The sequence below is a fragment of the Folsomia candida genome, unplaced genomic scaffold (genome assembly GCF_002217175.1).
Source record: "Folsomia candida strain VU population unplaced genomic scaffold, ASM221717v1 Fcan01_Sc016, whole genome shotgun sequence".
NCBI classification, from domain to species: domain Eukaryota; kingdom Metazoa; phylum Arthropoda; class Collembola; order Entomobryomorpha; family Isotomidae; genus Folsomia; species Folsomia candida.
In genome coordinates this window covers 1,263,005-1,323,952 of record NW_019091208.1, presented here as the reverse complement: position 1 = coordinate 1,323,952, position 60,948 = coordinate 1,263,005, and the positions used below count along the sequence as shown (strand labels likewise).

Sequence of the window (60,948 nt, the reverse complement as noted above, 5' to 3'; positions counted from 1 at the left end):
AGGGTGCTCAGGAGAAATAGCATATGAGAAAAGTTTCCGCCACGTGTCAATAGTCAATACAACAGTTCATAAATTAATAATGCACAAAATTTGTCCTTTGTCCATAAGTTTATATAAATTCGGTATCACCAACATTTCATTATCTCACTATACGTTTGAAAATATTTACGAGATGAACTTTCTTGTTGTTCAAGTCACAACGTTTTCACTCCTTTTGGAGCTTCTGGTTGAAAAATACGTTGTCTCACAAAGTATGTAAATAGACAAACAATAAGTTCAAATTATTTGGTTTGAAAAATCCCTAACTATTTAGTAATCATAACTATTTCCAATTTTTCGTTGTATTAAAATTTTTATAAAATAAATTGTAAGACGTACCAATATTTTTTTTTCATTCAAGATCTTACCGACGAAGGTGATTACGGCGATCCAGAATATGACGAAAAACACGATTTGTATGACGAAATCTCCTGTGACACTGATGACGACGGATTAATCCGGATAGGGTCGCTCGGTGTGAGAAAAGCTTACTATGCCGCCCCAGAGAAAGTAAGTGAACGTTTAATATGTATAACATCTTACCCATACATGTTCAAAAAATATATTTTCATTCAAAGCCTTGAAAAATTAATTCTTTATTCACACATTCATAATTTGTATAAAAATATTCATTAATAATTCAACATTTATTCATTATTAGCTCGCCCTGCGTAGCACGAGAGCTATTGAATTCCTCTTGTCCGTCCGTCCGTCTGTCTGTGTGTTCACGAGTTTTTTGCATCAATTGATGCTAATTAATAATCCCCTTGACCATTATAGAATAAATTAGGCGCACCATTGGTATCGAACAATCCGTGGCGCAAATGGTGCGAATTAATTGTGCAAATGGATTGAGAAAGCACTACAATTTTGGAACAAGTAGCACCGTTCGTATTGAACAGTTGGTTATCCAAGCTGATGCGAAACAATTGGATGAGCATCAATTGATACTCACTAGAATGGATCAGGTCCATTTTTTCATAAATTAATAGCACCGTTGGTATCTGACAATCGGAAACACCAAGTGATGCGAAAGAATTGGGGGCTTTGATGCATAACGCACGAATAGTGCATACTACTCGGCGGATTTTATTTGACAATTCTGACATAAATTTTTCAAAATTATCGGTGATCGTTGGTAGGTAATTCTGCACCAGTGATGCACAATTTTTGGACTTTCCTCGATGCATAATAATTATTGATCTATGTTGTTTAATATTTCTGCACCATTGGTGCAATGTTGCATAAACATTATTGCTCTACTTTGTTGGATTTTTCTGCACCATTGGTGCATAATTGCCAAAAACTAATGTGTCTATTTTGTTGCATTTTTGTGCACCTTTGGGGCAAGTTACAACCAAATCATTATTACAGGGTGAGCTACTTCTAACGTTACTACGGTTTGCCCCATTTCTTCTGTACCATTAGTGCAATTATATATGAATAGCATGGTTCTATTTTATCCGATTTTTCTGTACCATTGGTGATCGTCAAACGTACTTTTCACTTCAAATTACTTGCATGGTTTTACACAACACCAACTGGGTTTCGGCTCTCTATAAGCCCAAGACAGGTCGCTACTCCCGTTCATCAGGTAACCAGCCAGGTTACGACCCAGTGAAGTGTCAAAGCGTATACATTATCCGAGCCAGGTAACGTAAGAACATCTGATGCATACGACTTCTCCGTAATTTTTGTACCTTGATTTGTAAAAATTTTCAGATTAACCACTAACGTTCTTGGCGCCAATATCAGGTTAGATTTGAAATTAACCAATCCTGAGCCGAGTCCGATGTCCGAGTTTCACAAAAGCATTGCATATCAGCTTCCATGTAGTTTCTATCAGCAACAATATCGTCATAGTGTGCTCGGAAAGACTGAATGTTGTGGAATACGAGTTTATTGGGATCATCTAGGTCTGGTAAATATCTGAGTGAATATGGGAATGATAATTTTCGCAACCTGGAAAGCTCTAATGCTACAGGATGCCTTAAAGTATCGATTGCACGTGGAGCATTGAAAGTACCGCCAATAAATAATCCTGATAACGAAGGTGCCCGACTCATAGCTACATATATCGCATCCCTTCTCAATCCTCGAGTTGGAATATCGGCAGCTGTGTTTGGGATAGACAGACTGTGATTTATGGATGGAAATAGCATTAGCAGCAACCAGGGGAATTTGACGGCGAACAATTTGCATTCCTTGATAGTGCCCAAAACTATTTAATGCCTTGGTTTCCGAGAAGATCGGGGTCCAATGCAGCGGAATTTCTAATTGTTTGAGTAATCCTAAGTTATTTGCCCTTGCCAGTTGTCCTACCAATTTCTCCGAGAATTCCATAAATACAATCTTAACAGCTTTCTGCCCGTTAGTTAATGGCTTTTCAATTACCCTCATTAATTTTCCTGTAGCACCATTAAACAATCCACCAGATACGTCAATATTTGTTGTAATCATATAACGAAGGCCGACTCTCAAAGCTACGTGGTATGGCATTCCTCCGGTTTGCTACAAACTTAAATATTCAGCGGACTCCAACATTGCTTGTTGGGAGGCTAGAATCTTTCCACCCTGCACTCTATCTATGGCATATGAATTGTACAATGGCCCCTTTGCTCGATTTATCGCTTCGCGATTAAATTTATCGCAATCTGCGTTGCTGTAAAACAACCATGTTGCATCATCTGGAACAATTAAGTTTTTTCCAATTTCTCTACTCTTGAACATTTGGATATCTTCTTCTTCAAGCATTCCCATGGACAGTCTATTTAGTGCAGTTGCAAACTTGGCGTCATCTTTTTGCCTCATGATTTCCTTAAGCTCAAATAGTCTAAATCTATTCCAGAGTGGATTTCCAATGATCGGGCCTAAAATTTCTTTGCTATCCTCGAAAACAAATTGTCCAAACACCGGACTAAGCTGATAGAAATCACCTACGACCAAGAGGCTAACCCCTCCGAATAATTCATCGACGCCTAAAATTTGTCTCAATCTTTGATCAATTTGGGTGAACATTTTCAAGCTAACTAACGAAATCTCATCGATTATCAAAACTTTTAAAGCCTCAAACTTACATCGCAAGGTATTGCATGAACCATGATCCAGTGGAGTCATTTTTCCTGCGTATTGATTGGGTGGGAGTCTAAATGCCGAGTGCAATGTCATACCAAAAACGTTAAATGCAGCTTTCCCTGTTGCTGCTGCAACTAGCACAGGAATTGCTTCACCACTTAATCCAGGTTCCTTGTCCGACATCCTTAATATGCACTGAACTATTGCAGTAATTAATCTACTCTTTCCTACACCGGCCTGCCCATGAATTACGTGGAAATTTTGTCCCGATCTTGCTTTCAAATTATGCAAAAGGTTCAATAAATATCTTCTTTGAGATTCGTTCAAAGTCTTCATTAACTTGAGGTAATCGTCTGTTGGTATCCACTTAGGAGGTCGAATAGACATAAACTTTGAAGTTGAGTCCCCTAACTCAACAGCAAAATCTTGGTCTTCGGCAATGAACTCGATTGGAGTATGGTCGACCAAAGCATTGTCAAAAGTTTCCTCATCTCCCTGTGCCATACTGAGTCCTACCTCTAGCTCAGTTTCAAGAAAACATGGATCATATATTTGTCGTTTTTTGTTTAATTTGTTGTAATTTGTAAGAAGTTTTGATAAACTGAAACATGATCAATATCAAGAAGATCTGTGTTTTCATCCCGCCATGGTACATACAGCATAATTTGTTCTCTATAAAAATTCTCAGGATCTTGATGGAGACCGAATCTGCGATATCGGATAATTCGAGAAGTTGTTCTCTCAGTTATGTACCCACTATTGTCAATCAGACTTAATGAGGTGATCGGTTGATTAATTTGCTTCCGCAGAGAAGAGGATACTTTGGTAAAGTTATAGTTTGCAACGTAATCAGCTAAACAAAGATTATCCAATGCCCTTGGCCTCACTACATAACGTTCTAAAATTCCTTTGAGAGCTATGTCGCATGAATCTGGATCCATTTTCTCAAGTTCGTCGGCAGGCTTAACGAAAATTACCCTGTCGTCAGGTCTATTCGTATTGATAAATGTTACGTCACGCGAACTTTGTGTCATAGGAATTTTTAATAAACAGCAAGCGGCCTCTTGAGCCGATACCTCTGAGGATTTCGCAAAAGCATTGGCATTGGCAAATGAGCTTAAGCGTTCTTTTAAACTAAAATTACCGTCCCTAATTTCCTTGCTAACCTGTCGTAAAAGTTTCGATACGCCTCGATCTGACTTGCTTATGTAATTCACAACATAACTGGCACAAGAATAGGGATCCAAAACAAATTGAATGTCAATGTTTGCTCGCCAGCATAAAAGAAGCCTCTTATTATATGCATTTATGTAAATTTCATGGGTTCCACGTCGAACAAAAACTTTGGGAATTTTGAGGTTGGAACGAATTGAGAAAATATAATTTTCTTCAGTAAGATCCAGATCTTCAAGAAACCTATCAAAGTTAATTTCTTCTGCATATCGCCCAAATGTGGCAAGCTTTTCTTTAATCTTGGCAAATTGTTCTTTATATTGCTTCACTTGGTTCGCAGGTAACGGAAGTAGTTATTAATTTGGCTACTCTATGCAAAATCATCGAACCTTTTGAGGGAGCAAGTGTTCTATTTAAACGATTAATGCTTCCAGTAAAAATGGTACCGAGAGCGGTGATGCAAAAATTCTCCAATCTGATTTTATTTATTAGTTGTGATTGTACTCCCTCACTAAGATTTCCCCTTTTTAGGGACCTTGTTTATTTATAACTTTTAATTGGGTGATTAGATTCTCCATTGGATGACTGCATTGCACTACCCCTTTTCAGTAGTTTGATCCGGAATAATTTTATTGAATGCTGGGTGTTTAAAATTGAATAAATCCGTCATTTCTTAACCGATTTATATCATTTTGGTCAAAATGTCCGGCCTAGATTACTAAACACCAAAAGACCTGATCTGGAGGTGCAAAACCAACAACAACAATTTCACGCAGTTTACCAAGCATGTTACAGAAACAACTATTAATTGTGCTGTTTACAGTTTTGAATGTATTTTGTTTGCAATTTATTAGTCTTGCGTCGTTGTCAATGACAATCATTCGTAGCACGAGCAGGAATTTCTGAACTTCAAATTGGAATAACTAAGCCAATTCTTAACGGATTTTAATATATTTATACTTAAAATTTTCAGGATAAACTACCCTACAATTTGTGGGTATCAAACTGTTGATAAAGTTTGCTAGTAACTAGCAATAATTACAAATGTGTTTCTAAGGCTACATTTTTGCCCATAATTCCGATCAAGATCACGTAATCGCTTAGTCGGATCAGATCCCGTTTCTATATTATGTATCAATAATCGGTGCAAAATTTCATCAAAATCGGTTGAGAAATGACTGAGATATCGCAGATGGTCACTTTTTTGGGGTGGGTCAAATGCATACTTAGTAATTTTTTTTCGTTGTTAGGTATTTGCCTCACTAAGAAAAACGAGCTTGTCAAAAGTTCGAAAGAAGTGTGGGCAGCCATATAGAAAAGCCTTACCAAGAAACTTGTCAATTCAATTCCACGGCCTATTTATGCTCTTATTGCGTCGAGGGGAGGTGCTACGTAATATTAGAAGCAGTGGGACGTAATAAAACTGACGATTCTTTGACTAATGATTTTATAAGTTAGAGGGTGCCAATACTTTTTGCGGGGTAATTTTGTATATTTGCCAACAAATTATTTAAAAACTGTGTTTATCTAATTTTAATCAATAAAGCATGATTATAATCGATCACTACATTAGATTGGTTAAATGCGTACAAAGTTTCGTGTGAATTTGATAATTCGTGCCTAAGTTATAACCATTTTTATTTAGCTTGCGTGGGTGGTGCCTATACTTGTTCCATTGACTGTATAATTCGGGAATTTAGAAAGGTCCAAATTTTTAATTAATAAAAACATAGAAATTAAACAAAACGTAAATTAGAATACTATAATATACACATCTTAACTAATAAAAACATGACGGCAGCATCCACTTACATGCATGTTCTTCTAGGTATTTGGGAGTGGACTGAAAAAAGTCGATTTTTGTGTTACATAACTTATGAACGGTCCTTTATTTAACAATACTCTGAGATTTAACTGATATTTATTATGTACTAAATGCTTATTAGAGGAACTTGTGACGATGGATACCTTGGCGATATTTGCTGTGGTATGGGGCAGTGCAACTTTTTTGGCTGTGCATGCGACGGTGGGTGCATCATGGCGATTCCAACAACGGGTCGCAAGAAACGATGGACTGGCTTACCGGTCCCACGCAAAATGAGATACTTTTTTAAATAATTGCTAAAATGTTGGCTTAAAAACATTTAATATTTACCAGTGTTTCTTTTCGTGCGCACGAAATTATTTTTATGCATGCATGGTGCTTAAAAATGAATAGAAATGCACGAAAATGCATAAAATGCAACTTATCTATGCAGAGATTTTCAAATTTTCAAGAAATTTTATATTTTCCTACCCTGTCAAATTTGGTATAAATATCGAATAACACGGAATTATTATTCTTTTTAGGAAAATTTCAAATAATTTACAAGTATTTGCAAATGCCGTCCAATTCCTCTCAACATTTTCATTAATAAACTACATATTGTACACGTTTATACTCACTATAAGTGTTTATTTATTCCCAAAAATATTCGAAATCATTGACAAAGTTCAAAATCTCTGCCATCTTTAATCACAAAATTTCTCAAATCTTCGTCCCTTTAACAAACCATTCCACTGCTTCGTCAATACTAATCTTGCCGTCTTTATTTGCATCAGCTTCTTTAACGAACTGGGCATAGTCGACCTTCGGTAGATTTGGGTTGTGCAGGAGTAAAACCTTCATCAGAGTTTTGAACTCGTTCTCATCAATGTATCCATTTTTGTCGGCATCAAGTGCAGTCACGTGGATCCTCATGAGCTCATTGTGGTCGTCATGACAACCAAAAGTTGCGACCAGTAGCTCCAGGGGAATTATTCTGTCGAATAGTTCAGTCCAGTAGTTGTGGTATTGTTCAAGCTGCTCGGCCGTGTAAATAAACTTGAGGGCTTGCAAGAGCCCTTCAAGATCAGTTACTTTAATCGTGTCGGTTGCACTGTCGTATGTTGGCAGTTTTCGGAAAGGCTCGGCTATCTCGTTCCTTGAATATGTTCGGTTTTGAGACATTTGGAAAATTATTATTTTCTGTGGAAATAATAGTGAAATGACAGATCTTGTACACAAGTATAGTTCATCTGTTAAAAACGCGTCATTTTATTATAAATATTTGCTGCATATTTTATTGAATTTCCAGTCAACGGTCCTGTTACCTGTCAAAAGTCCTAGGTTTCTTAATTTTGAAAATAGGTGAAGAATTTCAAGTACGGCTCAAACTCAAAATTCATACGAATTAGTAATTCGGAATTACTGTGTGTACCAAATAATCTTGTAGAAAAAGATGTTTGTGAATTAATAAATGCTTTAATATATACGTTACATGGCTAAAGTTGTCAATCCTCATATACATAGTTAATAATTCTACGTTTGCCCTTCCTAAATAAAGTATGGTATTCGGTTTCAAAGTGGAAATATCGATAATATACTAAAAATGAAGCATTTTTACCTTTGTGTATATAATTCAAGTAGTTATAATAATCTTGATTGGGGGAGATCCATAAATTATGTCACGCAAAAAAGCCCTTTTTTAGGACCCCCCCTCCCCTGTTGTCACGCCTTTGTCACGCTCGTCGTGACCCCTCCCCCTCTTGTCACGTCACGCCTGAAAATCTGAATTTTTCCGATACCTAGCAAGAATAACATGCATATTCGTATAAAAGGGGGCGCGTAGTAAATATTGCGTAATATCAGGACTATAATATCAAGGGAATCTTTTGTGCTGTGTCACCTGAGTTTTTTCACAAATTAACTTTATTTTGCCGAATTTCATGAAGCCACGCCTTTTTCATAGAACATGTAGTGCAAATAGCGGTTGAAGCGAAATATTTCTTCAATAACTGAGTGAAACCCGTGTAATTTTACAGGATAGGAACAATTCTTAGCTCTATTTATACTCATATCACACCTTTTGATGGAGTGAAAAGTCATAGCGTTATAGATTTGGTAATAACAACCTTTTCCAAAATTCACGTTAATTTTGTATTATTTTTAGATTTCAAAAGTTTCAAATAAGTTTTTCAACCACCAAATTTTTCATTTATTGCTATACATTTTTTTAATTGTTAAAATTTTTAGTCATGCAGCTGTCTTCAATTAGTACACATTTTTGAAACTTTGACTATGGTTCTTTCGGTCGAATTTTTTAAATTGTGCAAATTTTTGGAGATTTAATAATGTTTTTTAATTGTTGAATGAATATCTGCAAAATTATTATGATTTTTTGAAATTATGCAAACTTTACTCTTTATGGCATCATGATTTTTTTTAAATTTACAAACAATCTATATTATTGTGGATATTGTGCAAATTATTTGAAGGCTTGAACAAAATTTAGAAACTTGGTTGAAAATCTTAAAATCTAAACCTTGGTTGAAATTTTGGATGCATTTGATAATCGGCTGGACAAATATTTTTAAATAATTGCGAAACTGTGGTTTGGTCATAGTCGAAGAATTAAAATTTGAGTTAAAGTTTGCATTGAGTTAGGCCTAGAAAACGTGATGTCGCGGATCGGCCGAACCCCCCCTCCCCATATGTCACACTTTGTCACGGATGCTTGGCACCCCTCCCCCCCATCTTCAGCGTGACATGATTTATGGATCGCCCCTTGTACGAATATTTAATGATATTCCCAAGAAAAAGTTTGGAGTTGCTGCAGCTCGAGACCGTGAAGAGAAACTGGATTTGATTTCCATTTGAAGTATTAGCTTTATCCAAGAACAAAATAAGATGCATGAAAAATAACGTAAAAATGTTTATCATCTAAAGGGTGTTGATTTAATTCGGTAACCTTCATTTTTCTGTCAGCGCCCCAGATAAATTCTGCTAGAATTATTGATCCCGTTCATATTTTTCTTTGAAATTTTTACCATGTGTGGAACCAAGATACGTGGTAATTATGAGCATCGTAGCATTGAGACGCAAGTCTTGGAAACGGGAATTTTCACATGAAATACAAAATCTGCCATAATTCGAACGTGCCGGAAAAACCTCATGGCAATTGATGAAAAAAAATTTTGTCAAGGATGAAAAACGACCTGAACCACCCGGAAGGGTTCCATCTACTAGGGAAGCAAAGAATACGACGATATTTCTTGCGAAAACTTGAAGTTCTCATCGAAATGGTGCAAGCGAGTGGAACAACGGGACACGGATTTAACGAAAATCGAATACAAATAGTCTAGTGTGGTGAATAATGTCGGCGAATCTGCATATTGTGGTCACAGAACTTATAGGCTAACTGTGAAAAATCATTTGCTCCCCTAAAATAATTATGACCGTGTTCTATTTGCATAAACCTCATGCAAAAGTGGGTATTTGACGACGTGAGGAATTTGGTCACCATATACATACTCTGAACCGATGAATCTGAAATTCGGTTAAATCCAAAATTACACTGAGAAAATATGAGATACAGAACAGCAAAAACATCGGGGCTATCATTAATAGGGGTTCTGAAATGTGGGTCAGGAGCTGTGGTACCATGTGGTTTTGGGCGCGTGGTGGGACACCTCTAAATAATGTATGAAAGTAAGAAAACACGGTGAAATGCGAGATATGAGCAAATTCGACCAATATGCTCTAATAGTTTCGGGAACAAGGAATTATTGCCAATTGAGATATAAATTATTTTCATCCAGGGGAATACCACAGGTGACCTCGAAGAGTCCAATATTTGCTAAAAGAACAGCAAGTTTCACCTGTGCATTGGAAATTTTGGTGGAATGATAAAAATCTGTCCGCTCATTTCGTGGATAGCTTGTGGTATAAACTAAAGAGAAGAATGCACACGATCCAAAACTTTGAACAAGGAAAGAGATAATTGACAAAGTTCAAGAACTGCGAAATTTAATTCAAAAATCAACTTTGGAAAAATAAACATATAATTTAAGACAAAGGGTTGAGGCCTTTATTAAAGTGCATGGTGAAATACCATATACATAGGTATTTGTCCAAAAAATATTGGCTTTTGTATCCCTTGTACTTTTGAAATATAAGGATTTTATTTTTGTACTAAAAAAGGTTACCGGAATAAATCAACACCCTTTAAGGTCCACCTGTTTATTTGAATTAAACAACGAAACTCGTCTCAGGAGGGGAGCTTCACCACCTGCCCCTCTCAGATCTTGATGTGCTTTGCATATGTAGTAGGGTCGTATGAGTGTACTAAAACCCTGAAGTGGTTTGACTCCATGGCCACAGTTACGCCCGCCACACCCACTCAAAGGCGCCAAAAACACGAAAAAAGCCCTGTTTTCACTTGTTCAAACCCTCGCCAAAAATCCAATTTTGCTCGGATTTTGGTAAAATTTACATTTTTCTGATCCCAGATACTTGCTTGATCATATCCAGTAGCAATCTCAACTTTTTTAAAATTTTGAATTTTTTCGAATAACTCATCAGCCCGAAAATGCCCGAAAATTTCGAAAATTTCAAAAAAGTTTAGATTGCTACTGGATATGATCAAACAAGTATCTGGGATTACAAAAATGTAAATTTTATCAAAATCCGAGAAAAATTGGATTTTTGGTTGATTTTTGAAGTTGGTAACTTTTGTGGTTTTCATCCCTTTGAGTGGGTGTGGCGGGCGCAAATGTGGCCATGGAGTCAAACCACTTCAGGGTTATAGTACACTCATGGGACCCTGCCACATATCCAAAGGGCATCGAGATCCGTGAAGGGCAGGTGGTGACGCTCTCCTCCTCAGTATCATTAATAATGTACAACTTGAGATCACGATCAAGTCAAGGTAGCAATTATGCTACACAATTTATTTATGCAGTAATGCAAATATTTTCTAAATATCTGGTACCTGGACAAATATTCGGGTATGGACAAATATGCATATGTAGCTGGAGACCAGCCCTGTCTCCAGTTACTGGGAGGGAAACATACATAAATCAACGTCGACTTGTCATGGGTCATTTATTTCGTGAACCACATCGTGTTACTCAACTAATTGCACAGAATTTACATACTGGTCTTTGTCTTGTCTTTATCACCGGTTTTGTTTTCATTGCGATTCTAGACACAGTCGTAAAAACTGATAATGATACATCGGATATGAATGAAAAATAACTTTTTCCATTTATTGACCTACAGTCTCCAAACTTTCCGAGAATGTTCACAGTCACTTGTAGGTCACGTAGGTTAAAGTATGTTTTCTCATGTTTTCGGGTTTTGATATTCATATTCTCAGTTATATTTCTGGCTTTTTTCGTTAATTTTATTACTTTTGGCTAAGTTCTAAGATTTTGCCTACCAAATTGCCTACCAAATTACAAAGAAATCATTTTTTAAAATGATTAACTGTAAGAAATTTACAAGACTTTATATTCACTTTCGTCTTGGGTTATGTAATTCATTGTCAATGAATTAAATCACCCCAGACTTTGTTTCTTGATACAAAAATAGTCTCACACTAGGCAAAAATTTCAAAAATAGGGTCATTTTGTTGTCATAGTTTGGGAATTTTACAGTAATTTTTCATTCGTTTTTTGAGGTTTTATTAATCATTCATATCCGACGTCTGGTGATAACCTCGTGGTTGCTAAGTTCTTGTGAAATTGACTTTTCCTTAATTAATATTATTACAGCACTTTTATACCAGTTTTTAAATAGCGATGGCTGAATTTTAGTTCTAATTTCCTACCGAATTGGAAATATTCATGTATAAATAGAGACGGTATGTCCAATTGTAGTCAATTCTATAATATGTTAATTAATACTGCTAAAGTGAATTTAAGCTGAATCAGAACTTGACAAAAGAGTTTCTGAATTCAATCTTCAACAGTGTTTTTGGATGTATCCGTTTTATTTTAGCGAAAACCAGGATTCCTGAACAAATATTCATATTCTCTGCATTATTATCATTTTTTGATAATCAAGCAACTAAACATACCCCATTTATTATCATAATGTTCACCTTCACATACCACCGTGGATCAGATCGATTGACGAAGCAATTATGCTAAACAGGTTATTTGTCCAGTCCTTTTATAACAAAATTATTAAGTGCTCCTGCTGGATAGCTATGTACAGGGTGGTTTAAATGTCACGCTACAAAGGAAAATTTTTCAATGGGAAAAATTCGTAAATTTCCGTTAGTAACCGACATTTTGTCTCTGAAATTCAATATTTTAAAAATTTTGCCATCAGTTTTCATAATAATTAATACAAATCTCAGTCCCAAGTCTTGTAACTATTGGAGGTTTAGGGGTTTTTCCCATTGAAAAATTTTCCATTGTAGCGTGACATTTAAACCACCCTGTACAGGCAAAAACAAAAATTTCTAGTCTTTTCATTACGACACCTGAATACTTCATGGGAGGGGAGCTTGATACGAAGAAGTTGTTGATAAGAACAGATCTTGATGCCCTTTGGATGTGTGGTAGTGTCAGATGAGTTTATGTACTAAAACCCTAAGTGGTTTGAGTGGCTTGGAGTGGTTTGACTCCATTGCCACATTTTAGAAAAATTACCAACTTCAAAAATCCTCCAATAATCCAATTTTTCTCAGATTTGGATAAAATTTACATTTTTGTGATCCCAAATACTTGTGTGATCCCATCCAGTAGATATCTCAACTTTTTTGAATTCTAATGGTTCCAATGCAAGACCATTTTCAGCGTAACGTTCCGACCAGTATGGAAAAATGGTGGCGTCGATTGCTTCGTCTACGGCAGAAATGCTAAAATTGCGTAATGTATTTTCATAAATATACGAGGCGTCAATGGCCTCGTATTTTCACGCAGTGTGAAAATGATTAGATTTTGATTTCAATGGTTTCGCTCAATAGAAATATTCGTAGGAGAAATGGGTGGCAAAATGAAATATTCCATCCAGCCAAGAAGACAGGCAAGTGGCGAAAATGGGAAAACTTTATAGGCGAAATACAGCAATATTTAAACGATTAACGGCAGAACAATTCTAGCTTACTACATGCAACATTCTGGTGATTACTTTTAAGAGTGTTTTAATGCATGCAAAAAATGTACACAAATGTTTGAGACAAAAATTTGTGCATTAGATCTATTTATTGGCATGTATATATCTACAAGTTAGGATTATCTAGGATTAATACATTCTACAAATAAATTTTACGTACATGTTATACCCAACATGCGTAAAGCGATTTATTCCGAGTTTAAATTATTTTCTCAAAGTTGACAATATTAGGGAAGAATACTTAAATTATTAGCCTGTGAATGTATGTATATAATATGTACATTGGATTGCGATAAACAAATTATTAAGTAGCTTCTGCTACTTTATGTGAAGACTTTGTCTGTCTGTCTGTCTGTCTGTCTGTCTGTCTGTCTGTCAGCAGGATATCAGGAGAACGGATCGAGATAATCGAAATCGGTTTTCGCCATCATACATAGGACCCCAGGGGAGGATCCTATCAACTTTTGGGGGCAACCGGACCACACCCCCTTTGGCGCCAGGGGGTGTGGTTGGGGCAAAATGAGATTTTTAGTGCAATTTAATCTATGGGTAAAATTAGGTGAAATTAAATGAAATTAAGTGAAATTAAGTGAAATTAAGTGCTTCCCCGATTGTGCCACACCCCCTCGGCGCCAGGGGGTGTGGTTGGGGCAAAATGAGATTTTTAGTGCAATTTAATCTATGGGTAAAATTAGGTGAAATTGAGTGAAATTAAATGAAATTAAGTGAAATTAAGTGAAATTAAGTGCTTCCCCGATTGTGCCACACCCCCTCGGCCCCAGGGGGTGTGGTTGGGGCAAAATGAGATTTTTAGTGCAATTTAATCTATAGGTGAAATAGAGTAAAATTATGTGTTCCGGAGTTGTGCCACACCCCCTAGGCGCCAGGGGTGTGGTTGGGGCAAAATGAGATTTTTATAAAAAATTAATCTATAGATGAAATAGAGTGAAATTAAGTGTTCCCGAGTTGTTCCACACCCCCTCGTCGCCAGGGGGTGTGGTCGGGGCAAAATGAGATTTTTACAAAAAATTAATCTATAGGTGAAATAGAGTGAAATTAAGTGTTCCCGAGTTGTGGTGGGACCGTTTGGGGTGAAGTACGTCTGAAGCTACTTCCGTATGCGCGTTTGCGACGGTTTATTCTATGTAGAGTATGTAAATACAAGATGTTAAAGGATAACAACTATATTAATTAACCTCCACTATCTCAAAATTGTTGTCGATATGTGCGGTCGAGTCACTCTTGTCAAATAGTTGGTGCACTTTACATGATTTGATAGAATGATTTTCGCCTCGTAAATTTAGTGTTTTGTTGATTATTGAGCTTTCAAGCTGATGGTGCATTCCAGAAATAAATACGTTGTCGCAGATGGTATTACTGATTACAGATTCTGAAGAAGTTGGAGTCGTTATTATACTAATTCCACCGTAGGTATCGTGTACACGTTTAATTTCGTCCGAGTAATTTTGGAATTTTTTCAAATCATAATATATAGCCTCAGGCGGGAAGTACTCCCTTGTATTCATTGTGCAATCGCGAATTACATTTTTTGAACCGGAAATTAGTAATCCCATATCTCTCACATCTTTAAATTTCAGGGACAGAAATTTATTGCCTGATCCCGATACCAACACCCCGCCGTAAGGTAATGATATTTGCACATTTTCCAGTGAATTGTTATCTCCGGATACTGATATCTCCGGAAATGACTTATGGTAGAGTTTGCCAAATCTGCCATTTGATACTTTATTGTTGCTTCCAGTTAGCTTAAACTCACTGCAATTGATATCTTGCAACAAATTGTTGCTTCCTTCAATTGTGATTTCCGTCGCAGTAATATTCTTGATTGTGCAACTATTTCCCTTGATGACTAAGTCAAGACGAGTTACTATTCCTTCCTGATACAATGTTACATTGTCTGCACATAATGTATATGTATTATTTCTAGAGTCAACGAAATCCTTTAGTACGATTGTATCTCCAGGCTTGCAGGTCGTCAAAATTCGCCTCAACTCTTTCATTTTCCTGACGGTGAACTTATTCCGGTTTTCATCGAAATGTCCTATGTCATGTAAGCTTGTTATTCGATCTTCAACACGCCTCATCGTTAGTGAGACGATTAATTCCTTAGCATTGCGAAATAGGTTACTAGACTTAACCAGACCCGTTTTTGATTTCTCAACAAGTTCGTAAAACATTTTGGGAGTTTCTCTTTGTCTCAACAAGTGACTTACTTCCCACACGACCAGTCCAAAAGAGAAGATATCAGCTTGAACCCCGTAATTATTTCCCCTTGTTTCTGGGGCACGATACAGGTCATGTCCTACCCCAGGGGTCAGGGTACCCGTAACGGTTTGCTCTCTATGCACGTTCCGACATAAACCAAAATCACCGACTTTGACAGGCAGAAGAAAATCTGTTGTTGATGAATAGCTAAACATGACATTTTCCGGACGAAAATCACGATGCATTATGTTATTGCTGTGCAGGTATTTTAACCCTTCGAACATATTTCGTATGATGGTTTTTTGAAGGTTGTTAGGGTTGTTAATAGATTGAGCGTTAAGCCATTGTCTCAAATTTTTCCCACACAGCTCCATTTGTATACAAAATGTCGAAATGGGCTTTTTTTCTGCTTGTATAGTTCGAAATTTAATCATATCTGCGGCATTCTCATTTTCTTTTAGACAGTCCAAGTCTTTAATGATGTTAAGGTCCGAGACGGTGAAATGGGTGTACGTCGATTTCAGAATTTCTAATACATTTTCATGCTTTTTACCTGTCATCAGGTTATACTCTCGAGAAACTATTTGCTTTTCTTCCTCCAGCTCTTCAGGTAATTTTCCAGACGTGTCAATGAATATTACTTTGACGGCTGACAATCTTTTTGATTTTGCTCCGCTGATAGCTTTGAATACATGTCCGTAGTATCCGAAACCCAGAAATTCTTCCAGGGAGAGATGATCAAACCAAGAAGTGAAAGTTGTTGTTTCTGGCTCCATTATGGCGTATTTTTCTGTAGGGTTTATGATATCAAAATTTGTTGGGTTAATTACGTTTTTAATTGTCTTACCAGGTTGGGGTCTGAATCAAACTAGAAGAAGGGGAAGGTTCCGGTCAGTAGAGTAAAGTGATGCCAATAATTTTAGCAAGAAGAAAATCCAAGTATTACTCAGTGTACGTAAGATTCGTACTGGCCGTTGAACCAATTTGAACGCAGACTTTGTTCACCAGCATGAGCTGATAGCAGTTTATCTTGTAAAGCAGAATTTCAATGTAAAAATGCGAGAGGCAAGATAGGGTTTCGGATTTCCAGTCCAAAACTGTGGGTCACCCCACAGCATTACGTGATTTATGATTTTGGTACTTACGTTACACAAATTCTTGATGCCACTTTATTCAGATTAGATTAACTTAAAAGATCATGACAAAGGTATTGGACCGGCGCAATAAAATGCTCAGAACTTTTTACACAGTTAATGAAATTTCAAAAAAATTGCATATGTTTAGTACCAAAGGGTCTGGATTGCCAAACAGTTCAAATTTTAATGATTCACTTCCGCTCTCTGCTACAGTTAGCAATTTCTTCTTCCGATTTCGCATCAAATTCTGCCCATAGGCTGCACCTACTTTCAAGCTGATTTTCTTCAATCTGTTCTTAAATTTTCGTAAGGTGTGTACCGTTTCTGAAAGCTAAGAGTATTTGGATTTAGTCAGGGCTCAGAATTTCTCAATCATGACTCAATAATTGGTGAAATCTATCAATGGAAAGCTTATAACTTGGTCTATTCAAAAATAATTTTTTCGAAATTTAATTTCGCTGTGTTCCCGCCCGGCGCGCGTCTTAAGGGGCGGTCCAATACCTTTGTCATGATCTTTTATTTTGCTGATTTCAGCGGATTTGCTTTTTAATCTTGCCGAATTGTCAGATTAAACTTGATCGATGGATTTCCCCGCCCGGAAGATGCATGCACTAAACCCCTGTAGTCGACGTCGCAATATAGAAACCGAAGCCTGGTGGTCATCTGGAACATCAGGGAAACCAAGGTTCCCGGAAAACATCAGGAAACTTTCGTGTCTAGGATGTTATGGACGAATTGTAGGATTAGAAATTCAATTCATTTGGTTTTCGCTCCGTTTGTAGAAAAATTCTTGCTTCGCAAAAACTTACACCATACACATTGTCCATTTCTTCTGGATTTTTCTCATTTTTACACTTCAGAATAAGAAATGCAAGGTGTAAGAAATGCCAGAAAGTGCATCTAGCGAAGGGGTTGTAGTTTCTTTTAAACCTTGCGGGTAAAAATTTCTGTAAGAAACCACTTTCTTGCGGTTTATTCTTGCACCAGAAACAATGACAATATAACAAAATTGTCTGCATGTGGAAACTGGTATTTAGCTTTGGAACCCTAGAGATCTGAGTTGAAGTAATGCCATTGGCCGCAATTGTACTGTCCAACTCGTGTTGTACAGATTGGTTTATCTGTTATAAATTTATTTGTTGTTTGATTTATTGAGTAAGATAACATAACGTATACGAGGTACTGCGTAGTTCGTTGTATAACTTCCACCATGAAGTGGAGCCGGCTGGAATTACCTGTGCAGAGAATGGATGCGATTATTTGCCAGCAGTATCACTCAAGTCAAGTGAATATCCTTTACTTTTATATTTTTGCAGAGATAACGTAACTTTTATCACCCCACACCTCGTCCAATAACTCGTTGAACGTCACTGGACCATACTAATATACCGATGTCGGCTTATGAGTATACTAGTTATTGCTGACATGTATGTATGCCGGCTATTAGATATAGTCGCATTAATTCTAAAAAGACGTAAGTGCGTTCAAAAAATTGCGCGACCTTTTTTGATGCATATATGTATCTCAGGCGTTGCTCCCAGCATGAAGTCGTCGTTGAAGCTGCCAAAAGAGCCTTCTCCATTTTGTGTCAAATGCCAAAGGGGCCTTATCCAAAAACAAAATTTTTCAGGAGAGCGCGCTCTCCTGAAAAATTTTGTTTTGCGCTCGAGCGTAAAAACAAATGATACAATTACTAAAAGGTATAGCAAGAGAAGTAAGGATTTAGTGGCAAACGTTGAGCGAGTAACACAAGTATTTTTCTACGCTGCGCTTCAGTTCCTTCGGCCTTTTGGCTCAGTGGTGTGTCGCGTTGGCTGGCAACGAGACGTCGTGGGTTCTAATCCTACCAGGAGCATATGAATATTTTTGCAAATTATTTACTTTTGTAAATTTTAATTAATGAATTTGCTTATCTAATTAATAAAACTATTGCATTTATCAATTAGCATCGTTTAATGTCAAATTTTGAAATTAGAAATAATTTTAATTCCGTTTTATTTAATAACTAGCCTACAAGCCCGTCTTAAAGACGGGCCACATTTCAAGTTTTACACGAACATATCGAAATTCCTTGGCACCACAAACTAACTTATGTAAGCAATTTAATGCATAAGGAGTTTTTTATCGTCGCTAAAGATTATTTTTAACGTTGCTAAGGAAATTTTTTTATCCTGCTAGGCAAATTTTATGTCGCTAAGGCAATTTTTTTACGTTCCTAACGGTATTTTTTTATGTTGCTAAGGAAATTTTTTTATCCTGCTAGGCAAATTTTATGTCGCTAAGGCAATTTTTTTACGTTTCTAACGGTATTTTTTTATGTTGCTAAGGAAATTTTTTCATGTTGCCAAGGAATTTTTTTTACGCTGCTAAAGAAATTTTTTTACGTTGCTACGGAAATTCTTTTATGTTGCTAAGGACATTTTTTTATGTTGCTAAGGAAATTTTTTTATGTTGTTAAAGAAATTTTTTTATGTTGCCAAGGAATTTTTTTTACGTTGCTAAAGAAATTTTTTTATGTTGCTAAGGAAATTTTTTCATGTTGCCAAGGAATTTTTTTTACGCTGCTAAAGAAATTTTTTTACGTTGCTACGGAAATTCTTTTATGTTGCTAAGGAAATTTTTTTATGTTGCTAAGAAAATTTTTTATCTTGCCAAGGAATTTTTTTTCCGTTGCTAGGGAAATTTTTTTATGTTGCCGTGGAAGTTTTTTTATGTTGCTAAGGAAATTTTTAATCATAATCATAATCATAAGCATAATCATAATCATAATTATAATCATAATCATTTTTCTACGCTGCAGCGTAGAAAAATACTTTTACTCGCTCAACGTTTGCCACTAAATCCTTACTTCTCTTGCTATTCCCCACAGTAAAACGCAATATTGCTATAGGACTGTGATTTTGGGACAGTGGACTGGGTATTACTAATCATTACAATTGACACGTGGAATAGATAGAATTTATATATGGTACAAAATGATCAGAATACGATGTAGTTTCTTAGATTGTATCCAAGAATTTTTCAGACATCATATCTCTGCACTGAGCGAAGTTTTTTTCTGGCCCTTCCGATTTGAGCTTCGCCATAGTTTTCCGCCACTTTCTTTCTCATTACTCTCCATATTTTTTGGATTGTTGGAAGATCTCTTGCCTTACCAGATGCCCAGGATGTCAGGCTTTATATTTGGTACAAAATCGTTCGGCTATTTGGTATTGGGGGACATTCGGAGCATTTTCCTTCTTTACTCTTTCGGCACTGCTTATTACCAGATTATTTACAGCGTTCAAATATCAAGAAAATTAATATTAATAATAACAAAAAATATTTTAAATCCGGATTTGGGTCCCAAGAAAAACGGATAGTCCGAAATCCGGATTTGAAAATTCGGAACGGATTTGACAGCCATATTGTGAGCGGTTCCTTTGAAAATAGTCGCTCGAATAGTAGCGACGTGCCCATTTTTTAGGACGCAGTATAATTTATAAGCCAAATGGGATAAGAGTAGCATTAAGCATTCATTATATGTCAGAAATAGTGTTGAGGGAGCAGACTTACTACCCGTACCCAAAGTCCTCACTAAAAAATTGACGAGTATGAATGTGATGTATGAATTAAAAACTATTCTCCCGACTGGGTTCTTGTGATTCGTCACATTAAAATCAAAGCTGGAACCAGTAAAGACAATTACATTTACTAAACCACTTTATTTAATTAGAATCAAGTAATTTGTTGGAGCATTAATTTAATACGACTTTACTCTTCCAACTCAAAACCAAGAATAATGCATAAAAAATTCATTCACACAGTAATAGAAGAAAGAGTAATAGAAGAAAGAGTGGCCCAAACCCAAAAAAGACAAGGAAACTCAAAATGATGGGGCTAAGAGACACTCAATTATAATACTACTAAAATAATGGTATTTTCATACAACTACAAAAATATCATTAGTTATGATCCATACTAAATTCAACAAATAGGATTACGCAACTCCAAGTAAGTAAATCTTTATTTTAATTGAATTCCGGCTCGTTCAGAAATTGCGACAATTTACCACGACCAGGTCCCTCTTACAAAGGAATGTCCCTCGGTTAGAAAACGATTTAAGTATGCCCCATTAACAAAATTGCATATGTGATTCCTATCCAAATTCCATGAAAATTATTATTTTAAGCACACAATAAATACACTCGTGCACGCGATTAAAACCATAATTCGCCAATTTATTTTGTAATTTAACCTTAAATCTTTACCATTTTAAAAATTATTTGGACTAGAATTTTGCTCAGAATTAGTTTTCCAAGTTGTTGAATATTCAAAAATAATTGTTTAATTTAATCGTCAAATCATAGTAATCTTCATCTTTAAAGTGGTGCTCCTTTCTCATTAGAAGTCTTTGCAGTAGCAAAGGATTAAAGTGTTGGGTGTATTTATTCCAGGAGAACAGGATCCTTTACAACACTGCCCTGCAGCAAAGGGGTTCATGGCACTTGAACAGGATCATGCTCCATTCCCAATGCATCGCTTCACCTACAGATAAATTAATTGTTACATATTTCATCTCACTTAAAATGCGATGGTGTGAAGTGTAATCCTCCGAATTGCTTAAATTTTAAAATTGTGTGGTTCAAGTCAATGCAACCAACGTTCATTGACGCAGTTTGTGCGATCGTTTAAATTTGTCAAACTGTTTGAGGTCAAAGGTCAAAAAGTTTCCGTTTGAAAGGAATGGGATTAGGTTTGCTGACTCCGGATAGTAAGAATCACCCTATTTTTCAACTTGGACCTCAAATATTTTGACAAATTCCGACCATCGCACAAACTACCTGAAAAAAATGTTGGTTGTATCGGCTTGGACAAGGCAACCAAATCGGAGGCCTTCACTTCACACCATGGCGTTGTTAATCTGCCAGTCAAAACTGATGGGAATTTATTTATTTCCCAATTTTGTCCGACCCTCCTATGAAATGCAGTTTAAATTGATATTTTAGTTAGTTTAACTGATTGTAAAAATTGATTTTGTTTAACTTTAGACCCACAAGGGGGCCTTGTTGATGGGTAACCTGTACATAGTGTGCTTCAAATACGTAACATATTTTACCATAATTTCCACTACATATCTCTAATCGGTTGGCATTTAATGTCCCAAAATCAAGGAGTAAAGTCACCTTCACGGAAAATTGTCCACGGTTTACATAGAAACACCCCCCATAATTACGCAAATATTTCCCCATCTCAACTTACTCTAGTACTACGCAGGCCGTCCTCATTTTCAACCAGGGCGGAGACACGGCGTTGCTCAACCAGGATGACGGTAAGGATGACAGCAGTGAGGAAGACAAGTACCCCCGAAGTATTCATCTAGACCGGTAGAAAATAGTAAAAATTAGCCCACAAAATTCTATAATGAGAAGTTCCTACTGTGTAAAAAATCATTTGTTGCGCTCTTTCACAAAACGTTTTTTTCTCAATTCCGCGTGCGATTTCGTTCTTTTCTCACTCTGTTGGTCCAAAAATAAAGTTATCTTAACCTTGATTTTCTTATTAAGCAAAAAATATTGGAAAAAATTTCGAAATCGCACGCGGAATTGAGAAATAAGGGTTTTGCGAAAGAGTGATTTTTTTTTGCAAAGATGAGAGTTCCCAATATCTATACTTTACTTTATGTGGAATATGTACAATCTCCTTGGGTCGTTGCAACTGGTTGGGTGACAAAGTATGAATGCAAACATATTTCACAGTTTGAGGACAAACTTGATTTTTACGGGCTTTTAATAGGACTCGCTTCCTCTCCGGGTCCAATTGTTTTCGTATTTATGTACGTATTTATTACGTGGACGTGTTGTGTAACGCATGGATTCATACACGTTGCATACGTGTTGCAGGACCGGATGAGAGGTCATTAAATTCAATAATTTTATTAACAAGTGTTATAAAACAAGGGAGTGACGTGTATGTACACTTTGCCCCGAACTTTCCTTCAAAATGTGGTGTCGTATGTGTCTTCAGTCCTACTGAAGACTTCGAATGGGTATAATTAATGAAATTGTTTTTCATATTTCGAAATACAGATTTTTTATTTTTTTATACAAGCAGTACTAGATTTTTGTCCTTGTGGTATGGAGCGTACCTCTGAGACGCGAGTAAGTTACTTTTGAGACGTGCTATATGGAATTAATTGTCAATAATTAATGTTCGTGATGTAACGTATGGACTGGAGATTATTCTAAAAGTAAGGAAATAATTATATGTAGATGCTTCGAAATAATCCTGTAACAAAGAGAATTTAATTTCGTTTTACTTGAAACTGCGCATATAAATAGGAAAAAAATCGTTATATGGTGCGAAATAAATTTAATAAGGTTGAAATAAAATTTGTCCCTTCGCAGTCGAGTTCTTGCATGGGTTCCTTGTACGCTTTAAGCGTTGCATCGCCATTTGGCGTAGTTGTCTCATTCTCATAGAGGAAAATGTGAAGCGTGATGTCTGTTCCTTGCTTGTTCTTGAGGTAAATCCGTTTTCAAATGTCTGCCCTCTCGACCTTCTTAGGATTAGTGGTATGCACAACTTCGGCTAACAAGGGACACTCACGACCTGTCGTTTGAGTCCTGGGTACCCACTATGTTTTTCAGAATCTACTAGGACCCCAAATCAAGGATCCATTCATATTTCCGTGTAAAACTCATATTTGGCGCCATGGCGTGGCGCCAAACTTAAAAATTTGCATTTTCGACCAATTTCAAACCCCCATAACTTTTGCAGTTTATGTCGGATTTTTAAAATTTTATGCTTAAAATGATCAGAAAAGTCGAAATTGTAGAGAAAAAAATAAAAATAAAAAAATTTTAATTTTTGAGATATTTTTTAGCATTTTTTCGACGAACCCGAAATTTCGAAATTTTGCGAACAGTTAAAAGCGATAATTTTGGAAAAAATTTCATAGAATACGAAAGTTGAACTACTTGTCATGATTTCTGCCAAAAATTTTGAAAATCCGTCCAGGATTTCAAAAGTTACGGCGGTTTTAAAATGAAAAACCATCAAATTTGGCGAATTTGGCGCCACGCCATGGCGCCAAATATGAGTTTTACACGGAAATATGAATGAATCCTTCATCTGGGGTCCTAGTAGATTCTAAAAAACATAGTGGGTACCCTGGACTCAAACGACAGGTCGTGAGTGTCCCTTGTAAGTGGTATGTGAGTATATCCGTGTCTACCCGTCCCAATTTCTAGAAATTAGTGGAATAAATACGGTACCATTTTGGCATGTACACATTGCGCTGGCAAAATTTTGCATAATTATTTAGGGGTTGAATTTAATGAACCACCGAATAAGCTGAAATTTACCTCAAATGTTAGCTGAATTTGCCACCAGATGAACTTTTTAGATAGTTAACGTCATAAAAGATGTTAATGGCAGTTCATCTAAATTTGTTGTAACCACCATCTAAATAGGTGGCTGAAAAAGCTAGCGTTAGAAAAATTTCATCCGGTGGCGGATTCAACTAAACTTTGTGGCAAGTTTCAGCTTATTCGGTGGTGTATTAAATTGAACCCATTATTTAGAACCGCCTTAAGGGTTCGAGGTGAAATCATAAATCTAACTGTGGGCGGAAACTCTACACAAAAGAATTCGGAATACTTATTTTGTATTCATAAATGAGATGGATGTAAGTACGTCCAACTTTATTACGTTCCAGCGGAAAGAGTGATACGTTAATTATTTGGATCATCTTACCCAAGGGGACTTGAGCGGCTCGTGTTCGTACTAGTTCGTAGATAGAAAAGTCGAGCGGAATCTAGGCAAATATAAAAAAAATCTTTAAACAAAGTTTTTATTTTTTAGAAAACTTGCAGGAAAAATTTTAACACGGACATGGAAACAATTATTGTTTGCAACAAAGTGAAGATAACATGATGTTTGTACACTCGAAATAAAACTTGTCGAAAATTTACCCAAGGTTGAGTAAAAAATAGAATGACACAACAATTGGGTAAAATTTACTGAACGGTTGGGCAAATTCTACTCAACCGTTGGATACATTTTACACAAATCGGACAAATTTTACACAACGGTTGGAAAAATTGTACCCAATTTTTGTGTCACCGTCTTATTTTACTCAACCTTGGGTAAATTTTCCACAAGTTTTATTTCGAGTGTATGTATGTATAGGCTGAAAAATTACTTTCCACTTCTCGGGATATCGGTAGGTATACACTTCCGGAAAAACTGGGTTGTAAGTATCTTCCATCTCCCTCGTCTTCCTGACCGGACATTTTCCTGAACGAATTTCGAGATGGAGGTCTGTAAAAAAATTACATACAGGAATTTTGAGCCCACTATGTAGGATATAAATTTTATTTCGTCCTGGATACCAGGCTTGGTAAAGAAGTCCGTGTCAGGGGCATCGCTAGACGAAGGAAAATATTTGTTGAGGTTGAAATGAAGATTTTTTTTTAATATTTTTTTTTAATTGGTAAGTTACTGAATTTCAAACCGCATCGTGACAATCGGCCGGTAGAAAGTATTTCCGCCGGACAGCTGGAGCAGGATGAGACATATGAGGTGGAAGAAGGCAATAGTAGATTTGGTTTGCATTGTGTAATATAGCCGCCTTTGAGGATCGGAGAAATGTGTTCTGGCCTGTGGAGGGTTACTTTTAAGTGAGAGGGTAAAGAAAGAAATGGAATTTTTTCGATTCATGGCAGGATGCAGATGCCCATTGTTTCAAAACAAAAAAATTTACGCAATTTCATTTATTGTGATTTACTCATATGAATTTTTACACGGATTTTCGCCGCATGGACAAAGGCCCTTTGTCAAATCAACACCGCCGGTGTCAATATATGCCTGGGTTAAAATGTTGAATTCGAGTTCTGATGATTTTGTAACCGGACGAAAAGGTCACATAAGGGTTATCAACTGTTAAATTTGACACAAATAAGACACAAAAGTCGAAAACACGTCAGAAGTGTCAATCTTAACAAATTTTCGAACAATTTGATATTCACATTGACGTATGACACTCCTTTCACCCCTTGGTTATATGCGTTGTAACCGTTTATTTAAAGAGTATCTGTATTTACAGGTAAATGTTACAACTATTTTTTATTTGTTTTGTGATTATTTTATTGTAGAATATTTTTTTCATAAATGGTTAATTTATATTCCTGGTTGGTTGTTATCGGTTTTTACGTAGACATTGCTTTGACATAATTTTGTTCTGGATTCTAAAAAAATATTTGTTCTCATTACTTGGTGAATTTTATGTTGTTTCGACTTGAATGTGTTTTTTGAAGTTTGGTTTTTGTAGTATGTAGTGTAAGACTTCATTATAAATATTAAATTATAACACTTGCCAAAATTTTATAAAGGAAAAAAACATTCACAATTTTATTTTTTGATGTAACTCTCAAAAAATCCCGGTGTAACTTACACTAATATTTCATTGTTAGTGAAATATTTTTCGTTACCTTAGTATTCCTTTTAGAAGGAAAAATTACGGAATAAAGTCGTTATGCGGAATTCGGCGTCCAGCGCGACGAGGAGGCGCACCACTTGGAAGAAAAGTATTTCCAGCCTTGGAGAAAATCAGGGTGGGTTTTTTATAAGGGGCTGTGGAGGAAGCTGAATGGAATTTTGCTGGATTAGCCCGATTCTTAGATAAGTCTTTCATCCCGAAGAATATTGCGGTTTGTGACACCCTGCGCGAATTGGTTGTTCAGTTTCCTCCTGGGAAGAAATTTAAGGTGAGGGTCGTAGACTGCGGGAGTGTCCTAGGAATTGTAATTGCTGGGGGTGGGATGATCCGACCAAGTTTTTGGACGGTATAGCCACAACTTTTCCCAATGTACCATATCAGATTGTGGAGGAGAGAAGGGAGAAGTTGGTAGAGGCCAAGAGAGAGGAGTGGATTCAGAGGGGAATATATGAGGGATTTTTAGGGATAGATGATACTTCAAAAAATTATGCAATCACGATGATCGTTGGGAGGGTGATGTATGTATGAAGAATTTACAATTATCGAATTAAAAATTGAGATTAGTCTTTAATCTTTTAATTGAGATGAGTCTCTGGGTTAATTTTTGCTTAAAAACCACACTTTTCATTTTCTTTAAATTTGTAAATTTCTAGAAATATTGTTGATTACAGATATATTAAGCTTAAAACTTAAGAATACTGAACTTTATAGGTTCTACATGCACTCCACAAATATGTATGTACATATTTATATTAGTAGAGTTTACGTAATTTATAATAAACAACATTTACAAATAACATCACTTAGAGTTGCCGATGAGATGAGATGAAGTGAGATGGAGCTCGTCTCATCCCATCTCACCCCCTGGTGAGATGAGATGTGAGTTAACTCAGTTTGCCAAAATTGTAACTGGTCTCATCTCATCTCACCTCATCGTCACATGAGATGAGATGAGATGGCTCATTTACAATTCCTGTTTTTAAAAGGCGAACCTGAACGCTAAAAATTTTGTATATAAAATGCATCCTGTGTAAAAAATGAAACCGTTGTTTGCTACATATATTTTGCCAAAACTCATATCAACTCATATACATATGACACGTAAATCATGAATGAAGTAGTAATGTGAAGTTATTATCTTTAACCGTACCTTGCATGTTATCATTATTATAGTTTGCACTTATTTATTTCTTATTTACAATGCAAGCAAATTATCCGAAACATTATTCTAACAATCAGCACACATTTTCTCAGATACAGCCAAGCACAATTCTTCCTTAAACAATGCTTGCGATTTTGATTTCGTCCAATTTTTAGTGCAAACACATTCACGTATTGTAGACGGCTTCATTCGTTGACGCCGTGGATTAATTAACGTGGACCCTGAGGAGAATAATCTTTCGGATGGCACGCTGGTTCCAGATGCCGATAGGAAATCCCTAGCCATTTTGGACAACATTGGATAATCTTCCTCGTGATTCTATATATTTATTGTAAAAAAAACATGTCAATAATTTGGTAATCTGAACCGCTTAAATGTATTATTAAATCTACCTTCCACCACCCTAGAGCTCCATTTGTTTGGGAATCTGATCTAACGGTTGGTTCCGATAAGTATCGCTCCATCTCGTCCTTTTTCACCACCATACTTTGTTTCTGATGGAACTGCATAAAAATATCCTGCTCATTTTCAACAGAAGAGGAAGAAGGTTCCAATTCGGTGGAATCTTCTTCAGAATCGGGTTCTTTGTAGTTATTGATCCAAAATGTTTTGATTTCACTGAGAAGTTATCAATCATTTTAGCTAGAGTATTATTTAATTGAGTTTTTAATAGCGCAACATATTACCTTAAATATCTAGTCCGTTTCTGTTCCGTAAATCCAGCTAAGTGAAACCAATCCATCTTACAACGTGGGTCAAGAACTTAAAAAAATAAAACGGCATATTTATATTACCTAAAAATAGCATGGGAAACTTCCAAGATGCCCGTCGTGTCCAGGTTACCCGCAATGAATTTAGAATCCACTAGGAGCCTGGATGAGAGATGCATCAAGGTTTTTGTCCTAGTAAATTCTAAAAACATGGTGGATACCCTGGACACGACTGGCACCTCGGAAGTTTCCCTTGTTGTATAATTATGTTGATGTTGGTATATATTATGTACCCGTTCCAATTACATATACCAACCCATCCGAGGATGGATAGTAAGTGCCAAGCTTGTCGTAAGCTTTACTGGCAGCATCCCGTAACCACTTTGGGTGTACCCGTCCATTACATGGGTCAATTGCTTTCAATTTTCGTTTCGGATCGATTCGATATTTTTCTAAATGTCCAAAAATTTTTGAGTAAACTAGAGCGCAGAACGAGATAGTAGGAAAATCTTGCTTGGACATCAACACTGTCATATCCTCGAATGGCTGCAATGATATAGTTGAGCGAAATAAAAATAATGGGACGTTGATACATAAAATTTTGGAATTAAAAGAAAAATAATTATATAACCTTTAGCAAAATTATCATCTTGGTTATTGATGCCCATTCTTCAGCAGATAATATCCAACTGTGTAATTTCTTTTCCCTACGGAGTGTATATTCTAAGGGCTAAAAATAGACAATTTACATAGTTGTGGATTCATATAATTAATTAGTTGGGGCAATAGTTTTTATTTTCCACCTCTCGGTACTCAACAGCGCGTGTAATCATGGCAATTGTAGAATTCCATCTAGTCTTAATATCCAAGACTAATTCTTTTTTTTCAATTCCTAAAACATCGCATTGTGGAATTGCTCTCGTCGAAGTGGGGAACCTCGCAGGTAGAGTACGCTGTTTCTTAACTTGAGGAGTAAAAGAATTTTAGTAAAGAAAATTTATTCGCAATAAGTTTATAAAAACCTTCGTAAGAATAGGAAGATTCGTCCCGTCCATCTGTTCTGCTTCTTCGCTAATGGAGTCAAACTTTGGGTCATATTTAGCTCGTAAACTATCCAACGCACTCTGGCAGCAAAAATTAAGAATGTGTGCCAAACATCGAACACGAAAGTCTTGAATTTTAAAATTCTCCTCCTAATGATATTTTAATAAAGACACAACTTGATTAAAATCAATTTTTTGTTAACCTCAGTCGATTTTCCAGTCCAAATATATTTTTCATACGGCACGTGGGAAAAAGTTGGAATGCAGTTTTTATTAGTCATAAATATTTTCGGCATCTGGCTAAGTATTCGTCACAATTTGACATATAAAACTAGCAGTTTAGAACAGTATTAATTGTTTCTCATTTTTTCCAATATGAATACCTATTCATTTTAAAGCTTACTTAAGTTGAGACGAATAATAACTTATTCTAAGAAATGTATGGACAATACGAATATGAAGTCATATTTTAAAAATATTAAGCTTCAAAGAAATTGCTTGGGATAAGGTAGGTAGGTAAATTTATTAGTGCTCGATTGATATGGCCACGGCCTTTACAATCATATATAAAGAAGTTTCATACATTTATTTAAATAAGAAATTGCTTGGGATAAAAATATAGTTTTTTTCGATATTTTTCATTTCCGATCTACATATTTTTGGTGGATTTTAGGAGTGTCTTTCCTTTAGTTTTTCCCACTGCCACGGTGAATTTGGGTCATACCTTATCAATAAAAACAAGCACTAGCCTGACATACCTTAATTTTCATCTGCTCTTCAAAATTTGTGAAGAACGTGTCCATATTAGAAGCGTTGTCAGTAGTAATAGAGTGGACCTTTTTAACGATGCTAAATTCTTCCAGAACTTTCATAAATTGAGACGCCAAGTTAATTCCAGTATGAGATCCTTCTAGAATTGTCAAGTCCAGTGCAATGGAAATTAATTCCCAATTTTTACTAATCCCTTGTACTACGATCCCTTGAAACGCCCACTGGTTTGCAGATGTCCAACAGTCGACCATGAAAGATAGTTTTCCAGGAATTTCCTACGGCAGATACATATTTACTATTTTGTTCAAAATTATGTAATCCGCCTATATGTACATGTGTACCTGCAACTGTGCTGCTACCAGTTCCTTTTCTTTTTGGTACCTCTTTGATACGGCGTCGCGTAAAGTTGTTCTACCCGGAAGTTTTACTTCCGGATTTATTAAACGAATCAATCTTTTAAATGATGAATCATCGACAATACTGAAAGCCTGGTCGGTTTCAAGGACGAATTCCACAATTCCGTTCATTAGTGTTTCATTATTGAGTACCTGATTCAAATACGTATTGCATATTATTAGCACATTCACAATTTAAGCATACATTTAGTTAATTTGTTCTAACGGGACTTGGAGGAACGATTGATCCTGATGTACTCGCCCCCCTGTCCTGTAGAATGCTTGGATGAATCTTCTCAATATGTCTTTTCATCCCTGAAGTAGCCCCGCCTCCCTTTTGATAACTCTTACTAAAAAGTTGAAACTTAATGAGCACAGGAGGTAATTAAAAATTAGTGAGAAAATTGTTAGGTTTACCTGCAATATTTACACTTGAAATGCAACTTATCCTGCATCAGAGAAAAGTGCTCGTGTACCTCGGATGTTAATTTCCGTTTTTTGAAATCCAACTGAGGAACAACATCTTGGACCTCATTTGAATCCAGTATCGCTGGACTCGATCCTACATCTGAGAAAGCAAGTAATTTGAATTTTAATATTGAGAAATGTAAAGCCAAACAAAACTTACCCATAATAAAAAATGGAGGTGTGAACGCGATAATTAAATTTTATGATGAACACTAATTGTCGAATTGAGTCTGAATGGGCATCAACATAATACACGAGGACATGATTTAAGTTATGTTTCAGTTTTGGGGCAAAGGAAAACTGTAGATGAAAAGTGACACATGTACTTATTTGGTGAGTTGGCTCACTACTCATCTCATCTCATCATATCCCGTCTCGTCTCATCTCACAACATTTTGTCCGGCTCATTTAAGTTCTCATCTCATTTAGCGGCCATCTCATCTCATCTCAAACTCATGTTCACATGAGATGAGATGAGATGAACTCATCTCACCGGCAACCCTAACATCACTTACTTGTGTAGGTACTTATCATACTAAATACGTCTGTTTTGTATGTATTTTACCATAAATTCGTGCGAAAATACCACTATATTGTTAAAATTTGTATTTGAATTACAATTAAATTTATTAAATTAAATAAAATCATAATTAAATGTATTCATAAATTAAATTACAATCAAATTACGTTACAGTTAAGCTTCTTAACGTTTTATTTACTTATTCTTTACTCCTTTATCAGAATTAAAATTACGAATTGTTTTAAAGCTATGGTTTTATTAATTTCTGACCCTTTTTTGGTCACCTTGTCCGACATGTATCTTGATTAATTGATTTTGATTCCTAATTGATTTTTGTGAATAACAAATCTAATGACCACACAGTTTCTGTGTGGTCATTAGACCACATTAGACCACAAACTTATGTCATTAGACATAAGTTTTTAATAATTTTTATGTACATACATTTGTAATTTAATTAACTAGTTTTATCATTTGCCACAATAAATAAATTGCCGGTGGGCAATCCATGATATTAATCATTAAAGCGTCCTCTCAATGGAAAGATAAGTGTAACATTTTTCGAGATTGTTTACTTGATTTTTAGACCTTCATAACTCACTAAAACCATCGCTGTACAGTTTGATAAAAGTTTCCACACTCTAAACGATCGAGGTACAAAGCGTTACCCGTAGATTCATCTAAGCCTACATCATTACCCAATTTTCATCAAAATCGGAGCGAGACCGCGGGCATCATCTCATTGCAAATACGCAATAAGAAATAAATTTTCATTATACAACAAATAATTGCTACTAAATATGTATATAGATACGCAATCAAGAGCAAGTTACGTTCCGTAGGAACGGAATTGACACTCTAAAAATTATGTTCCAGTATGTACTTGTGTAAAATTTGAAAAAAAGGTGCGGAACAAACTTCGGATAATTTTACCTTGTGGGTGTATGAGCTTTTTTTAGTCAATCCTGGCTAAACTTTTCTTATTTTTGTTCAGAGAGTAACTTACAGGTTGCTAAATACAGTGTGTTTAATTAGTAAGTCATCCAACGAAATAATTTCAGCCTGAAAGAAACATCTTTTCTGTAGATGCCTAATCAATCGTTCCAACATAACCATTCATTTATCAGTTCTGATAACACAGCCCACACTTTTATCAGAATTATATGTAGAGTGTGTCCTAAAAGTTTCTCCCTATCAACCACTTATGGATTTTACAACCAGTAGTAATCAAAGTATTTAAATTCTTCCCAAAATTCCGTGATCCAAGATTTAGGCTCCTCCAGTTTTTATTGCAGAACTAACCAATTTCCTTGCAATTTTATACGCAGGTTAGCATTTTTTTATGGGGAGATTGTCCTCGAACTATTTTAACTGCGTTGGGGTTTGAAATATTTTTTGTTGCTCCGCAATCCCAGCTTCTTTCAGATTTGCGTATTTTCACTTAAAACCACATCCTGCATTGGATAATGCCAATATACGCAAGTCCGTATGCCTGTGAGAAGACTTTACCTTTGGTATCGTATTGCAAAAAAAAATTGCACAACAAAACTCACAGATGCAAAAGCTAGAGCCAAAAACCGAGCGGAAAAGTCATCGGGAGAAACTTTTAGGACACACTCTACTGCAGGCCAAACAAAGTTGTGGATGAGACTAACCATTTATTCATAATATGTATCGTTATACAAACCTGTCCATATTCATATTCATAACGCCCTAAAAAATCAAGACCGTTTTACTTTCAGCCACTTTTGACCACTTGCCAGTCAAAAATGATTTTTGACGACAAAAACGAAACTGATGTGGGTGTGGATGATAGATATAATGAGAAGGGCGTGGTTTACGAAGCACAGAAATTTTTAGGAAATTAAGAGTTATCGCACAGTTTCGTTAAGTTAATGTTGCTCAATGTACATATTTTACTTCAATTTTAAATAAGCCTTTGTCATACATAAAAATGGGTAGAACTTAAATTCCAATGGTTTGATGTGGCTCTTGAGGTAAGGTTTGAGAAGAGTGGCAAATAATTCTAGTTGAGTTACATTTTGAAGTTTAATTGAATTATGTATTAAAAATAACACATAATCACTCATAACATTTTCTCACCAACCTTAACACACTCATTTGCCATGATACTCACGTTTTTGCTTCCTAGAGTATAATTTTACAAATTACGCGAATCGACGGGACAAACCCAAGTCGTTTCCAAGTAAAATTCTTCTTCTGGTACCTTCATGTTGATACATGTTGAGTCAATAATATTGACTAAAAAACTAAATAATTTAGTCACAGAAACATTGATTTCTGATTTGGATATCCATTTCAAGAGTAAAACCCTCTAAATTCTCCACATCAACACTAACAAATCCATAGATTCAGTAACTCAACTATAACCCTCAAAGGTTGAAGTTACTTAATTTGAAATGAGTCGAGTTGGAGTTTCACCTTAAACTCAACTCGAACTCAGTAACTCATGAGTCGAATGAGTTGACTCGAACGCATTGGCAGCCCTACGTACTAGTGTAATTCCAGTTAACTGGGGAGGTTTAATTTATGAGGTTTAAGCTATGCCAATTTAAGCAGTGTCAATTAATCCCGCTTTTTATCTCAAATTTTATGCTTCACGCTCATACATTTTGCACCAAGCTCGCACCTTGGAAGCTTAAGCCTGGTTAATGGCACATTCAATTCACGTCATGCCACTCCTTTTAATTGCAAGGATTTATTTTAGAATCACGTATGATTGCTGGATTAAGGATTGGGCAGGGTATATATACTGCTTCATACCTGACTCCGCAAATGCTGCAAGATTAGGTATGCAGTTTACGATTTAATGGATGTATTGTGAATTTTTTATCTCTTAACCTTTGATTCCACGTCATAAATTTCATACTTGTACCAGTACAGGTACAAATTTATGAGCATATGAGGATTTAGGAGGATTTATGAGCTTATCGAGTCAAGCTTATCCCAAGCTGTCGACGACCCTTCGTCCACCCAGTCCGACCTGCCACACAGTTATCAAGACAGAGGTGAAGTTGCCATGGCAATTAAGCCAAGATGAAAGCATATAAATTCCCCCACTTGTCGGCTATACAAATCAGACATTACTTGACAATTCTACAAGCCAGAGCTGCTGAAATTAATAATACACTTTTTTAACTTGGTATAATTTCCTAGTTATATTTTGATATGAAATTAATTACCTTTGTCATCGTAGTTTTTACCGCGTTATTGGGAAATACGCAAAGTGTGGAAGGTAGGGTAATATGAGGCGTAGTAGTAATAAACGTGAATAGTTTTTAATAAATAGAGCTTTTATTCATTGTTGTTTTGACCAGGTCACCCAACCAATTTTACGACCAATGGGAAAGGAATAGAAAACAATATTCTAATCGTTGGCGGAGAACCAGCGAATATAGAAGATTTTCCATACCAGGTTTCCCTTCAATTCAATGGGGCGCATTTTTGTGGAGGATCACTCATTTCTCCAGACCGTGTTCTGACAGCAGCGTAAGGAATTAAATATTTTATACAATGGGTCCCAACAACGCGCGAGTTTCAGTTCTATCAATAATTGGGGACAGTAGTTAAAAGTCTCAAAACACGAAGTCCGTACCTCTGCGGGTGGGTTGGTCAGGTAGATTTTAACTAACAATGGAGGTCTCCCAACGTATGCTCACAGATTTGGACCAAACTAGTGTCAATCGATCACAAATATAATTAGTGTGAAATTTGCAAATGGAACTATCTGCCAATACGCAGGTTTGGCGGAGATATTTGCATTCAAAGCAGAAAAAATGCGCAGGAAATTTAGAAAATGAAAAATATGCCAGCCTTTTGGTGCGTTTTCTCCTCTTTTTATGCAAATATCTCCGCAAAACCTGCGCATTGGCAGATAGTTCCATTTGATTGATTGATTGATTGATTAGGTTTTTATTAAGGGTGTCGAACAAGCGTCAGTACAAGTACTGTTTTTCAGCTTTGGCCACCAAACGCAGAAAACTCGAATACATATCTATATTTGCAAATTTCATACTAATTATATATGTGATCGATTGACACTAATTTCGTCCAAATCTGTGAGCATACATTGGGAGACCTCCATTGTAAGAATGTTAGTAAGTAGATGCTTTAGTTGCACAGTAGCAATTGCATAATACTGCTAATCATATCAGGAGCGTAAATGAAAATCAATAGGCTGGAGAAAATGCGCATCATTCATCAGCATCTACCGTACTGTCTTCTCACCAACATTGACTTCTTCAGGCATTCTTAAAGCATATCTGAAAGCTATACATAACTGAAACCCTACGTATGCACATTCATAAGAATTAAATATTCTTCGATATATTTTCAACTGATTAAATTATTACCAAGTTTTAATTCTGAAGGCATTGCACCAATGGCAAAGAGGCTAGCACTTTAAGTGTTCGGGCCGGATCCTCTTACCATAAAGCAGGCGGGCAAGTAATCAGTGTGAAAACAATATGCCAGCATCCGCTCTTCAATTCACTCCTTATGACTTATGACGTGTCAGTCCTGACCGTAAGTAACCTAAGACATGCGGTCGTGCAGTGTGGTCTGAACCCCCATAAATATAATTTTGTTATTCCTATTCGTGACAATAAATTATGTATTTCAGTTAGAGTCAAGTTTCGTGTTGGGTCCCGCAGTGCAGACGATAGCTCTGGGTTCTTCGAGGCCAATTGCCGGAACACCTGGCACGGTTACTGGCTGGGGTGCTTGGCTTAAGCTATCAATTGAAATACTACCTTTTTTGTAATACGATACTTTTCTTAAAGGACGTCTTTGGGATAATGGCCCAATACCTGCCCTGCTGCAAGTAATCCAGGTTCCAGTGGTCCATCAGTTACAGTGCGCGACTGGATATCTTCCCAAGCTAATAACAAATACGATGATGTGTGCAGGTTTCCTAGGTGTAGGCTGGAAAGACGCTTGTCAAGTTCGTTACAAATCTATGCATGAACTATTCTCTACTTCAAAATGGGGAGGGGCGGGTTCAAACTGAACATAAGCCCGCGTTCAATGTTACTCGAGTGGGCACGTGCTTCCAAATTCCGTCCCTCACCCTTCTGGGGGACCTCAGACACACAAACAGTTTCGCTTACTTCCTGATCAGCGAGTTCCGAGGCAAGCGAACGGAAACTAAACTCGAAAGTGGGGCTAAAGTCGGCTAGCTTCCGGTGGTAGATAAGCTAAGAACTAAGCGAAATCCGAGGCAACGATATTTTCCTGTGTCCGAGGTCCTCCAAGGTCTCTTTTGCGAAACGTCCATTCTAAATTAGTTCGTAATTCTGTGACGAGTTAATTGTAATTTTCGCAAGGCGTAAGCATATATTTCGAATAAAAATTTGTGCTTACGTATAGAGTAAATTACAATTGAATTGCTCCTCAGATATGTGAAATAAGTTGATATTTGGTTAAACAATTTAGGGTGACTCTGGAGGGCCTTTTGTGATGGAAGGTGTTCAATTTGGAATTGTAAGTTGGGGACAACCGAGTTGTGCCGACCCAAGTAAGTTTACTTTGTCGCGTTGAAATTATCTTAGACTTTTGCCTACCTTAAAGATGGTTAAAATTTATATTTCTTTGCTCCAGACTACCCCGGGGTTTACACGTTTGTTGGGAGCGTGCAGAATCACATTGATGCTTGTTAATAATTTTCGATCGTGGGGAATATTAAAAAAATAAAGTGAAATTAACCAATTGAATTCCGTCGTGTTTTTTTTAAATGCCAATCATGCTTCATCTATAAATCAAAATACTACTTATGACAATCTAAAAGTGCACGAAGTAAATATATGAAAGTAGTCTGCCGAAATTCTAATACTCGAAGAACTAGTTAACTACACATTTTCTTTAAAAAATGCAGGCGAATGCGACTTATTCCAATGATGCTGAAATAATCAATCAAATGTTTTTTTAATAACGAATTCACATGCGCTTAGGACCAGAGTTTTTCACTTGTATCCTCTTTTTTCCCAAAACGTTATCACTAAAAACAGAGCATTATTTTAAATATATTACGTGATGATGGTTTATCACTAAAGCATTTAGAACGTAATCGAGTGTTTTTTTTAATTGCGCTTTATGTCAGCCTAATATTAAGATTATGCTGTCCTTGAATTTTCGACTACTGGTCAACTTTTCTGACATGTTTTTTGTATGTAGCTGATGGTTTTTAGAAACACTTAATAAATACAATTTAAGCTTGCTCTGCGCATAAAATTAATTTGGAATTAATAAAGAACATATTTTAATATTTTTTATACATACATGTACATATTTAATTCAATTCGTAATAAGAGCATATTTATTAATTAGCTAAGTATTCATATAGAGAGTATCGATACATGTTAATGTTAGAACTTTTTATATGTATTTATTTATTTTATGATAATTTTTCTAGAATATTTTTGTCATAAATGGCGGATTTATACATATTATCGGTTGTCATCGTTTATTCATAGATCTAAATATTTTTTATTTGTTTTTATTTTTATTTGTCATAATTTTGTTCTAGATTCTAAAAAAAATATTTTTTTTTCATTACTGGCGAATTTTACGTTCTGTCGACTTGAATGGGTTTTTTTCAAATTTGATTTTTCTAATAGTGTAAGACTTCGTTAAACATAAATATTAAATTATAGCACTCGCCAAAATTTCATAAAGTAAAAGAGAAACATTTACAATTTTATGTTTTGATGTATGTAATTCTCAAAAAATCCCGGTGTAACTTACACAAATATTTAATTGTTAGTGATATATTTATCACTGCTTGGTTTTCTCTTCAGAAAGAAAAACTCCTGAATAAAGTCGGTAAGCGGAATTCGGCGTCCAGCTCGACGAGGAGGCGCACCACTTGGAAGAAAAGTATGATTAGGGTAACCGGAATTATGGTGACAATGCATAACAGCGTGGATAAAACGAGTGGCAGAATGGGCCACATGATCTCGTCAAGTTTGTAGACACTTTTAGACAACTGGCATTAAATTATTACCACCCGGCGTACAAATTTACATACAGGGTGGTTCAAATGTCAGGTTACAATGGAAAATTTGTCAATGGGAAAAATTCGCAAATCTCCGTTAGTTACCGAAATTTTGCCTCTGAAATTCAATATTTTAAGAATTTCGTCTTCAGTGTTCCATAAGTTCTGATAAAAATTAATAAAAATCTCAATCTCAAATCCGTAACTAATGGAAATTTACGAATTTTTCCCATTGAAAAATTTTCCTTTGTAACCTGACATTTAAACCACCCTGTATGTGCGACTCCACCGGAACGATGGTAGTTATCGTTTAGTAACATGACACTGAAAATAATTCTGTTTCGATTAAAACCAGGAGGTGCATAAAGATATGCATAAATATGTATCAACTGTTGGGTTATAAATTTAGGACAGATTACATACATACTTATGAATTTCTCGATTTGTGAACTATGTATTCTCGGTGGAAACAAATTTATAACCGAATCGGTAGGGATGTATGACTGTATCGAAGTTTTGTGGATGAGGATGCTTGACTGATACAGGATACCATTAACAAATGGAACTGAAAGTATTTATATTCGTTACTAAATATGTACATACGCGCATATGTAGTAATTAAGAAGTAAATTTTGTTACGTGGGAACCGTGGGAACGGAATTTCTGCATTTTAGGTATGTATCAAGCGTAGTTTTGCATGGATGAAGTCGGTTTAATAAGTCAGGAAAACATGAGAAGGTAATTAATTGAAGAGAAATGCTCACTTATAAACAGTGGCTGCGGTGGCGTTGGGAGAGGGGGACAATGTCCCCATGGGTATTGGATGTCCGCATGTGACGCAAACCACCGCCCCTACTCTCCTATACTAAAATGCTAATGTCCCCACAGCTTCCGCGGCCACTGATTATATAGCAGAGGTATACAATGCTTTAGTTGCATTAGGCACAATCTTAAAAATTGTGTAAGCTTTTTGAAAATAAATTCACCATTAATTCGTTATTAAATCGAAAGTAAACTCAGAATTGTTGTATGTACACTCTTAGAAAACTGGTATTAAATACCGTTTCACGCTCTCTGAGTTCATCACGTGGAGTACATTAGCCGAACGAGCCGAACGAGATATTAATATTTATCCATATATTTACATAAATATACTGCATATGTAAATTATCTGTAAATTTTAGAACTTATTTATTTAAAACGTAGAAACAGATAGTAAGAATTAATACATAAAGGCGAATACACTGTATCAACGTATACGATTTTATGCATCACTGCATGCTTGCAACAAAGGAACGTGCACATATTGCGTCATCAAAAAAAATCATTTTTTTTTACCACCAATCCACCCCTTCCGTATCCTAACTATGTTACGTTAAACTAAACATGCGTCGGATATTTCAGCCACTTAAAACCACCTACCATTTTTTTGACGTCATATATGCACGTCCTCTAATGGAGTGTATTTTGCCATAGAAATCCTCCTCCATCATAAGTAATCAGCACGCATCTCAAGCGTAATTAATCTGATGTGAATAATATAGACCCGTTAATAGATAAATACTTACATATGTAGCTTAGGAAGATTTTAATTTAAAAGTATTATTGTCATGTCTGATCGCTAAAAGATTTGTAGGACAAATGAATAAGTATTCCAATCAATTCAATGATTTTTTACCAATCATTAATCATTCTACATCGCAACTTTTATTTACTTATTACATGTCAATCTAAGATTCAGAAGATAATCTTTCTAGTAGCAATCAATGCTTGAAGATGCAGGTAGACAACAAAATTAGGGTTCGATCCCTGTTTTTTTGTATTGCAAAATATTTGCAAATCTAATTTACACAAAGTGTGAATTTTTCACCAGCCAAATTTTCACAGCATAAAGAAATGCACAATTTTATTTTCACCCGCATCAAACTAAACATCTAGAAAAACAATTAAAAAATATATCTACAATTAAATATTATTACCGAAATATTGCGGTTTTGCAGTTTTAATCTAGTGATTTTATTACCGATTTTACCACCGCATTTAGCGTATCAGATTGACAGGAAAAATTGGCAACTATGCAAAATTGTGTAACCACATTAATTACGTATTTAAATTTATTGCGGAAGAACCCTGCACAACTTTTTTTTCCACGGCATTGTCTCGGCGATGCATTGTCTTCCGATCAGTTGCTGCCACTCTGAAAAGTGCACAATGCATTTATGTATAAGCTCGATAATATGGTGGTCAAAACAAATCAGACGCTTACATATTCTGCACTAAATTAATTTAGTGTAGAAGATTTAATTTATTGCAAAATCAGGCCCAACGTTAATTTTTTTACGTATTTATTTCATACATAAATATTGTGATAAATTGCTCTTGTGATAAAAACGTTACAAATATAAATGTTTTAAGCAGGAAGTAGAATTAAAATTTCTTAAGAATCAAAAAATATTAATTCTTTCGTGTAAATGCGACGAATGTGAAAAAGTTCTTTCTAAAAACTCTATTTTTGGTCAAGTGAAATAAGTCTGACACAGCTTTGGCGCTGATTTAATTGCAAATTTTAGTTTGGAAACGACTCCAAATTTTAAAAAAATCTGAATTATGGGATTTTTCTCTATCGTGTTAATAATACTTTTCAGTGGTGTAAAAGTTGTCAATTCACAGATGATGAACTGTGTAAATCCGCCCCCCACGGTACTTACGGCTCCGTCGGGTAACATAACCCAGCCCCCGTTCCCCTCTCCCGTGTGGAACGGGACAATTTGTGGGGATTTTTTCTGGACGATTCAAGCCCCCGGAGAATGTGACACGATTACTTGGACGATGGACAGCTATTCTCTGGTCGCAGGTCTCGACAGGGTGGAGGTTACTGCGTGAATACAGTTTTCAAAATACAGTTAGCAAAAAAAATAAGTGAAAAAAATAATTTTTTTGCTCACTGTAATTTTACCTTTTTTGTAATAATTGCACTCTAAATTAAGTAAACTAAACTTTAGACACTTGTAAATAAAAATTAGAAATTATAATTACGTAAAATGTACGCAAGGTTGTATAAAAAAAGGGGATGACACAAGTTGTGTCACACAACCAAGAGGTAAAATTTATCCGATGTTGAACAAAATTTATCCACGTGTTGGATAAATTTTACCCAATTTTAGACAAACTTTGGATTTGGATAAATTTTACATTTTTTGTAGTGGCATCCTCTTTTTTACTCACCCATGAGTAAATTTTACTTACTTTTATTTAGAGTGTGTATGTGTATGCACTCAAAACAAAACTGTGTCAATATATGACTTAACCGCCTTGGTTACAATTGTGATTCCGAGTAGTAATGAATTTTTTCCGTCCGGTCATAACATTATAACTGCCGGTATCAAAATCATCGTAACTCGGATTCAACATTGTAACCAAGGCGGTTAAGTTATATATTGACACCGGCGGTGTTGATTCGACAAATTTTTATTTTGAGTGTGCATACCGAGTCCAGAGCATAGTAATTAACTCTGGAGTTAGTTTGTATGTGTTTATATAACGTTTAGTTAATTCATAATTTAGAGTGGGTCTAGTTTTTAGAAGAATTTCATATAGAATTTATGTAAATCATTTACTTTTCGAAATGGTAAGATTGCTTTATTTTTTAGAGTGTTGTGTCCCTCTAAAAAGTGTACTTATGTTACATAAGTACACTATACATAAGTATACATAAGAATACATAAGTTATGTATTCTTGAGAATTAATGTTCTCATTGCATCCTTCCCGGCTGTGCATAATTTTTACATAAATTTTTATCTTACTTTCGCGAATAAATTTTTGCACAGGTTTATGACGGGACTTATCCAGGTGGAACTAATCTGGGACGATGGCAGGGTCAACTGCAAGCGTCGGATCCTGCAAAACCGGTCGTAACTTCGACGGGAAATATAATGACGGTCTGGTTTAACACGACGGCGTATCCAGGGGGCTCGATTAACTTCGCATCGCATTATCAAATAAGTGAGCAAGTTATTTATGTACAAGAATGTGTAAAAACGATAATCGTCAAACTTGGCGGTTGACGTTGAGCTTGACCCCATTTTAGAGGTCGATCTATTTAGGTTCAAAGGTTATAACTATCGGTACCATGGAGAAAGTGGGGTTTGATTGTGTTGGGGAGTTCTTGTAATATCATGAAAGACGGACTGACGGACGGACAAAGTTATCACATAAAGCAGCTAACGCTATTTACATAGTTAACAAAATATTACCAATTCAGAATTATTAATTGTTTTATCCTTATCAAACACTGATACCTTATCCATAGCTTAATCATAACTTAATCACGCGTCATTTTTTTTTTTACCACACTTTGTATATTTTCCAATTCTTTTTTACAGATTCAATCCCATGCACCTCAAACTCCACAACGTGTCAATTAACCAACCGAACCAAGTGCAAGTTGCGGCTGGGCAAGTATAAATCGGTGATCGGGACTTGGCCATACTTCAAGCTTGTTTGGTTTTGCATCGATTTCACGAAAAAAAACAAGAGGAAATTCATCTGTGATCAAAAACTTCCAATTTCCAAGTTACCATTGATTATCGTCTTGATTAAAAAATTCATGGCGTGGACGGCGGACAGTGGACGCGTTAAAATTTTATGATTTTTTTAATTTAAAATTTTAAGTTTTTTAAAAAATTCACTAACATTGTGTGATATTATATTTCAATGTTTTAACAAATAAATAAGTAGAGTCGCTAAATTTTTTTGTACTTTTTTATTATTATTTGACAATTAAAGTTTTCCCAGTTCGAGCGATCTTTCCCACAATTGTTGCTGCACGTGGACATTTTCAACTTGCTGATTTGGTGGGACAATTTCACAATTTGCGATGTAAACTCCTCCGATTCCTTCCAACTTTGGGGATAATGCGGTGTAAATTATTGTGTTGGCACCGTCCTCCGTAGTCTGTGGAGAGATCAATTAAAATAAATTCCCTAAGAATCATTAACGTTCTGATTCCCAACGTATGCAAAAAATTGTGGGTTTACGTATGTGTTTATAAGAAATGGTTTAATTCGAAAGGAAAACTGAAAAATTGTAGTCAAGTTGCGGAAGGAAGACAAAAGTTGTTGATTGATTTTCGTGATTTTTTATCATAAAATGTTAGAATTTTGAGGGATTGCTCCAGGAAACGTTAAATTTAGGGATTTTCTTGTCGTAAATTTTGGCATTTTTCGAAATAACACAATATAAAATTTTGGTTGTTTCGTTTTTTTCTTGTAAAACGGGTTCTGCTACGTAAGGTTTCCGAATTAATGCATTTTCTTGTAGTGAAAATCGTTGAGGTAGTAAATATCTGCATTGCTCACTTGAAGGATTCCCTTGACCGCGTTTGCAATCACCAGAATGAAACGGGGCAAATTATCCCACAACTCGGACACGATTGTTCCGGGGTGAACGGCTAAAACGTTCACCTTGATGTGTTTTTCCGATCGGAGAATCGTGTCCAAATAACGAGTGTGTAAAATTTGACATAATTTCGAATCGGCATATGCTTTCGTGGACACGTAAACTTTGCTGGAATTAAAAACAGATTTTCAATATTGGAGATTAAAACTTATGTAACAAATATTAAAAAATTTAAGAATTTCAATTAAAATACGTACAATATAAAAATGTAGAAACGAAACCACTATCTTTCAATTGGTTAAAAGCAGGTGAAACTCAGGGTAAACTTAAAATTACCACAAAATACACTTACAATTTTGGAATTGCCATAATACGAAAAATTTCAAAATTTCGAATTCTATTCACAAACATAAAATTTCGCATTTACCATTCTTCCAACTCATCAAAGTCGATCTTTCCCCCATAGTTGGCGACGGAGGAGACATTTACGATTCGACAAGCCACGTGCTTATCAACTCGTAATGACGTTTCCTTAACTCGTGGCAACAGTAAAGAAGTGAGGACGAAGTGGGACAAGTAATTAACCTGGAACTGGGACTCGTATCCATTTTCTGTTATTTCATAAGGAGAAAACATGACCCCGGCTGAAATGTCGAAAATTCGAGTAAATAATTTATCGTTGCAAAATTTGTTGTTGTCGCTGCACTCTAAGAAATAATGTTACCCGTTTGGAAATTATAAAAATAAAAATGCTTTAAAAACCTATGAGTATATAAGCTTTACTCTTTATCCGATATGTAAATGTTGATATTAATTTGGAGTTTAATTTATATATTTAGTTAGAATTTAGGCACGTATATTTATTTTTTTAAATGGTGACACAATTGTTAAGAGTGTGCATGTCCTGGTAGTTAGTAAATAAATACCGTTATTAATTAGCAAATCGATCCGATCCACTTCTTGAAGCACGGTCGCAGCAAAAGTGTACACAGATTTGAGTGACTTGAGATCCAACTCCAACACTTGGCACGATCCCGTTGTGATACCTACGGCCCGAATGGAAGCGATCACTTCTCCTCCAGCAAGCAGGGATCGACAACCTTTACAAATGTGAATTATTGACAAATTTATACACACATTTTATTGATTTGGATTAAAAAATTTTTAAAATCTGATCAAATTTCACAATTTTTTGATAATTTCAACGAATTGTATTTCGGCATAAAATTCTCCCTGATTTTGACCATGCCTCGTACTAACTGACTGATATCTCTATTAAAAAACGACGTTAGGAGGTATGTAGCGTCAAAATTGGTGGGTATTTTCAGTTAATTAAGGGTATATTAGATGTATGCAAATTTGTGCTAACCCATAATGACATGAAATCCAGATTGCAGCAGCTTTGTCAAAACTTGTAAACCAATCCCCCTCGTTCCTCCCGTTAAGACGACGACTTCGCCAGCCCGGTTGGGCAATTCTGTGGCAAAATTATACGTAAAACGTACAATTAGTGATATACAATAAAGCACTGCACATAAATATTCACGTCAATCAAAGCATGGCTTCGCAACCACTTTATCAACAACACAACTTTACGAAACTGTGTCAGGAAGGAAATCTTTTAAACGAAAATCATACAAAGAAAAATCATAATTCACGTGACGATGAGTTTACGAAAAACTGTTTACAAGTAAACATAAGTCGTACGACATAAGTCGCAGGGTAAGGAAACCCCCGGGGTTTTGCTACTGAAAACCCATACCCCGGTGTTTTACCTGGGTTTTGCGGGTAGTCGGGGTTTTGGGGGCAAATTGAGTCAGTGTCTCATGTATGTATTAAGTTCAGAAATTAATGAAAAAAATCAGTTTTTCAGTAATTTCGCAACAAAACTGCGTATTAATTATATTTTTTTAATAATTAATTTGTTGAATTGCTAGTAATGCCCTGTTATGATATTTTGTAGAATTTGAAAACCCCGACTACCCGGGGTAGGTATTGCTCAAATTTGCTACCCCAAAACCCGGAACACCCCAATACCCCAAAAACCCGGGGTATGTAGCATACCCTGATAAGTCGTAATAAAATCAAGATTCTGATCGCAAAGTTACGAAACGAGGTTCACAAAGGTGACGTAAATAGAATAAAGTGTTTATTTTTCAAAAAAAGCTATACCCCTGAGAGGCTCCGGCTTCTTGTAAAATTCTCTGTACAGAGCTCTTGGTTGCCACACCGCAGTGAGCCCTAGACGGACAGAAGATGTCAGAAATTTCACTAATTTCGCGCCCCCTGACCCAGGCGCGGGCAAGACACGACTCCCACTCTGGGTCCCCATCCGGTGATAAGTTCTGATTTTATGTATTACTAGACAATCTTTATTAGCGAAATTAAGGATTAAACTTTAGTATTCACACTAGGGATTAAAGACTGACATTAATCCCTTAATCCTAATCTTAATTCGTGATCACAATCATGAATATTAAATCGGAATTGGACCAGTTCCTGTTGACCAATTATGCCGCCTTACCTTGCCTGATTTTCGTCACGTACTAAATAGAATAGACAAGTGTGCAAATTTACATACATATGTACATATTTACCTGGAATGAGAAGTATGTATGTATATAGTGCAAATTAATATGCCATTGTTGCAAATATGTACATACTTTCCTGCTTAAGTTTGTTGTTAATACCGTGTAGTTAGCTAAACCGAGTATTGCAGAAAAATTATACAATTTGTTACATATGTATGTAAGTTTGCACAAAGCAGAAGTCCTTGTATGCTGCGTTTCCTTCGAAAAGTGTTTCACACCCTTAGAAATGTGGGTACCTTTCGAAAACTGAATGCAGTCTGAAAGTAGTACACTGCGACCCACAAAACAAGGACACCTAGGATTTTTTCCAATTTCTCAAAGGCCGTTCAAAATAATTATATGCTTCTTTCACCATTAAGTACTGCGGTGGGTAGAAGTCTTGTCGCAACTTTTCATCTTGTTTCATAATCATACAACTTGGGAATCTACAAAAATATAAAATTCACGTGACCCATAAAACAAGGACATATCCCAAAAAACAAGATGTTTGTTATTCCACAGGGCGAAATCTATTGACTTTGAACCAGAAATTTTATCGTCAGTATGTTTGTGATATTTTGGTCTAGAGTCGGTGTAGATTAAACTTTTTCTTTAGAAGGTATGTCATGGCGAGGGGTAAATTCCAGGCCATGTGGCAGAGGGACAAAGTAGAACTTTACTTGCGAATAGAAGGGGTATTTGGAAATTTGCGAAGCACGTAATTGTCAGGCGACATTCCGTAGTAACGTTCAATGCCAAAGAGACCACTTCCGGTGGAACAAACAAGCAATGGGGCATGCCTCCGATGATGCAGAGCGAAAAATCTATCATTCTCCGTCGCTCAGGCAACTCCTTTGTGATGGCAAACCAGACTATAGTGGTTTTCAAGCCTCTTTCCGAGAAATCAAGGCCAAATAAAGTCCGGCGTGCTTTCCCGATCCTCTGCAGAAGGAAAATGATGAAAAAGCGTGAGATTTCCCGGAAGCACAAAGATGTTCGATCGCAGTGGGCAAAAGATCGAATGTCATGGACCCCTAAGCCGAGCAACATCATATTTAGGAACAAAACCGAGTCACATTGGATTGTCCTGATAGGAATAAGTATCATTTTCATGACCTTAGGCAACAAAACTTAAATTTACCACAGACAGACCGGGGGAGGTGGTGTCATGATCCCGGGGTTTATGGTATGGGGTTTAATATCGTGTTGTTCCGACTACTTTGAACTCAGAAGGTTATTAGATCATTTCAGAAGAACAATTGCTTCTTCTGAAACAAAAATTAGGTTGAAAATGTGGCAGTCTCAACAAGATAATACCCCATATTATGCTCCTCGGTGATCAATGAAATGGTCCAAAGACAACGATATCGACATTCTGGCTTGGCCATTGACATATTTTGATCGAAATCCGATTAAAACTATTTAGGGATATTAGTCGCGACTAGTTTATGCTAATACTAAGCCGTGTTTAACAGGTTCCGAACACAAACAAGGAATCATTGATGCACGTGATTCAATACCAATCAGTCATGTCAATAAGCACGTGGCGTCAATGAATCGTCGATTTATTTCTGATATCAATAAAGTGGGTAGTTATACTGAGTATTGTTGTGGAAGAGAATTGATAAAATACAAAATAACTGGCTAAAATGTAAATACTTCCAAACCTGTCCTTGTTTTATGAGCCACCTGATTTTGACATATTATTAGATAACTACCCCGCCCCTGCATCAATTTTAACGAAACTTTGCAACAAGACTACCAGGGACCGTAGTACTTAATGGTGAAAGAAGCACATAAGTATTTTGAAGGGCCTTTGAGAAATTGGAAAAAATCCTAGGTGTCCTTGTTTTGTGGGTCGCAGTGTACATATTGCGAAAAAAGTAGAATGCGATGGTGTCAAGTGTAACCCTCTGTAAGATTTGGTTGAAATTTTAAAATTGTGTGGTCCAAATCAACGTTTCTCTTGAGGGCGTTTGTGCGATGGTTGGAATTGATCAACATTTTTACATACGTTAAAGTGGGAAAAATGGGCGATTTTTTTCCTTCCGGGAAGCGAAGGCGGATTAATTTTGCAGCTCCCGGTGGATAAAAATGGCTTATGTATTTTTCCAACTTTGATCTAAATAAAATATTTTGACTAATTCGCACCAAGAAAAATTGATTGTATTGACCAGGACCACGCAGCAATTTTTAAATTTTAACCAAATCTTAAGGTTACACTTCACACCGTAGCATTGTATGTAAGCGGTGGCCGATTTACATAATTCCGAGAAAATACCTGCCCGACCACACATGTACGTATTATTTCTAACAATGTGGCTTACTTGAAATATGCTTTGTACATAATTATTGAACTCAAACTGCGAAAGACTCATTATTAAGAGTGCAAATATCTTGTTGTAGGTTGAATTAAGACAAGTTTCAAGGCGGATGGCTTTTCCAGTTGCAAAGATTACAATGCAGACGTCATCGCAGCACTAATACATATGTACATACATCCACAATTGTCCCGCCATATTTCCAACGACTCGAGTTGTGACTGAATTCACCGTGCGTTAGGTTATTTTACGTATTTAAGCAACAAGTTGTTATGTAGATTTTCATCAATTTGCAAGTTGGAATGTGTGTCTGTGACACATGTTTTTGCGCATGGATGCGCACTCTAAATAAAAATCAATAAAATTTACTCAAGGCTGAGTTAAAAAGATGATGACACAATCAAGAGGTATGTAGAATTTGTGCAAAATTTATAAATGCAAAGCTGTGCAAAATTTGTAGAGCGCATGTGTAACGAACGTACAAATATGTATGTATATGTGCACGACTAAACTCTAAATAATGTCAATTTTTTCATGTTTACCGGCTATCACTGGATTACATATGTGACATGGTCAAAAATATTTATAACAGTGTGGTATGTAGTACTAATTCAGTAGGTTCAGCTACTTTATGCGAAGACTTTGTCTGTCCGTCGGTCTGTCAGCAGGATAACGGGAGAACGGATCGCGATAATCGAAATCGGTTTTCGCAATCATGGATATGACCCCATAGGGAGGATCCTATCATGTTTTGGGGTCAATGGGCCCACATCCCATGGCGCCAGGGGGTGTGGTCGGGGAAAAGTGAGATTTTTAGTGAAACTTAATCTACAGCTGAAATAGAGTGAAATTAAGTTATCAAGCGTTGTGTCACACCCCTTCGGCGCTAAGGGGAGGAAATTTGTGTGTGATCCCAAACTTGGAATTTCCAAGTTACCCTGGATTATCATCTTGATTAACAAAAAATTTTGCATGGACGGCGGAATGGGAACGAGTTAAAATTTCTAATTCCTAGTTTTTTTTCAATTCATTAACTTTGTGTCGTATTGTGTGTACCTCACTGTACCTGAATGTTTTAATAAAAGAGTAAGAAATAGAGCAAAAGTAAGTTCGGGCGGCAGAGTGGCTACATTTATTCGCGTTGTTTTGTTATTATTTATTATTTTACAATTAAATTTTTCCCAGTTCGAGCGATCTTTCCCACAATTGTTGCTGCACGTGGACATTTTCAACTTGCTGATTTGGTGGGACAATTTCACAATTTGCGATGTAAACTCCTCCGATTCCTTCCAATTTTGGGGATAATGCGGTGTAAATTATTGTGTTGGCACCGTCCTCAGTAGTCTTTGGACAGATTAATAAAAAAATACGTTGAAGTCGTTATATAATCTTATTCGTTACAAAAACAATCGTCGTTTTCTCATAAGAAATTGTTTAATTCGGCAAGAGGACTAAAGTCGTTCTGAAAAATTGTAGTAATTGCGCACGAGGGATACAATTTTTGTAACTGAATGGTTATGATTTTCACGATTTTGCCATTAGGCGTAAAATCTGGAAGCATTTTTATAGATTTTACCTGTGTCAAAAAAGACATTTTCTCGCCGAAAATTTTTATATTTCCAAATATAATGCAACGTTAAATTATGGGTGTTTGAGTTTTTTTCTAATTAAATAGTTATAATAATCCCACTTAATTCCTTCTCCCACATCATGATTAGTACTTATATTCATCATTCCCGAATTAACACATTTTCTTGTAATTTGTTTTAATTGATGAGTTTTTTTAATAAACACTACTCACTTGAAATATTCCCTTGACCGCGTTTGCAATAGCGAGAACGACACGTGGTAAGTTATCCCACAAATCGGACACGATTATTCCGGGATGAACAGCTAAAACGTTCACCTTGATGTGTTTTTCCGATCGGAGTATTGTGTCCAAATAACGAGTGTGTAAAACTTGGCATAATTTCGAATCCCCGTATGCTTTTGTGGACATGTAGACTTTGCTGGAATTTAAAACAGATTTTTATGTAAACAAGGTTAATTGATAAAATTGAAAATAAAAATTACAAAACAACTAAAAATTTCAGAACTTTAATTACGAAAAATATCAAATATGTCAAAAAGTAAACCACTTTCTTGCACTTATTTAACAGATCAGCACGTGGAACTCAGGATAAAATTGAAACTTACAATTACCACAACATACAAAAAATTCAAAATTCCAAATGCTAAAATTTCGTATTTACCATTTTTCCAACTCATCAAGGTCGATCTGTCCCCCATAGCTGGCGTCCGATGAGACATTTACGATTCGACAAGCCACGTGCTTATCGCTTCTTCTGGAAGTTTCCTTAATTCTTGGCAGCAGTAAATTAGTGAGGACGAAGTGGGACAAGTAATTAACTTGGAAGTGTGACTCGCATCCGTTTTCTGTTATTTCATACGTCGAAAACATGATTCCAGCTGCAATTCCAAATATTTTAGCGCAGAAAATGAGAAAATCATGCCAAATTTCTGCCCGAAAGCGGTTGAAATAATTTTTATTCGGGATGCATACCGTTACTAATTAGCAAATCGATTCGATCCGCTTCTCTTAATACGTTAGCAGCAAAAGTTTGCACAGATTTGAGTGATTTTAGATCCAATTCCAACGCCTGACAGGATCCCGTTGTGACACCTTCGGCACGAATGGATGCGATCACTTTTTCTCCAGCAATCCGAGAGCGACAACCTTTACATGCAAACATACGATATAAATTTATTGTGTCAACAAATTGTGCACAATTGCATATTTACATATGTATTTAGATATGCAAATTAGATGCATTTATATGTAGGTTCGGAATGAAAACAGTTAAATATCATATTTTAACGTGAAATATTAATGCAGTTTATTTATAAATGCCACGAACCAGACTTAGGTTCCCACTTATTTAGCCGAAACATCCGACTGATTTTCACCGCACCGTGGACTAACTAGCTGAAATCTCAACTAAAAAACGACATTTGGAGATAAGTGGGACGTTTCGGCTACTTAAGCACGTGGTGTATTAAATTTATGCTAATTTCTTACCCATAATGACATGAAATCTGGATTGAACAAGCTTTTTCAAAACTTGTAAACCAATCCCCCTCGTTCCTCCCGTTAAGACGGCGACTTCCCCGTTTCTGTTAGGCAATTCTGTTTCAAAATTTTACATGTATGTAAATTATGTGAAATTAATAAATTAAAATGAAACAATCAGGATATTCACGTCACCGTCACCTCGCAACACATCTTCGCAAAATTCTTGCGAAGAGATCTGCGCCGTGAAAGATTTGAAAATATAAACAAAGGCGAGAAATGAAAATTCGTTTGAAGACGAATTTTCGAAAAGTAATTTACGATGTAAAGTTCGCAACTCTATCTACGCAGGTATAAGAAGATGTTGCGGTTTACGGGGTTTACAAAGTTGACGTGAATAGCCTAAAATGCATAAGTGTATTTCGAGTAAAGCTGTACCCTTAAAGGGCTCCGGTTTCTTGCAAAATTCTCTGTACAGAGCGCTTGGTCGCCACACAGTGAGCACTGCACGGAACCAGGAGGTCAGAAATTTCACTAATTTGGCACCCCCTGACCCAGGCCCGGGCAAGACACGACTCTCAGTCTGGGTCCCCATCCGGTAACAAGCTTTGATTTTATTACCAGGCACTAATTTATCACCGATTTTAACACGTGTTTTGTACAGTATCGTTTAAATTTATTTGTGTATTAACAGAACACCAGAGGCTGACGGATTAGCTTTAATCTGGATTAAGTGTTCAGATTGAGGATTAAATTTTAACCCTTGGGGTTAAAGATTGACATTAAAATTGACAACACTAATGTTTAAATCCTACTCTCAATCCTTTAAACCACAATCCAGAATATATAATCCGAAATTGAGTATTAAACTTTGACATTAATCCTTAAATCCCAATCCGTAATTACGATCCTTAGAACAATATTTAATCCGAAATTGATCCGTTCCTGGGGATAAATCGTGCCTCACTTTGATGTGCACCTTCTCTGTCTGACTTTCTTTACTTACTTAATAGAAAAATGTGCATATTTGCATACTTGGAATGAGAAGTATGTATGCAGTGCAAATTAATAAGAATATGCCGTGAAAATATATACTTTCCTGCTAAAAATGTTCCTTGTTAATTAAGCCTCGTTAGTTAGTTAAACCTGAGCCGGCCGAGTATTCCAGATGAATGGATGTGTGGTCACGTAGACATTGACGTGGAACCAAAGGTTGTTTCACTTTGTTATATGTCCTTTCCGTCTGATTTTCCTGATGTTAATTGCCTTACCTATGTAATTTATTACACAAGTTTGCATACGGTGGAATCGTCCGAGTGGTGAACTTCCTTTGAAAAATGTTCCACACTCTTAGAAATTGTGTTACTTTTCGAAAAGTGGATATGCCCTGAAATTAATATAGCGTAAACTATTTCAGAGGTGGAGCTTGATAAAAAGTAAAGTTCTCATTCTGGATTTATGAATGTAGAATACTCTTAGAAATCCAGGGTTAAAATGATACCAAGCAGTTTACAGCAGTGCAGAGACACATATGTGACATAAGTAATACCGTGTAGTAATAGGTCAGTATTATATTTTTACCATATGGATACCATATTTGAATGATTTTAGTATTACCAGTAAGCCGTAGCCCCATTACAGATAACTCCAAGAACTCAATCCTGCGTTCTTATTTCTACACTGTTACAAATCTAATAGAATCACGTATGTAGATACTCCGTGCTGGTAATAAATTCGTACCGGATTGGTGGTAAGTTGTTCCTTAGTGGTAAATTTTTCATTACCACAACATTACTTAACAGTAATTACCCTAAGGATAGAGTCACTTATGTACTCGCTCGGTAATGATTGAATACCAGTTTTCTAAGAGTATATATAACAATGTACATTACTTAACACGTATTGAATTCAGACTGTGAAAAAGTCATTTTTAAGAGTGTAAACATGTTTTGGTTGTTACTACATAAACATGAGTTTAGGCATTTTTGTCGTGAATTAAATCAAGTATGTAGGAGGATGGCTTTTCCGGTTGGAAACATTACGCTGCACATGTACATAATCTCGGTACCAGTGCATATGTACATACATCCACAAATTTACATATTTCCCACGATACTCCTCGCATCGTAGTGTTGTGTTTTGCACCATGTACTGCACCGAGGCCAGGTTATTTTATGTAAGCAGCCAGTTATTAGATTTTCATTAATTTGCAACTGATAATGTATATGTAAGTGTGTGAAACAGATACATATAGCTTCTGATTATATTAATTTAAATAAATATAAATACTAAGTAAATAGTTATAATTAAATATATGTAAAGATCTCAATTAATACTGTACCAACAATTCTATGCAATACTATACCATGTGAATTAATACAATATTAAAAATGTACACTGGAAGCTTAGCCATTACGCAGGTTATTAATTAATTAGTAATAATCCTAATTAAAATTGTTGCTACAAATTGTAAGAATATAATTGTCCAAAAAAGAATCCGTAAATCAATATTTTACGGAATAAACATTGAAAGTGTCACATAAAAATAAATTAATTACGCGATACCATTTAAGATTAAGTTAGCGTGATCAATTGCTAATTACAACTACTTGTTTTGCCATAAAGAAATTAAAGTCCATTATATATTACTTTCTCGAGCTTTCCTAATTAATTAAGTAACGAATTACTATTGCAACTGCATATTTACTTCGACACTGCTATAATTAAAGACATGTGTATCGAGAACTCAGCTACGCGAGTGCTTATTTCATACTAACTCACATACATGTATTGTTCCGAGATTGAGGTAGCCTTTTGATCCTTATACCCCTACATTTCAAACAAGTCTTTGACAACGTCCTACCCCACGAAATTAACAAATTTTTCACCACGGCAAAAATCTGATAACGATTTTCAAACAGAAATGCCAAACCAGCTAACAAAATTGCGCTCCCACACAGAATGAACATTGTTACAATTGCTCCATCCAATCCAATGGGTTCAAAAAGCTGTTTGTTTTTAGTTAGTTTCACTGGTTTGCGATTCAAATATTTCCGTTGGGTTTCTTCTTCTCTTAGCCTGCTATATATCCCAGCCTCAAGAACACCTTTTATATATTTTGGCACATTCGATAAATGTAGTGGCCAAAAGTACAAACCAAATGGAAAATGGTCCAGGATTTCTTTCCCTTTGTAAAATTTGTGTCTGGGATAATATTTCATTAAGTATCCATATTCTGCCTGGATAATTTCGGTTTTACAACGAAAACGGATTTCCCACAATTTAACAATTCGCTCTCCACGCTATTCTGTAAAAGAGTTAGAGACTGACTTTTGTTTGAATACTGAAAGCCATTAGGGGAGTGAGTAAGTTTAGGGTCCAGCAAATTAAAAATTACAAAGAGGTATCTACTCGTTAGAGGAATTTGGTTAAAATATATTGTAATATCTATCAAGAGTTCGAGAAATTCTGGTCTGTAATCCCCAAAATTGTTTGTTGATGGTAGTGAGAGTAGATGAAAACAATTACGTGAGTCAACTATATTTATATGTTTCTCAATTGCTTCTTTTTTTTCCTTCGAGGCATAATGTACAAACCTGTCGCCGGAAAGATGTGACACGTAGTATAGGTACAAGGCGATCCTTTTGTAAGCAACTTTGATACTAAAGTCCGAAATTACTTCTTGTAATTGCATTGTTATAAAGTTCATGAATAATTTTTAGTAAGCAGCCTCAAATTTTGGTATATCATTTTTATCCGCCCTATGACAAAGCAATTGCTCGAATGTTGATAAACGCAAAGCAGCGAGGGGAGCGTTAAGTTCTGATATCATAATTCCATTATAGCAATTCGTTAAAATGACTGATGCTAGACACCAGGTGCCCAAAATGAGTCGCAGGAACCATTTTCGATCAATTTTCTTTGGTAGGAAGCCACTCTCTTCAAACATTGTAGCAAGGATGAACAACCACGGGGCAAAGGAGGTGTTTCTCAAAGCAGTCAGATATTTGTAGGTGCTCGTAATTACAATAATCAATGTCACCGATGTGAGCAATACAAACCACAGCCATGGTTTGAAAGGGGAAATATAGATCCTAAGAGTTATATATTCTTCCCGATTGCAGGTTAGATATTGATACCCAATAAAATCTATGGTTATAAAGGTCTCGAAAGCAGCGATTCCGACACGAATGTCATTGTCGCTGATAAAGACAAATCGAAGACTTCGTTTGGCTGCGTAGCATTTGTGTTTAAAAATCAAGGTACGATTTGCTTTTGAAAATACAACCTGCAACATATGCTGTATAATCTTAGGACTGCTTAAGTTAAGCTCAAACGGGTTTGATAATTTGTCTCTAATGTCAAGTCTTCCTCCAGCCAAAGCTTCACTTCCATAACACCATGATTGCATTGGTGGTTCTATATCACGAATACTTTTGAACACGCTTTGCGTCAGCTGACCTGTTTCTATGCCACAGTACAAAACTTTGATCAGATAGTAGTGTTCGTTTATGCTAATTTCATCCCAGTCGTCGCGATGCCAATAGCATATTTTGAATTTATCTCCCCCTAATAGGAATAACACTCCAATTTTGTTACGTCCGTTTGGATGAATATAAACCTCTGTAAGTATTTGTTGCTCAGTTTGTGTTGTGACAACTATAAGGATGGCTTTATCCCATAGACGGTTGTGTCTTTTGCCTCTTTCAATATGAAACATATACCCATTTCGAAGCATGTCAGCGTAGTAATCTAATTCTGAATGTCGTAAAGCGACAAAGTCTCTCTCGCGAAAATGAAAGAATGAAAGAATTATTGCAATATGGCAGTCTGAGGAAAATCGTGATTTGAATATATCCATTTGTGTTTTCTTATATCCAGACGAATTTTGTATTACACGATTTGATTCCGTTATTTTAACAGGGTGGACAATATTAAACCAATCTATATTATAATGGGCTCGTCTCTGTGTCCATCGTGCAATATTTCGATGTAACATGAGTCCAATTTCCACATCATGATTTCAAATACGGGATTCAGTTTTGACTCAATGGGTGAAAATTGGATAAGAAAAAACAAAGATATTGCAGGAAACATATGTGAAATAGTTGAAGACAACATTATGCTTCTTCTGAAGACGAAATACTAAATAGTCTGATCTGCAATCTGAATTGGTAGAAAATATTGCTTAATTTCAACTCATTTAGAGACTTTCTTCTATAAAAATAAGTAACTAGAAGCTAGCAGTCGTAACTGTAACCTTACCAAGAACTTGAAAAATAGCCTTAACTGACTAAATCAAGCACATTGGAGTTGTTTAACTTTTCCAAAATTACCAATGACTTTATTTTGAGGAGAAAACATTGGCATTAGGTGTTTCTTGGCGTATTATATAGAGTTGTAATATAAATTTTAAAACATGCAGGTAAACTTTTATATGGTCGATGCTGACTTTGCTTACGTGGGCAAAAAGAATCTAAAAAACAATATCATCCATCAACTACGTGTACACAGATAGGAATGTACAAGTAAGTATCCAGGTTAATCTACTTATTAGTAAGCAAGCATAAATGCACTAGATATCTGTACCTTAAAAACATATGTACATATGTATGTATAAATACTTATAGCTTTGCCAGGATCCATAAATTGGGATTGGGGACATGAAAGCTTAAGGTATTATATATAATATGCAGTATATTTTAGCTAACCATTTCTTTCAACAGGCACCACACATAAATATTTAAGTGATGGAAATTGCGTGTCGAATGGTGAAAAACATTTTCAATCTATATACATTAACATGGTCCACTTAACATAATTTTTTGACTCCCAAACCGACCAAATTTTCGAAAATGTGATTCACATAGGCATCCGGTTGATTTGCATAATTTGTTTTGCATAATACTCATATGACCTAATGGGAATTTATCTAATTTCAAATTATGCAAAACAACAATTTTGCATAACAGTTATTTGCATAATCTTAGTTTTTGTTCGATTTGTACAAACTTTGGTTCCGTTCACCTAGATTTAATTTAGTGTACACGGTTGCTAACCCTAACGTTTTGAGCCGGACGGTCTGGAGAGTGCACTCCACGTCTCTCCATGGGGTCTTGTTTCTAAACTGTGTTTCTAAACTGTTGAAATGTTTATTACTCGTCCCCGCACTTGTATGTATTGTTTTCATATTAGACCTATTTTTTTAGCGATGGCAACTCTCCATTTCAAAAAAGTCTTTGACACTGTCTGGCTCAACGAAATGATAAAATTTTTCATTCCAGCAAAAATCCGGTAACGAATTTCAGCCAAAAATACAAATCCAACTCCTGAAATTATCCCTCCGCACAGAATGAAGATTGTTACAATTGCCCCATCCAATCCCATCGGCTCAAAAGGTTGCATGCTTTTAAGTTGTTTCGCTGGTTTGCGATTCGAATATTTCCGGCGGGTTTCCTCTTCTTTTAACCGATTGTAGATCCCAGTCTCAACCACATCTCTGAAATATTTTGGGACGCTTGATGACTGCAGATGAAAAAATTTCAAACCAATTGGAGTATAGTCTAGGATTTGTTTCCCCTTGTAAACTTTTTTTGGTAGGATAATGCCTCGTCAAGTAGTGATATTCTGCTTGGATAGTATCGGTTTTTACAATGAAAACTGATTTTCCGCAATCCAGCAATTCACTTTCGACGCTATTTCGTACATGAGTAAAGGTTTGGTTTGAAAGTTGCAAGCCTTTAGGAAAATGGGTAAGTCTTGGGTTCAGCAGGTCAAAAATTAGAAAAGCGTATTTAATTTTTAGATCAATCAAATGTATAATATCTAACAATAATTGGGTAAATTCTGGAGTCATCGGACCCCCCGACGTGTAAATTGGTGGTAGTGATAGCAAATGAAAGCAATTCTTTGGGGCAATTCTGCTTATCTCTTTCTCAGCGAGATGTTTCCCTTCTTTAAAGGACATAATGGACAGAGGATTTGCTAGAAATGAGAGATAGTATACGTAGAAGGCAGTCATTTTATAGTCAACTTTTGAAATTCCATCTTTCAAATGGGTTAGTAGTGCTGTATTGTTTAACATGAATTTTACAATTAAATCGACATAGACATCTCGAAATTTTGGTATGTCATTTTTATCCGTCCTGTAACAAAGCAGCTGCTCAAATGTTGACAAACGTAAGGCATCGAGAGGAGCGTTAAGTTCTGATATCATAATTCCATTATAGCAATTTGTCAGAATGACCGATACTAAACACCAAGAGCCTAGAATTAGACGTATAAACCATTTTCGATCAATTTCTTTAGGGAGGGGACCACTCTCTTCGAAAATTGTGGCAAGTATGAACAACCACGTGGCGAAGGGGACGCGTCTCAACGTGGTCAGATATTTGTAGATCGTGGTAATTGCGATAATTAATATCAGTGATGTTAGCAATGTGACCCACAACCAGGGCTTGAAAGGGGTGATATAAATCTTAAAAGTTATATATTCTTCCCGAATGCAGGTTAGATATTGGTACCCAATAAATTCTGTGACTATTAACCTTTCAAAAGCAGAAATCTTGTCGGGGGTTAGACCGAGATCATTATAATTGATTAACTGAAATTGAAGACTTTGTAAGGTCCAGTGACATTGAATTTCAAAAATCAGGGTTCGATTTGCTTTTAAAAATACGACCTGCAACATATGCTCTATAATTGTTGAACTATTGAAGTTAGGGTCATACGGGTTTGATAATTTGTCTTTAGTAGCAAGCCTCCCTCCAGCTAATACTTCGCCGCTATGACACCATATTTCTGGCGGGGGTTCTATAGCAGTAATAATTTTGTACACACTTTGGCTCAAATGAGCTCTTTCTGTCGCAGTACAAGCCACCGCTCATGAAAGAGTACTCCACAATGTTAACCATTTCATACGGCTGCTTGCGATGCCAGTAGCATATTTTGAACTTATTTCCCTCAAGAAGGAACAGCACTCCAATTTTATTAACTTGGTGTCCCTCAAAATACACCCCGTGAAGGATATGTTTCTTAGTTTGTGTCGTAACAAACATAATGATGGCTTTATCCCATGAATGGATATACTCGTAATTAGGATTGAAATCTTTGTTTTCAGTATGAAACATGTACCCTTTGCGAACCAAGTAAGTGTAGAGATGCATGCCAATACCTCCTTTAGCCACTAATTCTCTATTTTGTAGGTAATAGAACGATAGAAATATTGCCATCTGGCATTCTGAGGAAAATCGTGATTTGAACGTATGGATTCGTATCTTCTTACTTACAAACTCGTATGCAAAATTTGCTTCGGCCATTTTTACGGGGTGGTCAATATTAAACCAATCAATATTACCGTATGTCCATTTGTGTTCGTAGTTCAAGATTAGGATATCGCATAGGTTCAACTTCCCCATCATGGTGCTGAATACGGGAACCATTTTCGAATTAACTGGAGGAAATGCAATAACAAGAAGTACAGATATTGCTAAGATACAGAGAATACTTGAAGGCGCCATGATACTTGATTTGACAGTGAGATAAATCAAAACTAGTAAAACTGTTTATGTAGAATTCAGAGGTCGACGCCGCCGACCACACGCCGCCGACGCCGCCGGCGCCGGTACTTTTTTACGAGCCGCCGCCGCCGAAAATAATTAACGGCGCGCCGACGCCGCCGCGGAAAAAAATTGGCGCCGATTTTATTTTGGCTTGAATACTAGATTTTGGTCTAATTATAATTACAAAAGACACCCTTTAACAATATTTTCAGTCCCAAACTAGAGTTTTCATATAATGACCTCTTATTTATGACAAATACAATGTATTAGAATAGCATTAGAATAAATATTTATGAAAAATAGGAAAAATTTTCCATGATTTTTACCAGCTGAATTTTCAATTAATTTGCGTTTTTGAAGATAAGTTACTTATTTTGGCGTAACCTTAAATTCGCGTCTGTATAATGGCTTCAAAACGCGAATATAAAGATTTATTTTATCACGAAACTGGGAAATTGTACCCGAAATAACTTTCCAACAATTTTCAAAGTTTACTATGCAAATATATTTAATTTCCAAAATTTGCGGGTGGAAATCTTTTTTAATTAAAGAATTGATACCTTAATCTTCAAAATGCTAAATTTAAATTACAAAGATTGAAAAACGCGGTAGTGTTAAAACCCACGAATAATTCTGAGCAATGTCTTGAAGTGATGCGACATAATCAAAACGAACTTGTAGCTTTATAAAAATAGGTGCAATTTGATTAGACATTAAAAAATGAGAATGCTTTTGTCAAAATCGGAGATGTTATAATTTTAGCTTAAAAAGTGCTTTCCATTTTTTACCTTTGACGTTATCAGTGGTCCCTTATCCTACATCTGCCCAAGTGCACAGAAATAGACCGGGAGACATAACGCTTTTATGTACATATAAGGGTTTAAAACTATG

The 60,948-nt window shown here is 36.0% G+C and overlaps 6 protein-coding genes and 2 long non-coding RNA genes across 14 annotated transcripts; 2 read left to right on the top strand and 6 right to left on the bottom strand.

The window, feature by feature from the left end:
* Window positions 1-6,725: 6,725 nt before the first annotated feature.
* LOC110856617 (parvalbumin alpha) lies at window positions 6,726-8,490 on the bottom strand. 7 transcript variants are annotated; one of them, XR_004836390.1, is made up of 4 exons: window positions 7,713-8,490; window positions 7,587-7,642; window positions 7,420-7,516; window positions 6,726-7,344 (listed from the first exon to the last, which is right to left on the bottom strand). XR_004836390.1 is itself a non-coding variant. In XM_022105110.2 (2 exons), exon 2 carries the CDS (start codon window positions 7,274-7,276, stop codon window positions 6,815-6,817), a length of 462 nt encoding a protein of 153 aa, XP_021960802.1. In that variant the 5' UTR covers window positions 7,277-7,344; window positions 7,420-7,697; the 3' UTR covers window positions 6,726-6,814. The 7 variants fall into 7 exon arrangements, 1 of the variants encoding a protein (XP_021960802.1); XR_004836393.1 differs by having other exon boundaries at window positions 7,420-7,642; window positions 7,713-7,893; window positions 7,995-8,490; XR_004836388.1 differs by having other exon boundaries at window positions 7,420-7,642.
* A 5,832-nt stretch (window positions 8,491-14,322) lies between these two features.
* Window positions 14,323-16,583, bottom strand: LOC118437837. The gene is made up of 2 exons (XM_035857228.1): window positions 16,287-16,583; window positions 14,323-16,229 (listed from the first exon to the last, which is right to left on the bottom strand). Exon 2 carries the CDS (start codon window positions 16,213-16,215, stop codon window positions 14,401-14,403), a length of 1,815 nt encoding a protein of 604 aa, XP_035713121.1. The 5' UTR covers window positions 16,216-16,229; window positions 16,287-16,583; the 3' UTR covers window positions 14,323-14,400.
* A 4,250-nt stretch (window positions 16,584-20,833) lies between these two features.
* On the bottom strand, window positions 20,834-22,280 carry LOC118437831. Its single transcript, XR_004836400.1, has 3 exons — window positions 22,234-22,280; window positions 21,817-21,933; window positions 20,834-21,102 (listed from the first exon to the last, which is right to left on the bottom strand). It is a non-coding gene; the product is annotated as an uncharacterized LOC118437831 (long non-coding RNA).
* Window positions 22,281-34,220: 11,940 nt separating this feature from the next.
* Window positions 34,221-36,857, top strand: LOC110856551 (trypsin delta). The gene is made up of 7 exons (XM_022105036.2): window positions 34,221-34,381; window positions 34,464-34,635; window positions 35,517-35,670; window positions 35,768-35,864; window positions 35,928-36,088; window positions 36,580-36,661; window positions 36,745-36,857. The coding sequence occupies exons 1-7, from the start codon at window positions 34,315-34,317 to the stop codon at window positions 36,801-36,803; spliced, it is 792 nt and encodes a 263-aa protein (XP_021960728.1). The 5' UTR covers window positions 34,221-34,314; the 3' UTR covers window positions 36,804-36,857.
* Window positions 36,858-37,531: 674 nt separating this feature from the next.
* LOC118437796 lies at window positions 37,532-38,677 on the bottom strand. Its single transcript, XR_004836360.1, has 2 exons — window positions 38,397-38,677; window positions 37,532-38,128 (listed from the first exon to the last, which is right to left on the bottom strand). It is a non-coding gene; the product is annotated as an uncharacterized LOC118437796 (long non-coding RNA).
* A 1,642-nt stretch (window positions 38,678-40,319) lies between these two features.
* On the top strand, window positions 40,320-42,889 carry LOC110856471. The gene is made up of 3 exons (XM_022104951.2): window positions 40,320-41,008; window positions 41,966-42,140; window positions 42,521-42,889. The coding sequence occupies exons 1-3, from the start codon at window positions 40,745-40,747 to the stop codon at window positions 42,784-42,786; spliced, it is 705 nt and encodes a 234-aa protein (XP_021960643.2). The 5' UTR covers window positions 40,320-40,744; the 3' UTR covers window positions 42,787-42,889.
* LOC110856470 (retinol dehydrogenase 12) lies at window positions 42,765-46,078 on the bottom strand. Its single transcript, XM_022104950.2, has 6 exons — window positions 45,708-46,078; window positions 44,905-45,012; window positions 44,462-44,635; window positions 43,963-44,179; window positions 43,496-43,703; window positions 42,765-43,091 (listed from the first exon to the last, which is right to left on the bottom strand). Exons 1-6 carry the CDS (start codon window positions 45,865-45,867, stop codon window positions 42,918-42,920), a joined length of 1,041 nt encoding a protein of 346 aa, XP_021960642.1. The 5' UTR covers window positions 45,868-46,078; the 3' UTR covers window positions 42,765-42,917.
* Window positions 46,079-49,531: 3,453 nt separating this feature from the next.
* Window positions 49,532-52,675, bottom strand: LOC110856576 (retinol dehydrogenase 12). The gene is made up of 6 exons (XM_022105059.2): window positions 51,935-52,675; window positions 51,506-51,613; window positions 50,990-51,163; window positions 50,679-50,895; window positions 50,228-50,435; window positions 49,532-49,770 (listed from the first exon to the last, which is right to left on the bottom strand). The coding sequence occupies exons 1-6, from the start codon at window positions 52,089-52,091 to the stop codon at window positions 49,597-49,599; spliced, it is 1,038 nt and encodes a 345-aa protein (XP_021960751.1). The 5' UTR covers window positions 52,092-52,675; the 3' UTR covers window positions 49,532-49,596.
* Window positions 52,676-60,948: the final 8,273 nt, after the last annotated feature.

Excerpts from the sequence above, each read along its gene's own strand:
- LOC110856617 (XM_022105110.2), bottom strand. The coding sequence starts at position 7,276 with ATGTCTCAAAACCGAACATATTCAAGGAACGAGATAGCCGAGCCTTTC.
- LOC118437837 (XM_035857228.1), bottom strand. The coding sequence starts at position 16,215 with ATGGAGCCAGAAACAACAACTTTCACTTCTTGGTTTGATCATCTCTCC.
- LOC110856551 (XM_022105036.2), top strand. The coding sequence starts at position 34,315 with ATGAAATTAATTACCTTTGTCATCGTAGTTTTTACCGCGTTATTGGGA. Across the intron at positions 35,865-35,927 it reads TGGCACGGTTACTGGCTGGG|GACGTCTTTGGGATAATGGC; the intron begins GTGCTTGGCTTA and ends CTTTTCTTAAAG. Across the intron at positions 36,089-36,579 it reads GCTGGAAAGACGCTTGTCAA|GGTGACTCTGGAGGGCCTTT; the intron begins GTTCGTTACAAA and ends TAAACAATTTAG.
- LOC110856471 (XM_022104951.2), top strand. The coding sequence starts at position 40,745 with ATGGGATTTTTCTCTATCGTGTTAATAATACTTTTCAGTGGTGTAAAA. Across the intron at positions 41,009-41,965 it reads CAGGTCTCGACAGGGTGGAG|GTTTATGACGGGACTTATCC; the intron begins GTTACTGCGTGA and ends ATTTTTGCACAG. Across the intron at positions 42,141-42,520 it reads CGCATCGCATTATCAAATAA|ATTCAATCCCATGCACCTCA; the intron begins GTGAGCAAGTTA and ends TCTTTTTTACAG.
- LOC110856470 (XM_022104950.2), bottom strand. The coding sequence starts at position 45,867 with ATGGGGACCCAGAGTGGGAGTCGTGTCTTGCCCGCGCCTGGGTCAGGG. Across the intron at positions 44,636-44,904 it reads TGGATTTCATGTCATTATGG|GTTGTCGATCCCTGCTTGCT; the intron begins GTTAGCACAAAT and ends ACATTTGTAAAG. Across the intron at positions 43,704-43,962 it reads TTTGATGAGTTGGAAGAATG|CAAAGTTTACGTGTCCACGA; the intron begins GTAAATGCGAAA and ends TTTTAATTCCAG.
- LOC110856576 (XM_022105059.2), bottom strand. The coding sequence starts at position 52,091 with ATGGGGACCCAGACTGAGAGTCGTGTCTTGCCCGGGCCTGGGTCAGGG. Across the intron at positions 51,614-51,934 it reads GAAACCGGAGCCCTTTAAGG|AATTGCCTAACAGAAACGGG; the intron begins GTACAGCTTTAC and ends ATTTTGAAACAG. Across the intron at positions 50,896-50,989 it reads CGATTTGCTAATTAGTAACG|CTGGAATCATGTTTTCGACG; the intron begins GTATGCATCCCG and ends TTGGAATTGCAG.